This window comes from Tauraco erythrolophus, chromosome Z, assembly GCF_009769465.1.
Source record: "Tauraco erythrolophus isolate bTauEry1 chromosome Z, bTauEry1.pri, whole genome shotgun sequence".
In the NCBI taxonomy this organism is placed as follows: domain Eukaryota; kingdom Metazoa; phylum Chordata; class Aves; order Musophagiformes; family Musophagidae; genus Tauraco; species Tauraco erythrolophus.
The window spans coordinates 44,675,330-44,735,431 of NC_141496.1; the positions used below are offsets into that span (position 1 = coordinate 44,675,330).

General features: G+C 41.9%; 1 protein-coding gene across 1 annotated transcript; it reads right to left on the reverse strand.

Moving 5' to 3' along the window:
• Window positions 1-19,058: 19,058 nt before the first annotated feature.
• Window positions 19,059-46,743, reverse strand: UGCG (UDP-glucose ceramide glucosyltransferase). The gene is made up of 9 exons (XM_086629179.1): window positions 46,646-46,743; window positions 28,797-28,938; window positions 25,199-25,301; window positions 24,193-24,294; window positions 23,675-23,787; window positions 21,693-21,871; window positions 21,185-21,271; window positions 20,579-20,768; window positions 19,059-19,254 (listed from the first exon to the last, which is right to left on the reverse strand). The coding sequence occupies exons 1-9, from the start codon at window positions 46,741-46,743 to the stop codon at window positions 19,084-19,086; spliced, it is 1,185 nt and encodes a 394-aa protein (XP_086485305.1). The 3' UTR covers window positions 19,059-19,083.
• Window positions 46,744-60,102: the final 13,359 nt, after the last annotated feature.

Here is a 60,102-nt window from a genome sequence, read left to right on the forward strand (position 1 = left end):
GAGAAAGGAGCACCAGAAACAAGATGTGATGTACTGACCTGCAACCCCCATTCCCCACTCCCCTGCACCACTGGAGGTGGGAGTTACATTTGGTAATACATTTGTACATTTGTTACATGGCAGTCCTTTCGTTACATTTTCTCCTCTCCACTCCACTGGAGGGGGAGGGTGAGTGAGTGGCTCCATGGTGCTTAGCTGCCACCTGGGGCTGAACCACGACACCCATATGCTTCCTACTTTCATCCCTTGCACAAAGCTGTCATTTATGCTTCATCGCACTGTAAAACAGCAGGAGGATGAGGACGAGGAGTGTTTCAAGGCAAATGGCAGTCAAGGTATCAACATGCAGGCTGCTTCCTTTCTCAGGCAGACTATGTCGTTGCTTTTCTCTCTTTGCCTTTTCGTTTCCTTTCTCTTCTATTCAGCAAGGTGAAATCAATCAATCAATCAATCAATCAATCAATCAATCAGTGCTGCTAGAGAAACAGAAATCCAGCAGGCAACAGTGATGACCAGCCATGGACTCGCATCAGTCTACATCAGCCATGCTCACTGCTTAGAGCACCATTTTACTTTATACTGGAGCCTGAGATCCGAGCTCCCCTTCCTTTCTCAGGCTTTGCGATGGGGGGGATCTGAGTTTTGCCATTTTGCATTTCTGTGCTGCTAAAACAGGAGAGCAGCTCTGTGACAGTAAAAAGCCTATAGAAAGTTCCGATAGTTAGCAGATACTGGCTTGCTTGTCCTAGCTGACTGTCGCGAGGGTTGGAAAACTTACTACCTAGCCCTCTTTGCTAGTGTTCAGACGGTAACGTCAGTAATGGGCCATTTGCCCACAGACTGTGGGATGCTGCTCACTTACTGAGTTTCTTGGGCTTTAACTTTCTCCTGGTAATCAGCAGGTTCCTGGGATGTGAGGTATTGCCCCCCAAGTTCCAGCCCAATAGACATGCTGGGAAACCACACCTGGAAGACATTTGCTTCACACAGCTATACCTCATCTCCAAGCTGTGGTCAGATGCCATCTCTCTTAGTGCTGATAACACCCCATCTCCTCTGGCATTTGCAAACAGTTTTGGTGCTCCAAAATGCAAGTCTATAGTCTCCGAGAAAGGTTACAAGCTGATCAGCGGCTCTGGAGAGGTGTGAACCTTCTCTCAAGCCACAGGCATTAAAGGCCGTTGCCATTTCTCTGGAGAAACACAAACAGCTTTAGAGGAACTAGGCTCAAACAGAACAGCTGTGCTATCCAGCAGTGAGTTGGATGAACTCTGCTGAGCATTTTTATTTCCTATGCAGACGGCGAAGAGGAGGTGAGCACACAACAAAAGCAGCTGGGCAGAGGGTGTAGAATGTTGTTTGTGCGCTTCCCCTAAGCGGCACCACTGCCAAGTCGTCTATTATTGCCACAAACCTCACCTTCTTCAGTGTGCTTTGGAAAGCCCCGTTTTCTGGAAATGGCATCACTTTCTTCCGTTTTAAAAAAACAAGAAAATCAAAACAGACCTTTGTGATATTCAGCATGTGCCAACTGAATATCTAGCACTGCTGTGATTTCTCTGAAGTGAATCAGTTGTGGCAAAGGCTGTGCAACATCATGACGTCATTTACTGCAAGGAGAGTCTGTTTGTTTCCCCTGCCTGGCCTCACAGGAGAGACCTCCAAAAGCATGAAAAAGTATAGAGCACTTTGATGAAGGTGACTAACAAATGGACTTACTCCCCTTGCTAGGAAGTCACCGACTTGCTGAGACCCCTGGAGTTTTTGGGAGCATCCAGTACCATAAATGGGGCCCCAGGCAGTGCAGCACCGCTGGTGGCTATGAAGGCTGCAGACGTCCCTGTTTTATGTCTCCAGGCGACCAGAACTAGCAATAGGGTAGCTGTGGGTACAGAATAAGGATACAGGGGTACAGGTTGCTCCCAACATTTAGGCCCAGGATCCTGCCCCTTGCATAAGTACAAGGCTGCTGCCTCTGTCCACAGCCCAGATTTAGCAAAATTTTTAGGCAACAGGTCATCTCACAAGTGTTGCCCGCACCTCTCAAAGACTGCTCAATACCACTTGAAGGTGATGTCTGGCCCCAACAGGGACAAGTGTGACCCCCTAAGGCATCTCGAAGGTTCAGCGCTGCCCAGACTGTGGAGACCTGGTGCACTGACACCTCTTGTGTGGCAGAGACCCCCATGGCGGCAGCTTCTTGGAGAAATGGAAACCTGATTAAACAATCCTGCCCTGGGGGTCTCAAGGGCACAGGAGAGCTAGGAGTACCCCTTGCACAGACAGCACTAGTCGCACAGGGGAACTGTGCCAACCCTTCCCACTTGACCTTTGCCTCTTCACACTCGCTCCTGCAGTGTGAGAGACCAGCAGCAAATCCACACGACGGGACACAGCAGAGGCTCCACCTGTGCAGCACCATGAGGAAAAAATGGGCTATGCTGTTTACTTGCTTTCAGTTGCATCTCTGGAGTAGAGGGACAATGTGAGGAGCCACCCACCTCTGTTTCTCTGTGCAGTGATAACTCAGACAAGGTTGAGTAAGAACTCATCAGGATGTCCTTCCAAATTACTTCCTCCCAGCCTCAGGAAGGGCAAGAAGAGGCACACGTGCCTTTACGGGTGAGAAAATGACCCTCCTGGCTCCATCCACCCTCACTGACCTTCTCTGAATTTGCTGTCAAGCCTGTTCCCCCCAGCTTCTGCCTGCAGATGCTGCCTGGCTGTCACAGTAGGACATTTGTAGCTTACTGTGCGTATAATGTTGTGCCATCTGTCCTGACTTGCTCAGAATTGGGCCAAATAATTGCACCACCCCTAAGCAAAGGAGTTATTTCCCCAGCAGAGACTGTATCCCAGCACTCAGTCCAGTCTGTCCATTGGCAGACAGCAGTCTCCTTTGCTCCAAAATCAAGCAGGATGAATAACCTGAAAATGCAGAAGGTACCCTCAGACCTGCCCCTGGCTCAGTCTAACTGGCACTGCTGACAGGTTTGCACAAACTGTTCCCGTAATGTATCACTTTCCAGGTTACACAAGGCTTACATCATAGCTGAACGTTGAAGCGGCACACCTTGAGGAATGGCTGTTTGCCTTGGGCTGCTGAAGCCACATACCCTGCCACCCAGTTACCGGTGTCCACGTTCCCAACACTGTAGTGGCCATGGTATTGCATGTCCCACAGGCTCTGCTCCCCTGGGTCAGTTTTCACCCACCCAAACTTGGCTCTTAGCAAAACCCCAGACCCAACGATGGGGCTGTGCTCTTGGCTGAACGGGAAAAGGGCTGATAGTGAGAAGAGCAATGGTATGCAGTGTTACTAGAGTGGGCTTTTAGAAAACCTTCCCAGATTAAATACCTGGTTAGCTATCAAAGAAACAATGCAAGAAACAGGCAAGGGAACAGTGCTCTCTGCAAAGCTCATCAAAGTCCACAAGTCAGTTCAAAACCCTTTTATGAGGATTACCAGTAGATACCCAGAATAAAGATTATACTAAAGACAGCCTAGAAGAAAACCGACATGGTATGTGGCACTGGTTAAAAGCCCTCAGTTTCAATCTGCCTCTGCTCAGGTCATGGCTCTGAGGTTGTTAGGAGCAAGTTACACCACATTGGTCTCAATGATTCACAGTGGAGGCTCTGCATCTTGATGACATTTACATACGTGTCAATGAAGCCTGAAGGTCCTGTGCCTGGTCCCTGCTCTTGCATGATGCATTCACTTCTGTGGGTGCATAGCAAATACCACAGCACGGTTTTCTCACTGTCCCTTCTCCCAGGGATCAGTGCAGTGCTGCCGTAAGCATTCAAGCATTCGCCACTTGTGCTTCCAAGGAAAACAATGTTCATCTTCTCCTGTGGCAGTGTCCAAGGTCTTCGTCCAACTTCATCAGCTTATGGCACTATCTGTGCATTGTTTTGGTGGGAAGGCAGCCACAAAACTTTGTACTCCTTCCTGAGCAGGCAACAACGTGGCCTGAAAGAGCGAGTCGAAAGTACATGCACAATGACTGAAATCTGGAGGAGACATTCGCAAATACAGAGACTTGATAATTGCTGGTCTCAATAAAGACATTGGTTACAAAACAATCGCAGCTAAAAAATACTAATTCCAAATAACACTGCTGACAAATACCAGCATAAGCATTCAAAAGAGACACTGGGAGGACACATCCACTGCCTTATGCCTCATTATGTTACTCAAACCAGAATAAAGAGGATGGAAAATACTAGATTCCAAACTGGCAGCTTTTTATACTTTTCCCCCTTTCCTTCGCACTGTAACAAATAAAGATGGTGAGGAATCCAACCCTGCAGCTGCTAGATAAATAACAAAGCTTCTCAGGCTTTTGATGTACCACCTTGTGGAAAAATTTAAGGCTAAGATCTGAGTTTGATTTCATTTCTGTAGAATCTGGTACCCTGCTGAAAGAGTACTGTGTTTGAACAAAAGGTCTTTCTAGCAAGTAGGAATGCAAACACCTCCAGACAGCAGACAGGAAAGCGTGCAATTAAAATTTTTTTTCACTTACTGAAGATGAAATGTTATAGATTTAATAGAAAATAAAGGGGGGGAGGTTTATTAATAGCATATTTTCTTTTTTTTTTTCTATTTAAGTCCACCAATTTATGCAGAAACAAGCATGCCATATGTTTATTTAAGATTACATAAAATACATCCTGCTAAAGAAAACAAATTAGGAGTTAACATGAAAGTCAATATAGAATCATAGAGTGGTTAGGGTTGGAAGGGACCTCAAAGATCATCTAGTTCCAACCCCCCTGCCATGGGCAGGGAAACCCTCCACTACACCAGGTTGCCCAAACCCTCATCCAACCTGGCCTTGAACACTTCCAGGGATGGAGCATCTACAACTTCTCTGGGCAACCTGTTCCACTGCCTCACCACCCTCAGAGTGAAAAATTTCTTCCTTAGATCTAATCTAAATCTGCCCTCTTTCAGTTTAAAGCCATTGCCTCTTATTCTATCACTACACGCCCTTGTAAAAAGTCCCTCTCCAGCTTTCCTGTAGGCCGTCTTTAAGTACTGGAAGGCTGCTATAAGATCACCCTGGAGCGTTCTCTTATCCAGGCTGAACAGCCCCAACTCTCTCAGTCTGTCTTCATAGCAGAGGTGCTCCAGCCTTCAGATCATCTGCGTGGCCCTCCTCTGGACCCGCTCCAGCAGCTCCATGTCCTTCTTCTGTTGGGGACTCCAGAGCTGAATGCAGTATTCCAGGTGCGGTCTCGTGAGAGCAGAGTAGAGGCACAGAATCCCCTCCCTCGATCTGCTGGTCATGCTCTTTTTGATTCAGCCCAGGACATGGTTAGCTTTCTGGGCTGCCAGCACACATTGCCAGCTCACGTTGAGCTTCTCATCCACCAGCACTCCCAAGTCTTTTTTCTCAGGGCTGCTCTCAATTCGTTCTCCTCCCAGCCTGTACTTGTGCATGGGATTGCCCTGACCCATGTGCAGGATCTCACACTTAGCCTTGTTGAACTTCATGAGGTTCTCACAGGCCCACCTCTCAAGCCTGTCAAGGTCCCTCTGGATGGCATCCCTTCCCTCCAGCATGTCCACAACACCACACAACTTGGTGTCATCTGCAAACTTGCTGAGGGTGCACTCGATCCCACTGTCCGTGTCTCCAACAAAGATGTTAAATAGCACTGGTCCCAGTACTGACCCCTGAGGAACACCACTCGTCACAGGCCTCCACTTGGACATCGAACCGTTGACCACAACTCTTTGAGTGCGACCATCCAGCCAATTGGTTCATCCATCAAAACCATGTCTTTCCAGTTTAGAGACAAGGATGTCGTGTGGGACAGTATCAAATGCTTTGGATAAGTCCAGGTAGACGATGTCAGTTGCTCTTTCCTTATCCATCAATTCATAGATTCCTAGGTTGGAAAAGACCTTAGAGATCATCGAGTCCAACCATCACTAATCCCCATTAAACCATATCGCTAAGTAGATCATCCACCCTATTCTTAAACACATCCAGGGATGGGGACTCGACCACCTCCCTGGGCAGCCTATTCCAGTGGCTGACAACCCTTTCAGAGAAGAAATACTTCCTAACATCCAACCTGAATCTCCCCTGACTAAGCTTATACCCATTTCCTCTTGTTCTATCACCCATCACTAATGTAAAGAGCCCTTCCCCTACCTCCCCACCATCCTTTCTCAAGTATTTGTAGGCTGTAATCAGGTCTCCCCTCAGCCTCCTCTTCTCCAGGCTAAACAGCCCCAACTCCCTTAGCCGCTCCTCACAAGTTTTATTTTCCAGCCCCTTGACCAGTTTAGTCGCCCTTCTCTGGACTCACTCCAGGAGCTCAATATCTCTCTTAAAGCGAGGGGCCCAAAACTGGACACAATATTCCAGGTGCGGCCTCACCAGTGCCGAGTACAGGGGCAGGATCACTTCCCCTGTACTCAGATCAATCAGTTACAATGCTGTAACCTCATTAGTGAGGCCATGTTGGCTGTTGCCAATCACCCCCTTATTTTCCATGTGCCCTAGCATAGTAGCCAGGAGGATCTGCTCTATGATCTTACCAGGCACAGAGGTGAGACTGACTGGCCTGTAGTTCCCTGGGTCTTCTTTTTTTCCCTTTTTAAAGATGGGGACTTCACCAGACTGCCACGACTTCTGAAATATGATGGATAGTGGCTTAGCCACTTCATCTGCCAGTTCCCTCAGGACCCGCGGATGCACTTCATCAGGTCCTATGGACTTGTGCACCTTCAGGTTCTTCAGATGGTCTCGAACCTGATCTTCTCAGGTTCCTCATTGGTTCCTCTACCACTTGGAGAAGGAAGTTATCATCTATGCATTCCAGGAACCTCCTGGATTGCCTGTGCCCTGCTGTGTTGTCCTTTCAACAGATATCGGGGTGGATTATATTTAGTTTGAGAGTGAATATATAAATATAATATGTGCACGGTTAATTCTGCTTAGCTAGATTAAAGCTAAACCTAATCCAATATGCAACTCAAATTCCCACTGCTTAATACATTTTATGACTAAGCTGCGTGCTTTAATGGCCATTCATAAAACCTAAATCTCTTAGCCCAACGTCCAAAATCCAGCATGTGCATTGAAACCTGGGCTAAGCCATTAAAGACATCACTGTCTAGCAGTGTGAGCCCATTGCAGCTTGTATGGTTGTTGGTGCTGGCTGCTGCAGTTCCCCTCTTCCTGCCACCCACCAAACCCTTCACTGAGCCCTTCCAATCCTAAAGCAACAAGAAAACAAAAAATTCCCCCGCACTCCATTCCACCAAACCCAACCCTGACTACTTCCCTTACTTTCCGACTGGATTTAGTCTGCTGAAAGAGCTTTGCGAATGGTTTCGGTATCACTGCAGCCAGGGCAAACAAGGGGCATTCAGAAACAGTCCAACCTCCATGGCCTCTGCACAGCTGTGGCCATGCTTTGAAGCTGCCAAGTGCTCAAATTTCTGCTGCTAAGGGTCTGTTTCAAGGCATGCCTACAACTTGCCCAGTCTTGTCAAGCTCAGGAGTCTGTGTGCTGCACCTCAGCCCGCTAGAAGACCAGCAGGCACGTTTGTCTAAACCAAGAGAGCTGCTCTCCTCAAGGATACGCAGTAGGTGCCAGACACAAAGCAAGTCTTTGCACCAGCTTTCTGAATGCCAGGACAGCCAGACAAAAGCACGAGGCAGAAGACACCCAGACAGCTGCTGAACCCTCTGCTTTATTCCCCAACTTGCCTTCCTCACTGCTCCAAAGCATCTCCAGAGCATCCAGCACCCCATTCCAGCTGCCCCTGGCTCCACTTACCAGGTATCAGGCAGTGGGCTCTAGCATAGAGGCTGGGCATACCTTGAACCCAGCAGAAAGCCATGTTACATTCACCACACGTGCTGCCTGTTCCCACCACTCACCGTCCCACCAGTCATGGGAGCCGCAGGACTCGCTAGTGGTCAGCGTGATGGTGGCCCTAAAGTCTCCACAGCTGCCTCTGCATTTGTCCTGCAGTGAGCAGCAGGTGCTGCCCACATGCAAGTCCTCCAGGAGGATGCACACCAGTAGCACATGCATAGTTGCCTTCTGTGTGAACTGGAAAAGGAGAAGAGCAATGTTGGTCCCTGCACCAAGCACACAGAGGAGGACACGCAACTCATTCCCATAGATACGCTGTTGGGCAGGGAGCAGCAGCCTGCATCTGCACTTGGCTGGAAAAGCAGAAATGGGAAGCAAGAAAGGAGAGACCAAACCTAGAGGTAAGATGGTAGCACTGGGAAATTAGGCACGGTGAAGGGGGAAGCCAGGCAGAGAGATAGGGCACACCAGGGCAAAAAGGAATGCTTGATGTGAAGGACAGTTTTTTGACTCCCTCATCCAGAAAAGATGACTCTTATCCAAAATGCAATGAATGCCCTCGGAAACTGTGCCCAGATGCATACATCACGGATATACAAAACCCATTGATTCTCTTTTTTCACCCAGTTATTTCAGGAATGAGTGATGGAGCCCGCTGCCACAGCCAATGATTATAATCAGCAATCCATTTGTATTGTTTCCATTTCAGACTGAGAAGGAGATAATTTGCTTTTGATACACAGTAATAGAATGCTTTTTTTCCCTATTTATGCTGAAGTAAAATAATTTCAGATTCATAAGCTGAATGCTTACAGAGACTTGAATGATGCTCCCTGGCTGAATGCACCTATTGGTTCATTACCACATAATGCAGACGTGAACATCTGGCAGCCCTGGCTGCCTACGTCACACTGCTGAAATGAACATATTCTTTACTTGAAGAGTGAGTGTAGGTGGGAGAGCCTTATTAGGGCAGCCTAGTGATGCCTAGAGTACTTTCAGTTCCAGTTCTCACCAAGAGAAGTTGAAAGTCTTGAAAAGCCCAAGTCCAGTCAAAGCCTCAAACAGTACCCAGTACTGGTGCGAAAATGAGAGGTTACATAGTCATTGATTCCTGCTGGTAGGAAGTATCAGAAAACACTCAGCTTCTCCAGCAGCCAACTTTACCTACAGTTAGTTAATTAACATGGCAAAATCAAAAGCCCAAATATTCAGATGACTTAAATAGCTGCCTGAGATGGTTGCCAGTTAGGCAGACATAGGGCACAAAGGTTAAAGGAGTGCAACTGAGACCAGTTATGCACCTAGACTGTACAAAGAAAAATTGTGGAGACTTAAAAGCAGCCAATAAAATAACTTGACTTGTATGACTAAGGTTTTGTCATCAAGAGGACTCAAATGTACTTGCTACAAAGGGTTTTTAGGAGAGGTATGAAATACATGAGGTTATGCATTACTCTGGCATACACGGTCTCTTTTTACATGACAGCCAGGAGATCGTGCTGTCACCCAGAGGGACCTGGTCTGATCTGGCTGGAGAAATGGGCCAACAGGAACTTCAAGAGTCCTATAGGTGCTGAGGGCCAACTGGCTGGAAAGCAGCTTGGCAGAAAAGGATGTGGAGGTGCTGGCGGACACCAAGTTGAACATGAGCCAGCAGTGTATTCTTGCTGCAATGGCAGTTAACTGTTTCCTGGGCTGCACGGGGAGGAGTGATGCCAGCAGGTCGAGGAAGGTGATCCTTCCTGGCTGCTCAGCACTGGTGAGGCCACCCCTCCAGCAAGTCCATGGAAATGCCACAAGGATGATGAAGGAACCGGAGAATCTGACACATGAGGAGAAGCTGAGAGAGCTGGGACTGCTCCACCTGGAGAAGAGAAAGCTCCAAGGGATCCTATCCATGTGTATAAATACCTTATGAGGGTGAAGTAAAGGAGATAGAGCCAGACTTATCCCAGTGGTGCCCAGTGACACGACCAGAGGCAACGGGCAGAAACAAACACAGGAGGTCGCCTCTGAACATCAGGAAACACTTTTGCTATTAGAGTGGCCAAACAAGCTGCCCAGAGCATTTGTGGAGTCTTCATCCTTGGAGATGCTCAAAACCCAACTGGAGACAGTCCTGAGCAACCTGTGCTAGCTGACCCTGCTTTGAGCAGAATGGCTGGACTAGGTCTCCAGAGGTCCCTTCCAATCTAAGCTACTCTGCAAGTCCAAGATTCCTGCCTAATTTCTTTGTGGGGAGGACTGCTCTTTAGCTCCCTGACAGAAGCACATGCATCTACTCTTAGATGAACAAGGAAGCAAGAAGGTCCTGTGCTACAAGGATGCCCACAGTGAGCTATTTGGTGCTGTTCACAGTAGCGGTGATTATCTTCCACTGAAGAATCTAATTCTCAGTTTCATGGAGAAGATCCCTATGGCTCCACAGACCCTTTCTGGTGGGGAGTAGAAATTTCTTTGTCACAAAGAGTTTTCTTAAGAGTGGTGTCTTCTGATTCACTGCCTATGCACTTGTGGACATCAGTAGAGTACTTCTAAAAAACACACAGAAAGTAACTAAGTGAAGTGAGCCTGTCACAAAAAGCTTTCGACAGGCCATCCAGGAAAAAAAGTTTAAGGATCTACCAATTGGGTGGACAGGGGAAAAAGGATGGCTGTGATGTAGTCAATCTCATCAAACTCAAGTGGGTATTAATACACCTTTCTCCTGCCAAAACGAAAGGTTTCAGCTGAGTATGGAGACAAAAGGAGTAAAGACAGGAAAGAAGGGAAGGGTGGGGGGAAGGCGTTTCTAAGATTTTGTTTTATTGTCTCATTATCTTACTCTGATTTGATCAGTAACAAATTACACTGATTTTTTTACCCCAAGTCCAGTCTGTGTTGCCAATGGCCATCACTGGCAAGGGATTCCTTCTTGTCCCTGTCTCATCCCTTGAGCTTTTGTTTTATTTTCTCCTCTCCATCCCACTGCGGAGGTAGGAGCGAGTGAGCAGCCGCATGGTGATTAGCTGCCAGCTGGGCCTAAACCCCAACACGAGCAAAGGCTCACCTTTTTCTTTCTTTTCTATTGCCACCATGGCAGGAACCAGTTCACAGTGAGGGACTACCAAGCATCAGCTGTGTCAAACTTACCCCATCTGCACACTGTGGTATCTTCACCAACCAGGACTCGAGCATACCCTTTAGTGCCCTCTGATCTCCATCGATTGCTAACTGCAGGGAGTAGGTGGTCATTTTCTCTGCTTGGGTGAAACATTAACCCACCAACTGCAGTGTTGCAATGGGAGCAAATGGTTGTCACGGATGCAGCAAACATTGGAAGTGGCTGCAGTGCAGATCAGGTGTAGGCACATAGTGGAGAAGTTTTGGTGCAGAGCAATGAAACTATAGAGCTTCAGTCCCTTCACACACTTGCCACCTCTGACAACCAGAAAAGAGACATGAAAATGTGTCCAGCCTATTTATGATGACAACATCAACTTCCTGGGGAGCAAGAAGCTCAAAACAATTCACAGCCAAGAGGGGAGAAAAACAACGATGTGATGTTGAGAATAATAAATTGACCAGTTCCTCAATGTTTTTTTAGAGGGGAAAGCTACTGGGTTTTGGAGGTGGAGGAAAAGGGTTAGTAAAAAGGGCCTCCTTACTCTGCAAGATGCTTTCCTTTAGGACGCGATCTGTGTTTAGACTTAAAGCAACGTAGGAGATGCTGCTCACGCAGTGCGAAATGGCATCACTTTGCGGCCAGTAAACTGGACTCTGTGGTCCTGCAAAACAGCTATTGTCACTTGTGCCAGCCATTTGAAAGGCAATATCCCCTGGCATACCTGTAGCATTTTTTTTTTCCCAAACAGTTTTACAGGAACATGGCCGCTGGGCATAATTTAGCTGCTGGGCTTAGGCTGCTTCACTGAGACTGCAAAAGCCAGCCTTGAGACAGACCCTATGCATAAGTGCAGTCTTTCCTGCTTTATGGACTTGGTTTTATTGCTTCATATGTCAATAAAGAATGGGTCCACTGTTCAACAGCAACAGACTGCCTGGGGCAGAAATGCATGAGCTTCTCTGTTAACCTGTTAGAACAGAAGGCTGGAAATGCCAAATTTCACTTCTGGTGCTCATTTCAGCTACAGCTTTAAGCAAAATGAAATTGTTTCTTTAGCTATCACCTGCTACATACAGACGCAATCTGTTTGACAGGCAAAGCAGGAAAATATTATGCAGTTATATTCTGGCTGCACAAAGCCTGTCTTTATGGAAGTACCACTGGAAGTCAAACAGGACTGTTCGCTCGTAGCAGTTAGCATATTGCTGATGCATTACAATGAGGACATTGTTTGTCAGTCTGCATATTGACAAGATACACTTAATATTCACATGTAGTCATCATTGACCATGTGCTACACAACTTTGCTCAATTATCATTATCATTGCAGGAGGATGCCTGAAACACACCAATCTTTTAAGTCTGTGCTATTCTAGTATCTGAAGGTAAGAGGGTTCCTAGTCCATACCACCAGGGTTAGACAGGTTGTACTCACAGGACAGCGCTCCTTCTAATATGTGCCAGCATCTTTCTCCCTCCCTGACACACTGTCTGCTTTAGACAAATGGACTCCCTAGGTCCCGCAGCATCAGCAAGGAAATCCACCACCAGCAATTTCGAGAGTAAACGTCATCTTAAGTAAAGCCCGTGGCTGCAGACACTCCTAAACCTGGGGATAGTCCAGATCTGTTGGCTCCAGCTGTAGCTCCCTCCCTGCTCAGCCAACGGGCCAACAGTGATAAGCCATCCTTATCCTACAAGTCACCTGCAGGAATTTGCATGCAACTGAAGGCTCCAAGACATGGGGAACCAAAATGAGAAGGTCTCTGAGTGGTCTGTAACCAGGAGACAACAGCTGCAGTGCCTTACGTCTTCCTACTCCTCTGCAGACGGGCAGCAATCCCTGCTGGCTTGCTTTCCTCCTTCGCCAGCCACATGACATAACCCTAACACAGATCTTGCTGAAAGCCCCTTGTAATTCAAGGGAAACGGGCTTATTCTAGAGCACTAGCCTTGAGGAACACCTCAGAGGTCTCAACCTCTCTCTAAGCAAGAACCCTTAAAAATATTTCTAAGGTTTCACCTCTGTGTTGCTCTTCCTTATTAGCCAACATGTTGCAAAAGCACCCAGATTTGCCTGTACTCCCTCACTCTGGAGCATTAGTCACAGACAAATTTAACACTGCATTCACCACCGTTTTCTCCCTCTTTCTGTTCTTTTTTCTTCCCGCACATTTCTATCTGTGGGGAAAATTCCTTTTATAAAGACTTTCAAGGACAAGATAGTTGTCCCAAGAGGGAAGAGGAGAAGCCAGTGAAACTGAACAGAAAGGAGACAAGTGACAAAAGCATGTGCCTGGCCTTGCTCAGATTTTGGGGAGCTGCCAGCTAAGGAAGCAGAGTCTCTGAATTCTCCCTCAGTGGGGAGTTACTGAGAAGACCCAAAAGGCTAGATGAGTATAACATTGTACAAACTCGTAAGTAAAGAGTCCAGGAAAAAAACTCTTGACATTTTTTTGAGCCTTCCTCTGCTTACTAAGAAATGAAATGAAACTGGATACTAGCCCTGATGGCTCATGATTTAAACTCTGAGTTGCTAGCCTGTTATATTAGAAAAACATTATTTTACCTGTCTGATCCACCTACAGAAAAGAACAGGCTTGTCAAATTCAAGGCTTCTTGCAAGGTTTTATTTTGGTATTAGTAGCACGTATATAGAATGTTCATATATAAAAATGTATGCACATATAAACATATATATGATTGTATGTACGTGCAAGTAGAAAAATAAACTAAATTATACATACCGACAGAATCCTCCAAAGGCTTCATAGTTTTTCCATGTTTTGTCATTGCCATGGGGTTAGGGGGTCACTTGTGAATGTTGTACTGCATTTTACATGTGTACTGTATGGGTGTTCTGTTGTTTCGGCTTCTCCTCCGGTATTTTTGTGTCAGAGAAAGGAAGGAGCCATTGCCACCAAAGATAAATTACTGTTGAACATGTGAAAATACACTCTTCCAGGCAACAGCCACGCCTTAAGAGAGGCTACTCATCATAACAGCAAGGGTGGGGGGAAGACTGGCAGAGCTTTAGATTCATTTGAGCTCACTGCATCCCTGTGAGCAGACCTAAGTTTGACACAGGCGCAGAGGATGCAAAGCCCAAGTCGAGAACAATAACTCACTTCACGTCAAAGCCCAGTGAAGAGATTTCTTTTGACAGCTCCTGTTTCATGCTCCCAGTGAGCTTATTAACTTCCTGCACAGGCACACAAGCCTGACCTCTCCCATTCACCCACAAGTTGGCCGCATATAAAATAGCCATTAATTCCAGCTGGCACACGGGTTTGGCTGAGGCCCTTCCTTCCTGTCAGACACCAGGAAAGAGAGCTGAGAGGGGATGTGTGGAGGGATTGGACAGAAAAAAAAGCAGCAATCCACAAACTTCCATTGCAAGCTGTCTGGTTTGCACCTCTTAAATGATCATCTACGGTCACACCAAAATTTCGGCAAAAATACTTAGAGCGGAAGATCCCAAACAGGAGCATATTCTCCCCAGAAGTACAAACCACACAGTGGCAGCCCACTCTCAATCTGATGAGAATTTAAGGAATAAAGCATCCTAAGAGCTGTGTGGAGAGTTATTAGAAATACTGCTTTGGGGGGGTTGGGTGTTTGTTTTTTCAGTCTATTAGCTTACAAGAATAAGCTGATCAGTTATTTTTAACCCAAGCTAAGTGTAAAGACAAGCATCATAAACATCTTTCCCTGAAAAGACTAGTTTTTGACAGACTTATTTCCACATACAGACTGTGGGGCTTCAGCACAGTTAGAAGAACATTTACAAGACACTAAGCTAAAACTGCTTTTGAAAAGGAAACACACTGGATGTAACCTTGCAAGGTTATAGATGAACATTGATGAAACCTTACAACTTGCTTGGATTTGAACAAGATGGATTTGAAGGGAGAACTGGACACTGATCCGCATGTAGGACTTATAATTGAAAACAAAGCCAGCTGTCAGTAGAAACTGCTACAAAAGAAACAAACATTTCCAGCAAAGATTTGCTATATAGTCAACAGGAACTTTCTACATGAAACAGATAACCACAAACACACACGTGGCAGTGGCTAAACTGGCCTTAAGTGCTGCATTAAAGTCTTCTTCCTTACTGAAAGGTTCAAACTCTAAGGACAAGACAAATAAGCAGTGAAAGCAGAACATGGGGAATTTAAACATAAGAATTCTCACTTGCTCTCAGTTGTCTGACAGCTGGCAATGGAAATTTGTGCAATGCAAAAGAGGTAACAACCTTTAAAGCACTCAGGCTTCAGATGCTCAGGATACATAAGACACACAAAGCCAGTGGAGTTTGGTTCTGTGGGGTTTTTGAGATTGTGTACTGTTGTGGTTTGTTTTTTTGTTAAAAGCACATCCCAGATCACTCATTTGAATTGCGGTTCAATTCTGTAACATTAAGGTAGGAATCATACGTGCCTTCTCCAAAGCCAACATAAAGGTGAAGATGATTTTCCTGGAAGTAGTTCTCATTTGTCCAGGTATGCAGCACTTATTGTTGTGGGGAAGTTCTGTCATGGAATGTACTTTAATAGCTAAGAAAATACCTTCATTTAAATGTGTGCGTTCACTCTGAATATCCAAGACGTAGACCCGTCATCTGACAATTAGTTAGAGACTTCAGTTTAAGCACTCAGATGCACAAGATTAAGCTTGAAATTATTGCCATTCTATACACTGCCATCCTCTCTTCCAAGTTTTATTATTTAGACAAGCCTAGAGAGTATTTAAGCTGAAGCCACTTTGTATAATTCTAAAAAGTTTGTCTATTGCCATACGAATCTTTAGGCTTCCTTAGCCTCAATAGCCAGAATTAGCGTAATTGCTGTTGGGTGGCCAGTTCAACCCAAGAATAGCTGGAGTTCAAACCCACCTTAAAATTAGGTGATCAGAAATTAGGTGTGAGGACTAAAAGATGCCTTTAAAATTAATGAAACAGCTCTCAGAAGTGATTTATGAAAGCAAGTGGTTAGAAGGAGACAAACTTTTCCAGCTGACAAAACTGACTGAGAGGAAATGCAGGTAGTCAGCAGTCAGCATCAGGAGGCAGAAGAGTGCCAATGAAAGGAATTCAAGTGGGAAAGATTTCATTTGAAAGCACAGAATAGAAATCAAAACATTATTTACTAGTAGGCAGGAAAATAATAAAAGGGCTCAGGAAAAGGGATTTAGGGATTGTGCTCTGTGGCTGCAAATGCATCAAGCACAAAACACACTCAGGAACATTTAAGTTTCTCTAACTACTTTTCAAGTGATTCCAGTGGTGTTTGTTTCTGCCATGCTTTCCAGACGCCAAAAACTCTATCATACATGCAGTCTCTTAGTAGGTTACATATGAAAAATCTTAGTAAGTGTTAGGGAAGGGATAAGAAAGTGCCAAATCAGGTGACAGATCAAGCACAGAGTGCTTTCTTGGTAGAGCACCTCAAAGCAAAGCATCACTGCTAATCTTCAGTTTCAACATGTTTCATGGCAAAGATACCCATCTCTCAAATCTGCATCTAGGCCGAATAGTTACAACAGATAGGGAACTATCTGTTCAGTTGTGAGGTTTTTATACACTGAAGTTCTTCTAAAAAAACCTAAGGATAACTCAAAATCAAGTTAAGGCACATGCAAGTTGACTTTAGCAAAATATAAAATCCAAAACTGATGGCCCGGTGTAAAAAACTCAAAAGGCACATCCATTTATTGCTGTGAAGATTAATTAGAAATCAAATCTATGAAAACTGCCATAAGTACTTTAAGCTGTCATGTTACAGCATCACTGACCAAAGAGCAAAAAGAGTCCTGTATTCCAAACAGACTGTATTCAAAATTTATTTTTAAATAAAAGAAAAAACAAGACAATGATTTTAAATAAACATGGTATATTCTACACACCTGTAGATCAACACAACTTTACATTAGCCATTTTTAATTTTTAGAAGTTCTGTTGCAGCATCTTCTACATCTGACAGTGTTGGTTTCCATTTCATCATCAACCGAGCAATACCAAAATGAAACTATTTGCTTAAGTGAAGCTTTATGTTTTGTGACCAAAGATGGCTCTACTAATACAAAAGCACCTATTAAACAATTATCCCCACCTATTTTTTTTTTTAAATGAAGTCTGTTCAGCCTTTTTTTGGTTCTGTTTCATTGCCTGCATAGAAATCAGCACAAAGCTAAGTTGCAAGCTAAGCTTCACTTTAGCAGTACAATGAATGGCATCAAACTTCATGAAACAAACAAAGACACAAACATTGTCAGCAAAATTCAACTACGTAAAAAACAGTATCAAAACCAGAATGTTTGTGGGTCACAACTAGACTAGCTTTCGGTGCGCAACTTTCCTCAGGAAAAGTGCTTCTTCCTGATTCACATGAAAAGAATGAAGCATGCATCAAAAGCCTTTGTTCATACAGAAATGCCCATTAAGAGTTCCATGGTATCATAAGGCAAAAGAGCTATTAAGATGGATGAAGCATTTTGGCCCAGAGTATGTTCTACAACACATACACACACATTACAATTGTGTAGCATATGACAGGTAAGGGATTGGCTCAGTAAGGTAAAAATGTCCGTTTTTATAAATACATGTCATTATTGCTAATATGCTACACATTACCATCCAACTTTTAAAACCACTTTGTTGGCATTAGCCTTGTAATTAGCAGCTCTCATTCACGGTGACAATATGTTATTCCATCTGAAGTAAAGCAGCATAAATACAACTATGAAAACAAAAGCCTTATGCAACATCCCTTTCTAGCTTTGCTGTGTTTTTTAATTAAAAAGTGTTCAAAGAAAACAAGTCCAGTTCACCACAAATTAGGAAGTCTCACAATGAGGCTGGAAATCAAGCTACAGGGAGCAGAGAGGGGAAAAACACGGCATGCATTATAATCTAGTCCTTTTAGTCATACCACTGGAATACAAAGGTCCAATTTAAAGGCTAGACTAACAGTAGAAGGCAAAAAGCCAAGAGTAGACTTAGTTTGATATTTAAATTAAGATTCCAATTTTAATCAGTAACAGCAAACTCACCCAGTCCTTTAATATAGTCACAACATCTACTGCAGTTGAATACGTAATTATGACTAGTATAAGTATGTATGTTCACTTTAAAAAGATATTAAACACCTGCATCATGAAATTACATTCTTAAGACATTGTGTAAGAAAATAGCTCATGTGTGAAATGTTTCTGAAATGTATTTCTGCTCTGTTCTACTCCCTACTATGTCCTCCACACACGCACCCCCCCCACCCCCCGTCCCATCAAAGCATTCACTCACAGGGGAAAACAAACACCCCTTAAAAAAGGATGCAAATATGGAAGGGGACCAGCTTGGTTAGTTACAGCACAGTGCTTAGCAGGGTTCAAGACAGAACCAGATCAGAGTTGGCCAAACGATGCCCACAATACATGCCTGACTAGTACTTCCTTCCAACTCATTCTATCAAACTCAGTCCACTTTTGGTTCATTGCAATGACTAAAGTATTTCATATATACATATAAACACAGGAGTCCAGCTTTACTTTAGTTTGGTTTTGCAAAGCGTTTTGACTTTTCCATTCATGTTGTTCTGCAGCAACTACAAGAGGTAGGCATAAAGCATTTAAAAGCTTCTTTCCCAAGGTCCCATTACTAGCTGAATTTAGTGGGATAAAACAGAAATCAGCTGTACTTCTGTCATTTTACTAGGTACGGCCTTGTAAAATCCAGCTGAAAAATAGCTGTGTGAACCCTGGATTTACTAGGCTAGCACACCATGGAGTAAGAAGCTGTTCACATCCAGAAGGATATTGGTTTTTTTGTAGAGTTTACTGCAGAGCATTCTTAAAGAAAGTAATGTTAGGACCAATTCTCTCCAATTCTATTTGTACATAGGAGCAAGGTACCATTTGGCCAAGACTACAGATGTATCCTCACAGATGCAAGAGCCATGCAAAAATAAATTAAAGAACAGATACCAAAACATACAAGTAGTAATAAAACTACTGAAGGTAGATTTTCTTAAAGTATTTATATAAACAATTTATAATACTTTTCTTCCCCTCCCCCCCCCTCCTTCCCCCATTTCTTTTTGACATTCACAGTTACAAAGCTGTGGCTATACATCAAGAATTTCTTCTGCAGTGCCTCCACAACGTAATCTGTAGCGTCCTGTCCTCCAGCTAATAGTAGGGTCCCACAAAGCAGATAGAAAAATATAAATTGTCATGGATTCTCTGATGAACCAAGCTACTGCATAATCAAGTTTCGAAAAACACAGAGCACCACCCTAGGAATATAAAAAACAAGTATTTAAACATACTGAACATATTGATTATTCAAAAGGAATTTTAAAGTAATTTAAAACATTTGTTACGATACATCTATTCTAAAGCTTATTATACAAATCTACATATCAACAGTATATTTTTTTATAAGCCAAGAATGTTTTCTTGTTCAAGATATGATTACCCATATTAAACACGAGGAGCCTGGCAGAATAACCCAGAAGGTTTGAAAAGAGACTTGTACATAGAATAAAAGGCAAGGAAAAGTGTGACAATTTCACTTTTTTCTTTTACAGGTTTTGTAAAACTGTTCAGGTAGACACCGGCGTTTTGCCACAGACCCCGGAAGAACAGAATCTAGACAGAACACTCCTGCACATTCTCAGAGGAGTGAAATTCAAATAAGCAAGCCTTTGGCCTATTGCATAGGAAAAATGGGACTAAGAAAAAAGCTTATAGCCTCTCTATATTTTTTGCTCCTTTGAGAATTTCCAGTTACATGAAGAGCTGGAAACTGAAGAGGCTTCAGATGAGGAAGAGTGAGCACAAAGCCCTTTTACATGCTGTTCATGGTGAGAAGACTAATCAGAAACGTGACTGTTAAACCGACGTTCTGAGTTCTACAGAATCAACACAAGGTCTAACCTTTTTTTATGTCCAGTATTTGTTAAGACTACCAAAAGAATATTTTTCAGGGTGATGAGAACTATTTGATTAGTTTGAATACACAAGTAATTATGGATCAGATTTAGATGGAATATGGTCACAGCAGAAAGTAGTCTAAATAGCTCCTACAGCATCAGAAGAACAAATGTTTTTCTGATTTGTGACACCTTTCTATATTAAAAGTTTTTTTGAGGCTTCACTTCTAGTGATGGGAAGATTTTATTTTTAGAAGTAGGCTACAGCTGTCCTGTAAGTCCATTATTACCAAAATAAAGAAAAAGGTACTCAGTACATATGCACCTCAACAAAAACAAGACAGAGACAACTAAGATAAAAAAAACATAAAATCCCACAAAGCAGCTGTTCTTGTACTGTTAAAGCTTAAAAACTTCTGGATATGCCTAGGTAGAGCAGACTGGAAACATGAAGATTAGGAGACAGATACGCAAACTTTCAGAGCCCAGGCAGAGGGAGGTGCATATAGAACACAAAATTACAAACAAATATACTTACTCCTTTTCATGCTACTGTAATTGAAGCTGGAAAACTGAGAAGTAACAGGATTTGATCTGTTATTTCTTGATGTCAAGAAAGTTATTTTGTTGTTATAATAAGGCTTCACTTTTTGCTGAAGTAGATAAAAAAAACGAAGCCACGTACCTGAACACCTTTTAGTTGAATGTAGTCAAATATAAACCACGCCAAGCAGTGACACATGAAAAATACCATTATATCCCATCTAAACACATGATGAGCTGCCCATCCAATAACTAGACTGGCAACAAAGCACTCTGAGATTGGTTCACAAATTATTGTGGCAGGCAACATATTAATTCGCAGTTTGGCCCACCTAGAAAAGAAACAGATCAGTTCTGAGTATGCATTATTATTTACGTCCTCCTCCCCCACCTCATCCAATGAGGAGTCATCATGGTCTTTTCTGACAATGTTAGTTTAATCTTATTTAATCTACACCTCCAAATAAAATACTGCAAAAATTCTCCCTTTCAAAGATACTGCACATAGCGTTTAATAGTTACTAAGTTGGGGTTTTTTTTTAAGCTTTAAAAAATACTTCTATCAGTCACTACTTCTGTGGAAAGTCAGTGTCTCTCCCAACACTAACAAGAATCATGCATCAAGTTGTGCATTCTGGACATTAGATCGAATTAGCTTGGAAAATGTATTCCCTCTTATTATCAGGTTACCCACATCAGAAGCAGGTGACAGGTGTGAGTGAGAGACAAAGTAAATTTAATATTTTACCTGATCATTCTGGACTGAAACTGAGAAATGGAATATGAACCAGAGTTTTGCATTGCAACTTGTGTGGCCATTGCAAATTTCCAGCCCCTGAAAAGTAAATATATTGTTATAAAATACATGCAAATAAGAGATGCAAAAACCAATTACAGAACAAATACCCAAGAATTTTATTAGTCTTGAATAGTTTTTGGTCAATGCGCCATATTATTACAATGGGTGCAAGCAAAACTTAATGTATTTTATAAAGCCTCTTCATTGGAAAAGAGCAAATGCCACTTGAATAATAGTTAAACCAAGTTCTCCAACTTTTTTCCAAAAAGAATTGACAGTCACGGGGCTTAATTATTTCTAAAAGACTACATTGATAGGACAAAGCACACATAAGCATGTTTGCTGTATACATGCGAAGCTGGCCTGAACACTTATGCTTACAATATGTACCACGTGTTTAGAAAAAAAAGAGATTTAAATTGCACTTAAAGCTAGAAGTTTGCTTCAGTCATCTTACCGGTCAGCAATAGCTTTGGCCATAAAGTAATCTTCAGCAATATATTGTGCAAAGGCTATCAGTCCTCCAGCTTGGTCCAAGACATCCTTCCTCATCAAGCATGACATTCCTGTTACACACTTAAAGCCAGTTAAGTTGGCTGAAATATATGACCTTGGATGTGAAGTTCCAAAATAAACCTGCCAAAACAAAATAAGGCTTTTAAAACTCTATATGTATTAACGCAAGTACTACTCACTGACAACTTTTTCACCAATTATGATGGTATATTTGGAAAGATCTTTACCACCAATCTGAGAAATCTAGTAGTGATATTGGCTGTGTTTTTACAAATCCATGAGCAGGTTTTGAATTCACATACTAAACCACCATATTTCATTTGGTATTTAATTTCTAATTCATTGAGGTTACTTCAGGGAATATATATATTAAAATCCATTCAATAACTTACTGATCACAAGGATTAATACATTTTTTGTGATAAAAGAGACATGCTGACTCCTTCCTCTTGTAAAGATTAACTGCATTACTGCATGCATGTTCTTAGAAACTTACTACATTGTTGTACAGAAGCAGAGGAATTTTGTTTACTTAATGCACTTGCAAACAGAAATAGCAAACAAAAAACTCAGATTGTGCAAGAGTCTTTTTACAAGAGTCAATAACTTAAAGTTAGGAGTGTTCTATAAAGAGATGGTGAGAATGAGTGCTAGTGCCTCTCACTACTATTCTTCCTATGATGGGCTTCACACTGGTCTGACAAATACAGTAACTCATTCAAGAAAAGGCATGCTCTTCTTGCAGTATACCAATCTGGAACCAAAAAGCTCTTCCAGAATACAGAAGCAGGAACTGTAATTCTCACTACTTTAGCACGTAGCAGTACTAAGAGCTTTCCACTATAGCTCCTTGCTCTTCTCTTCTAAGAGGAAATTCAGACTGCGTCACCAAAACAAAAAAAAAAAAAAAAAAAAAAAATCACACGAGCTGCCCTCTCTCCATGCAATGCAGAAGTACTGAATTTCACTGCACTTTCATCTCTCACATTTCTGCCTTTGACACACATTAGTTAGCCTTGGGGCCAAAATGCCATATACATGCCAGCTTAGAATAAAAGATGGCTGACTAAATTACCTGTCTTGAGACACAAGGAACAAACAAGAGAACTCAATCTCTTCATTCTACAAAAGAGAACTTACTGAGAAAGAAGAGATGGGAGAATAGGACAGAATGAGCGATATGAAGATGGTGGATAGGAACCCACCAAATTCCAAAACAAGTATTAGGAGACATGAAATAGCACTAGTAGAGAACAAGGGTCAGAGCGAACAAGGTGGTTCCTGTAACACTAAATCCATGGAACCTGCTGGTAAAGACAGTTATGGATGTTCAAAAGTCTATACAGACTCAAAGAAAGAGTAGAAAAGTTCATGTCAGAAATCTGTTCTTACTAGTATATGGAGGATTAGTAACTATACAAGTTTACTTCCTGCTCAGGAAGTCTCTCAGCTGAAAATTGCAGAAAGTTGAGATGGTATTACAGGACAGCATGATACAAGCCTTGCTGCCATTCTACTCTTGTCCGAGGCTCTGCCTATTACCCCTGCTGGAAATAAGGCACTGTGCGAGCTGGACTTTGACTTGTCATGGCTGTTTCTGTGCTCCTTTTCAGACACCAAAATAGAATTAATGGCCTTTTCTGACTAAGCACTAGAAAGAGTTCTTCCATTTTAATAAGTTTTTTTTCAAAAAAGCTACAGTTTTCATTCTGTAATCTTTATTGCTTGCAATGTAAACTTAAATTATGAATCAACATTCAGAGCACCACAGTAGAAATTTGGAGCATTTAAGAGTTATCCTAGATAGTTTGAAGCGTGACTGCAGCTGAAAATAAACATTTCTTCACTCAAAAATTACAAGAGGCACTATACAACTTTTAATCAGCAAGGTCTTGCTAAAAAAACCCAAAACATTGCACTCACCTGTTCAAGGGTAGCAGCAAAACCCTGTCTGTCTGCAACATAGGGAAGCCCGTGGACTAAGCCTACTTTTTCAGTCATTTGATTGGCCATATCTGTCAGTGTGTCTGGCGTTACTAGGTGACAAATGAGAAAAAGACAGTTCACTGAGCAACTGCATCATTAGCAGGCTGCTGTATAAAGACACTAATTCTCACACTATTACCAATATCAAAAGCACAAACTTTGATGCGCAGTATTTTGGAGCAACACAGTTTCATAATAATAATAATAATAATAATAGTGATTAACATAATTATTATGATCAGCAACAAATACAATGGAAACAGTTTGAACAGTATTTTTTAAATGGGATTTTCGCCTTTAATTAGAGATTATACTTTTTACATCATGAAGATATTTTTTCAAGACTCCTAACTTTCATTTCTATTTGTATTCTCAGTCAAAATAATCTCCAACAACTGCTTGTTTACAGGAAGTAAGAGCAATACAACAGTCAGCACATTACAACACACCCCTACCTCTGATTCCACTATCACAAATCCATATGAGATCATATTTGGCAACTTCATAGCCAGGCATTAAGTTGTTAATCTTGGGGTTGATGCCAACCTTCTTGCCACCTAAAAAATACAGACATCATACACAAATAATGTAGAGGGTTTTTTAGAATTCAAACTCAATACCCAAAATACTTAGATAGTAAGTATTCTAATATTTAGAATAGTAAGTGTTTACTGATCAATTCTTAAAGTCCACTTTTATGAAAAGGATTTAAAAATTTAAGTATTCCTTCACTTCTGTATATCAGATCTTACTACAATTATGCAGAGAACTAAAAGGAAAAAATACTTAAAGGCTTCCTCGAAACAGCAGGGTTTGTGTAATTAAAAGGGCACTAGAACTACAAAGTTTATCACTGCCTTCTGTAAGTATGCTCTCTCTCTTAATTCTTAAGATTACTGATCATGATTGTTATACTCTACAGTAATTCTAGCAGAAAAATGAAAAAGGAGCTGAACAAAGCGAGACACACTTCGCTCCTAACTGACAAAAATGGTTGTTTGTTTAGTGTCAGAGAAAAAAGCTACATTCTACTACCTAGTTCTAATATTCTTACATCCTACTACCTAGTTCTAATATTCCTTCTCTCCTCTTATTCAAATGTAAAGTGAAGAAAGAGCCCTAAAGTTTAAGCTGATGAAAAAGGATTGTTACAGGACCTCAAGCTCAAATGCAGACACAACTCCTTCACATTTAGTTCAGTGCAAAGACAGAATTTAAATTGCTGTTTCAGATTTAGAAAGAAAAAGTAGCAGAGGTTGCATAAATCATTCTTCCTATAGTTTTTTTGGACTGATATCTCAGATTGTGACTACAAACTTACTTCTTTAACCCAAACAGATGATTAAGCTACAGAACCAGCATGGGCTGAACAAGATGACTATTTTAGAATACTGTATATGGAGTTGAAGACTTAAAAACATTTCACAAGTAAGAGTCTCACCTTTGAGTTGCACTGCTTACCTATGAACAGTCTAGCATCAACATTCGGGTATTTGCCAAGGAGCTTCTTGCACACATCGACAGCTGGATCATCATGATCTTGTACACAGAGTAGTACTTCATACTAGTAGAAACAAAAATGTAAACGTACACACATATATTTAAACACAATATCAGTGTGGTCTAAGGAATAAAGCTTAAGAGTGTACCAAACTGAAAAAAACAAATCAAGATCACTGTTACAGAATTAAAAATAAAACCAAGGAGGTTGTCTTACAGCTAAATAAGACTATTTTTTAGTGCACAACCAAGTACTTGTGAAAAAAGAATCAAGTCTGTAACCTAATAAACTCTTGTATTAAAGAACACCAATTTTTCTGTTATCAGAGGGTTTTTATTAGGTATGAAGCAAGACATCCTGGTACAGAAGGTAAATCCAAAAATAGAAGTAGAAATAAAAATTTTAAGATTCATATGTGAACAATCTTATATTCAATGAAATTACAGCACAAAAAATCTTAGAGGAATGATGTTACAATACACTTGACTGCATACCTCTGAACTACACCTTCCTCTCCTTTACTTTGTAGATGCATATGCAGAACAGAGTTGGAAGAACCCACAGAGACCAGTATATGTACACTCAATGGTATAATAAAGCTAAGCTCAGGAACATGTACATGCGCTTTCCTCGTTAATAGAACAACAGTTAAAAAATATCAAAAAGAAGCAAAGGAAAACTTGCTGTTTCAGCAATCAAGGTACATGCTCGTTACACATAAGCTACAGAGAGTGGGTGAGGAAACAGCATTAAGAATCAGTCAACACTGAGACAGCTTTGCAAGCTTTGATGGAGGCATTTCAGTTTCTGCATTATCACTAAATTCCTTGAGCACTCCTTACCTGATACAGCCTTCCTCTCTCCCTATTAAAATTACTGAACTATTACAACAAGATATTAGAGCTCTAATCCAAAGAATAAAATTCAGAAAATGCAAATTTCTGATCAAGACACCTAGAAGCCATTTTTACAGTAGAAGATTTAAAAATTCAATCTCACTAAAATAATTTTCTTGGACCTCATTTGATCTAGCAGTTGTAAATGACAGTCCCAAGAAGTGATCAAAATAGTTCTTATTCTCCCTTAGTATTATTCTATCATACCACTGAATATTTACTTTCAGAAAACTACTTAAGCAAAAACTAATCCGAACTTCAAAAGCTGCCTGTGCGCTCAATGATGACAATCTCTGATGTTCTTGTTCAGTAAGAAGTATTTTATACTATAGAAGATATTAAGTTAAAAAAGTACATTCTTTCAAGAAAAAAATGATGTTGTTAAACACAAAAGAGTCCAATGACTAACTGCATCCAGAATATCATGGAAACTTAAAATCATTAACCACTAAACGGGAGTTGGTAAGACTTGGTTTAGCACTACAAACTATCAGACAAACACATCTCTACCTCTCAGAAGGCAAATTCAAAGCCAGTTTGCCTAAAGAGTGAGCAGTATTTGATTCCTATCATTTTACCAGCATGGAAAATGGGATTTTAAAGGGTAAAAGACCTGCCCCATTAAGCAGACAGGTCCTTCCACCACAACAGAACAATCCTGATAGCATGAACACCATAGAAATCACCGAGAAACGCAGTTTCTTATCGCTCACCCAATTAAATATGTAAAAAGACAACTATTTTTGCCAGTAATTAAATAAGTAATCTTCAGTCCACAGTTGCAATGACACTTCTAAATACATATTCTCCAAGAAATTCAACTGGAAATACCAATAACTGACATTGCAATATTTGAAAACAGAAAAACGCACAGTATGCAGTAACCTTTGTATGCAGTAACAAAGAACTATAAAATGTACGAATAAAGCAGAAGAAATTCAAAGATGATTATAAGCATTACAGTCAGGTTCATTTGGACATAACGTGAATATAAAGATTTCCGTCAAAATTACAATATGCACAGTAGGTAAGAACTGTTCACTGATAACAATTACATGTAGTAAGTCCTGCAGTTTCTAAGCTGCATAACTGGCTTCTATGCAAGATAAGATTATTTCACACATGAGGTATCACAGAAGAATATCAGAGAATCAGTATCACTGCAGGTTGAACTCAGCTTCTCTGGAAAAAGTTTAAGATAGTTCTTTCCTAATAATTTTTCCCTGGACAGCAGAATTTTGACTACCAGGCAACACTGTTGTTCTTTGGTAATTATTGTACAGCAGTGTTTTCAAACAGTTTTGGGATCTTGCTTGTAGTGTATAATCTGTGCCCCAGTAAATTGAAACATTCATATCTGTTTTCACCGTCCCTGGGTAAAACATGATTGTCATTACTGTTATCTGAAATTCAGATTTGTGGAGTAGCGATATTTTAAGATTTCCACCCATACGTATAAGTTATAGTAAGTGTCAAGACTATCTTTCATAAAGCAAGATCCAGCAGAATTGTTTTTCTAAATTCTCAGACAAATCCTATTTTAGTCAAATTTTTCAGCCACGTTTTGATGCTCAGAATAGTCATAAAATAGCTTAAGATATAGTTGCAGCTTCTTTGCATTGTTTGCAATATTGGCACACACAGCATGCCTCAAGTATACTTCAAACTTATCTTGGCCACACAATCTTCATTGTGCTTTTGTTGAGTCAAAAGAGATTCAAATGTTCACGCCTGAAGCTTTTCAAAAGGCCCCAAGCTTCATTACAGAAAAACTATCCAACTTCTAATAAGTTCCAAATGGTGAGGGGTTTTTTTTGTTTTACCCTGCCTACTTAAGAGTAAGTTTAAAGCTCTCAGTCAGAAAGGAAACTCACTCTACAGCTTATCTGTACCTTTGACCTTTTACAACTGAAGCAGCAGTGTCAGAAGCAGTTTTGAGAAGAAATGAGAAAGACTTTTTCATAAAAAGTAAATTACAAGGAAAACGTAGTCCTTTTGCCACCCATAGAAGCATACACCAAATCGTGAACAGTGTAGCAAGCATTTGCAGATTCCTCCTTTAAGTTGTAAGCTCCTTAGAGCAAGGACAGAATTATCACTTACATTACAAAGTCAAACAGAGCTCAACAGCACAGGTAAGCTTTTATTAGTTACTTGTTTCACAACACTGATAAGCAGCTTGGAGACTACTCTACCTACCAACAACCGGTGAGGTACACCACCTCATCACCAAGCAATTCTTTGTTAGATGAGCCGTCAGTGAGAACCACCAGCAAGTTGCAGGCTATGAGTTAAGTGTTCTCTTTCAGAGGATCTGTTGCAGAGAAGTAGTTAACTGGGGAGAGTGTCTGGCCTCTCAAACAATCTTTTATAGATTAAAGAGTTTCATACTGCTATACACACCACAATATAGGAATAACGATTAAACAAATCTTAGTGAAGTGTAGAGTATGTTTCATCCCTAAGCCTCGGTCATGTTCCTTTACAGACTGATTTTTAAAAAAGAGTAAGTTTTGTTTGTAACATGTAAAACATGTAATTATTCATTTGCTGTGGAAGGAAGGACAATCCAAGACATAATCAAGCTGCACAGTTCTAGCCCAAGCTCCTGATATGACTTTTGGAGGCATGGGAAGAAAAAACACACTAAATGTATACATACTTTTGGATAATCCAGTTCAAAGAAGGTTTCTAAGTTGTTGATCAGGTTAGGATCCACACCTTTCAACGGCTTTAGAAGTGAAACACCAGGAAGTTTGCTATATGGCTGTTTTTCTGTGGCTTTCTTATTGAGGTGGAGGCGTCTGTAAAGAGAAACAACATATACCATCACAAAGAAAATATGCTAGAGAATTCCATTCCAAATACAGTCAGAACTGAGAAAGCCTGGGCGTTAAAATTGCTGCAAATTATTAGTTTTGGTTGTAGAAACAACAGCTCTTTTTATATCTGACAGTTGATGTGTCAGAGACAATGCCTAAAAAAATCTTAGCATTGTTTGTAGGTTAAATTCAACCTTATTCAGCTTATTACACATTTCAGACTAATGCATTTTGCACTATGCATTTTGAACGAGTATCACTTTTTTCAAGTTGCACAGGACAAGATCCTTCTGCCTTCCTCCATAGCACTAAAACTAGTAGTATTGAACAGGATAATCACAAAAAAATTTACTGTAAACAGAGCAAAAAAGAAAAGGGTCAGGGGCTTTTTCCTACATTAAGTTATGCAAAACTTAGAGCAAGCTGAAAGCACAGGGAAAACAGTTGATCCTACTGATCAATTTGTTAACAAACATCTTGAAGAAATGGATAAGGTTTAATCAACTGTAATATAAAAATCCTAGAAACTGGAGATCAGGCTGAATCAGCAGCACAGATAAACTGAGAACACGATTCCAAACAGTCACTAGTATTTCAGCAATGACTATACAAGGGAAATTGACGATCATGTCACAACTCACTGACATGAATGTTTACTCTTACAGCCCTGTGTGAATGAACACAAAATCAAATTCTGAAAGATTCACAGGTCAGTGTACAATCAAATTTGCATCATGTAAATATATATATAACTTAAATAACTAGAGAAAAAGTTATTTGCTGAAACTTAAAATTCGGAAATTAGTGTATATACTGCATGCTGTAGTTCTCTAACATGCGTAGTAACCAGACTGAAAGTGTTTTATTGCAGCATGTACCTAACAGCATGGATTCTTGATTTAAACTGTCATGCTTTAAAATGTAGAAGATGCTGCCTCAAAAAACAACAAACCAAAAAAGGGAATAAGGTTGCTTTATGAAGTGCTTCATCCTGATTAAATGGTAAAAAGAAAGTCAAGCTCCTAGCAAGCATGCTCCTGAAGACTGTGTCTGACACAGTGAAATTACTGAACTATGAAGGAGCTCCACTAAGAGGAGATTCTAGTAGTTCTCTAGAATTATTTTTTCCTGAAATGGTACAGTGACATCACATTTTTTACCTCATCAGCCCCCCGCTCCCCAGCATGCTCTTTTAAGGCAGGTTTGCAGCTGGACACCAGTGGCATAATGCTGTTACTGTGAATAAACAATGGGCTCAATAAAAAGACAGAAGGACAAAGCAGATCATGTCCTTGTACTGTTACTGAGTCCAAGTCTGGGCACTGCAGAGGACAACTGAAATACTCTTGCTGAACAATTAAGAGCCAAAGGACAGTTAGATCAAAGTAAGAAAAGTGATAGTTACCACAAACAGAGAAACATTTCCTTACCAATTTTCACAAACTTAACAGCAAACAAGGGCTTTAGTGCCAATAAGAAGGGAGAGTCTCAAGAACGCAACTTGGAACAGGAGAAACAAAAGGTAGATAATGCAAGGAGAAAAAAGTACTCCATTTAAATCAGAAGATAGCAACGCACATAGCTTTGTACAGAGGCAAAAGTCTTGATGAACAGGAAATGAGAAGGAAGTGGCAGAGTAAATGGAAAAAGGTAAGGAGACAAAGGGTAAAAACAGACTTGAGGCAGGACTGTGATAAAGAATAACCACCAAATGATAAAACTGCAGAATCTTGCAAGGCATCATATTACAAACCATGCTAATGCACAGGATTATGCAGGTGATCGAATTACATAAAGAAAAGCCTACACATAGTGCAAAAGAGGGAAACCTTGGAAAACATGCAAATGAGGCATGCAGCATTATCAGGATCTATTCAGTTATGAAACATCATACACAGACTTTTGGCAGTAAGAGAGACTTTAGACAGTAAGTCTGTCTCTGACGTGCTATCTCAACAATAAGATTCCAATCCATGTTCTCGTCATTGGGCTGCACAAAAGCAGCAGCCTGCCTTCCTGAAAGCACTGTGTTATTGTGACACTAGGGTAAACCAATTTCCACACCAGTAATTGCAATGCTCTGTTACACTCCATGGAGCAAGAGCAAATTAACAGTAAACCAGATCATTTTAGACTGAGAAGGGCTATTTGCGAAGTGGCATGTTCTGGAGAAGAATTAAAATGTTACAACTAAAAACCGACCATCACCAGAGAAACAGATCAAGCATTATAAAAACAAGTTACAATATTCAAGTTAAAGCTAATATTTAACACGGAAGTCAAAATAGACTAAATTTAAACAACACTGACATTGTTGATGCAGGTTTGTTCTAAATGAAGTTGTGTGTTACAGAACATGCACTAAAGTCTCCAAAGCAGAGGTAAGATGAAACAGTAAGTTTCTGGTTTTGAGCACTAACGTGTGCTTACAGCTGTTCAGTTCTGAGAGGTGTCGTGATCAGTGGCCTTCATTGCCATGGAGCAGGTATGACATGTAAAATTCAGAACGATAAAGGAAAGCAATCCTTTAACAAAGTTTCTATGAGGTACAGAATATTATATATTATTTTGCATTGAAATTAGCCCAAAGCAGTCAAAACCACTAACTATACAGGTGTACTTGCTTAATACATTTTTTTTCTACCTCTGTGTAACGCTGTAAGTAGCAGAAAAAAAAACTACACCAAGGAATGTGTAACAACTTTGAGCTCTGAAACAGATGCTGGCAGAGCACTATTTAAAGGCATTTTCAGATCCTGTGTGTGAAAGACCAGTAACCAGGTTAACTATAAGCACTTTTGCACCTACATATATTGAATGGGTCAGCCTGCAATCCCTAGGTAATGAAACAAATTCCTTCTAAGCAGTCAGGTGCTGGTATACATAGGTGGGTGAAGTTCACCTAATAGTTCAACTATCCTATATCACGTAGGAGGCATCTGCAAAATTTTCTCAACCTTAGTTTCTTAACATGATAATAACTAACTTACAGAAACAACTGTAACCTAGATTTCTTCTCTCAGCCAAGGAAAAAAGTATTCCTAAAGACAAAATCCAAGCTATTGAGTTATCACTGCCTAGTATACTACGTGATAAATTCTTGCTAACCTGTATCAAATTAAGAGGCCTACTACACTCTTACTCCTTTTTAGGGACCTCCTAGACTTCAGATAGATTCGAAAACTGCAAAACAGATCAAACAAAAGCCAACATCACCTGTGGCCACAGGACAGACTTATTCTTGAAGCAAGTGCTAAACACCTTAGTCTTGTTTCCAACATTCCACCCTACCCCAGTGAAGCTGAACCAGTTTAACCACAGACTACTGCTCAGAGGCACTCTCTTTCCTCCTCTCCCCTCTCTTTCTGGGCTGTGCTGTGCTTCTGAGTGGTGCTGACACTCATCTGATCCCACAGTGACCTAGCTGAAATACTTAAACCACCACATAACTATTACCCCACTTGTAATGTTAGCATTATGTCAGTTTAACTCAGCAAGTACACTGTTTGAAAGGATGTGGCAAGACAGTCATGCAGCTTCGCTAGCAGCAAAGAGCCCCCAGTGTTCCTTCTCCTCTGTGTTGCCATCAACACCAGCCAAACAAGCCATCATGCCAGTACTGAAGCCCATACAATCCTGCTTCAACTCTCTCAAGATAAAATTCAGTCTGGGTTTTTCCCTCCCACTTCAGGTTGTCTTCTGCCAAATTAGAGTTAGGGCACCTTAGGGAAGGCTGCAAGAAGCTTCAGAGCACGTTCAACGAGGCGACTGTGAACATGCTGTCAAGATCATTGAAGAGGAGGAATAGAATCTCCTTCCTCCTCAGGCTTCAGTGGGCTTCCACAAGAGCTGAGGTGCCCACGGTTGAGCTGCATATGTCCACTCACCATGGAGTCAGACAAGGACCACCGTGAGCACAAAGTAAACAGCAGGGGCACAACACACTACTCTAGAAACAAGAATTAGAGTCAGTCCCCTGAAAACTCTTCCACAACCTACTCTGCATCACAGTTTTCGTTTACAGCATTCACTCCCTTACAGTTTGCTCCCTGCCCTTATTTGCCTAATGTCACTTTTAGTATGACAGCAATTGTAATTAAAAACAATTAACATGTCCCTTGGCCTTGATAAAATGTTCAGAGATAGAGAGGAGCAGACAAGTCTGAAAAGGAAATGGTGGATAAGATTCAAGTGCCCATTTTGTAGTACAAACTTCTTGCGGCTGTCTGCCAGCAGAGAAACAGCCATAGGTTTGTGCATGCCTGCAAAATACCACAAAACCAAAAAATGTAATCCTACTGTTTGCATACTATAAGTTTATGTTGAAAAGCGTGCTGCAATTGGTTAGTGCTTCATCACCTGCCAGCCAAGGGCAGAAGGCAGATCAAATGTTTCACTCACTTTCAGTGTGTATTTTCTCCTGCACTACACACATCCCACACACAAAAAAAAAAAACCAAAAGGACCTTAGAACATAATGCACTGAAATCACAATGGGTAGCAGAGAGTAAGGGGAATGATTTTTAAAAAAAACCTTAAAACAAGATCCAAAATAGCAACAGTCAAAGCTTTTCCAACAAAAAAAAAAGTGAAATTAAGGGTCTTGAGTCTGAACTGAGTGAGAAAACCTAGATTACAATCATTGCAATTTTTCAGAAGGTAAACGTTCTCAAAAACCAAACATCAATTTGCTCTTCCAGTTTTGGGAAGTAGTAGTTTGATCAGTGGCGAGTAAAGAAGACAAAATCATACAATGTAGAACAGTGGAAATCCTATTTAATGCTATTTGACACTTGGAATTTGAAATCTTCACACACAGCTGAAATGCTTTAAGAAGCATCTTCCAAATGTTATCACAAAAATCATGTTCAGTAGATGCAATCCATAACTTGATACAGCCTTTTATTAAAAGTGAGAGGAGAGGAGGAAGTTTAAACTTTTCAAACATGTTTTGGAATTTTAAGTAGGGAAAAAACCTTATCTTTCCGGAAGAAGAAAGAGCAAACACTTTAGACCTCAACTAACAACCAGCAAACACTCCCTTTTTTAATCTAGAAATTCCTCTCCTACTCCCCCTCCCCACCCCCACACCTGCATAACAGAAGAGAAACAAACAAGCTCCCATACAACAGACTGTACTTCAACCTGAAGTAATGAGAACCCTTCTACTGTCCGAATCCTAGATAGTTTACAATTCAGCAAGCTGAAATGAAATATTCTTAAAAACACAGCAAGCTGCTGGCAGCGCAGCTTTTACTGGATCATAGTAAGCATTAAAACGAATACATGTTTTTTCCTTGTAGCCTATCTGCAGGCTGCCATCAAAATAGCAATTCATTCCCTGTTTCTACTTTCCCACACCCTCAGCCTACTGGTGGCTATAAAGTAGTCAGCGCCACAAGGTAAATTGGATCAGCCTGCTGATCAAACAGAGGACTATCCCACAGAAAAAGCTAGCTTGCTGATCTGAGTCACCATGTACCCACATGCCCACTAAAGGCAGATTAGAATGGCAGAAACGTTTAGAAAGGTGCAGGAGTAGGAGGGGATTTGGATCATCCCTTTGACCGTCAAATCAAGAGCCACTGAGGCATAGAAAATAGAAACACTTTTTGATACAGACTCCTTGCAACAAACGTCACGCAACTTCAGAGAACTGCATGCAGCATGATTTGTGTTTTATTTATTTATGAAAGCATCTCGAGTGGACAGCAGTAACTTTGGGCCAAATAAACCAACCACAGAGTGCTCTTTATACAGGATCAACCCCTCAATGTTAAGTATGGGATCTTTGAAAACACAAAGCTTCAGAACATTCGTGCTGTGAGATTATTCAATTTGTTTTTCTGACTTTTATTTTGCAAATCTGTATGATTAAAATAGCTCAGCCCTATTAACTTAATAAGCTACAATCTTAAATGACCACAGCATTTGCTAAACATTAGATAAAGTGCTTCCTACAGACCCCAGGTTGCTTCTTACTGCTTCCTTTGTGTCAAAGATTCCTGCCACCCATCAACCTTTTCCAGTCTCTTCACCCTAAAAGCTTCCAGAACAGTTAGCCACCAGTAACAGAATTGCGTTAATGACTAAACAGAAACTACATTAACAAATCATAAAGCGGACACCATGGCAATATTTTTTTTTCTTAATTTTCAGTGGATGACAGGCCATTTTTATTTAACTCAGCTGCAAGTGCTTCCAGAATACAAAACATGTTTTTGCTTCAAAATTGATGTTTGAGTATGCTTACTCAAACATCAATTCACACAATTTTTAACATGCAGTCCCACGCCCTGTTACCCCTGGTTGAGACAAGAAAATGCTGTAAAGCTTAGCTGGACTACACAATTGTCAGCAAGACAGTGTCACTGCCCTCATGCTGCAAATGACTTGGAGAACTTGAATAAGTCTCCTAAAAGGAACATCAGAAACTGAAGAAAGCAATTACAAAAGTCCTTCAAAAGAAAATATTAAAGTAACGCTTCTACACTCAACACCATATTTGATGGCATTTCAGAAGAGAAATTTATTTATTACATTTACAAAAGATACAAAGGAGAAAAACTAACTTGGTAGATTTCACCCGTCTTCTGTCTAAAAAAAACTAACCACAATCACACAACACTTGTTCATATACCCTAAAAAAACACATTTACCTCCCTCACCACTACACAAAACAACCTGCTTGGAAATGTTGTTATGAAACATATATATATCTCAGAAATGCTTAAGAGGAAGTGTGGAGTATCTTAATTTTTAAACACCACATTAATATTTCAAAAGGTTAGCAGGTACAACCCTTGACACTGTATTTCAATCACCCACTGTACCACCTCATGCTGTACAGCAGGTAGGGGAAAAAAGCAGCAAAAAAACCCAGACTCCAGCAGCCTGAAAATCCTGTCTACTCCTACCACTACCCATCCTAGAGATCTGTGAGGATGAAGGCAGGAAGAATTTATCACTTTCCAGTTGCTACTCTTACTATCAACATTCAACAGTTCAAAACATATGTTCTTAAGAAGGAGATGAGTCTGAAAGTTTTCTACCTCTTTTAACCCAGAATCTTACTTCAGCAAGGCTTGCAAGAAAAATATTTGTTGCTTTAAGCTAAAAAAGTATTTCAGAAGAAAGTGCTTAGGGTAACTCCTCAATAAAGTTCAGTACATTGACCGAAATCTGATTTTCAGCAGCTTGACTATTCTATGACTATCAAGGTGTGCATATAGCACACTATTCATTATCCAACCAAAGCAACAGTCCCCTGGGAAGTCATTACTATACAGGCACACTGAATCAAGACCTCAGGAGAAGCATCTAATACAAACATGACACTCACAAACAACGTAAAAATGAATGTTTGGCTTCATTTACAGATTCTTCCTCATGGACTGTGCTGCTGACAAAGCTGAGATTAGCACTACCAAGGGGGGAAAACCAAAACACAGTCTTTGGTTTACAAAGAGGTGTTTCTGAAGAGGGAGGACAATAATTCAAGTGGTCTAAAACAGACCAAACCAACTATTAGCACAAATTGGCACAGAGAGATTAATAGTCATCCCACTGTTTTAATTTCCATTAAAAAGGGAAATTGGTCCACTAGAAGTCACTAGAAGATTGGACTAGAAGTCCACTAGAAGAGTGGTCCACTAGAAGCACCTATCAACTGTCACCTGTTCAAAAATTGCTTTAAGAAATACAACACTTCCAAAGCAAAAAGTTACAAGTAGCACTGCCAAGACAGTCCTAATCTTCCATTTAGTACAATGCTTCACTTTGGCTTTCTATCTTTGTCTACACTTGTAAGCATATTTTTACTTTACTTGTCCAAAGGACAGAAGCATAAAGGAAGTCTTCTGCTATTAAAATAAATATAGATTTATATTTAAATAAATAAATTTTTAAAATAATTTTTAAAAAGAAATTTTATTTATATGTATTCATAGAGCCCTGCTCTCTGATGTTGTAAATACACTAATAATGAGGCTCAGTACTATTGTAGCCTGCTCAGCTGATCTTCAGTAAGGGAACAATGCCTAGAGAAAAAGCATAGACCTACGAAAGCACAGGCTTAGGGGAAAAGGATAGGTGTCTAGGAAAGAGTGAGACCTAGAGAAAGAGAATAGGTCCCTACAAGAGAGTTAAGTCCCTAGAAAAGCATGTAGATCTAGGACAGACCTTGGCAGGACCCAAAGCTACTATCTCCACATCCTTCCCCTAGCCAAAGACTCTTCCAAAAAATGAAAAGGCTCTGTGGGGAGGAATACATTGACTAAGCCCCACCTATCTGCTATAAATTAAATACATTTATTTATATTTTTATGGATTTTTAAAAATTTAAATAAAAAGGCATAAATAATATGCCTTTATTCCTATTGCATGCTACAACTTCAATAATTTGAATTAAGGTATGAATTCATCCAGGCCAATTATGAGAAGGTATATTGTAGCCTAGGTCTTCAACTATTATCAAAAGCAACATATTTAAGAAAATGCAAAACTATTCACCTTGCAAGTAGCAAAATTAAAAGCTTTTTTCATCTACAGCGGAACACTTATCACAACAAAGTAATTCATCATTTCTTCTAAACCATAGTCTCAGTAAAACACAAAACCAATATTAAGTGTCAAAACCACAGAACTTCATTTCAGTTCAGATAAAATGTAAAAATCCCAGTGAACTTGGTCACCACTACTTGGCATTATGCAATTCCCTAGGATTGATGGACTCAAATACTGAAGTGTGCTCTAGTAAACCAGTAAAACTAGTTACGTATTTAGCATGCCACTGAGCAGTGCTGACAAATTTCACAAATTAATTTTTAAAGTCACTTATTAGCATCTACCACTCTATTCACCCACTTTAATCAAAAGCTATGCCCGTATGGAAATATGGCTCATGTAAAGCCTCAGCTTCTTTAAACTTCTTTGAAATCTTCATGTCCTGACAAAAGCTGACAAAAATATTGTATTCTTCCTCATCCCACTGTTCACTTTCTTCCACTCCAGCTGACATACAAGGCGGGATGCTTCTTTGCCCTTCAAGAGCTCCACGTGCCCCAGTAACCCAACCCATTTCATTTCTGTCTTACATATTCTAAACCTTAGAGTCTTCTGTCTTCTCCTTCCACAGAAACCACTCAAACAGATGTGACAAGTGGGCTTTAAAAACAAATCACAGCTATTGCACCATCTTCCCTCCTCTCAACATCAGCATACCATCCACTCCGACACAATCCCTCTCCTTTAAATCTACCCTAGGTAGCCTTTAATGTAGGCTTTGGTTCCTTGCATTCTGTTAAATCATTCAAGTCACCCCAAAGTTTATAGTCTGTATCTTATCCTCCTGACATGCCATTAAAAAACTGGCCTTCCCTAACTGCTTCCAACATTATGGGTTTTCTCCCACATTGCTACCATTCTTAGATTTCCGTTCTGCACTGTTTTGCTCTCCCTAATTATTACTCTTGTAATACAGAAACTCATTCAACCACAATCTTAGTATAAATAACTCAAATTAATTCCTGCCTTCTCAAGATCTATCTTTCCCTAAGGATTACCTAAATTTAAGTCTTGTGACTACACAAGTGTGAGGTAAATTTCAACTTGTTTAAAATAAGCAACATACACAATTTACATCCTACAGACTACCCCTTTCTCAGCCTGTCACTCTGTAATAGTCCAGGCAGCAGCCTGGGTGCCATCTTTCACAACCACAGAACAACAGAGGTTGGAAGGCACCTCTGGAGATCAGCTACTGGAACCCTCTGGCTCAAAGGGGGGTTAACTAGAGTAGATTGCTCACAGGGATCCAGTCAGCCTTTCCCATCTCCAAGGATGGAGGCTCCACAATCTCTCCAGAAAGCCTGTTCCTGTGTTCAATCATGACAGTCTTGTTTAAAATAAGAGTCTTTCATTTGAATTTGTGTTTGTGGCTCCTCATCCTATCACTGGGCACCACTGAGAAGAGTCTTTCTCCATCTTCCACACACCCCTCCACCCCTCAAAAGATAAGGTATGCTGATAGGACATCCCCGTACCCCAAGCCTTCTCCGGTCTGAACAGTCCCAGCTCTCAGCCCCTCCTTGTACATCAGATGCTGCAGTCCCACCACCATCTCTGTAGCCCTAAGCCAGACTTGCTCCAGTATATCCACATCTCTCATACTGACGAGCTCAAAACTGTGCACTGCACTCCAGACACAGCCTTACTGGTGCTGTGTAGAGGAGAAGGATCACCTCCCTCAACCTGCCAGCAATGCAGCCCAGGATGCTGTTGGCTTTCTTTGCTGTCACAGGCACATTGCAGTTCATAGTCAAATTGGCATCCCCTAGCACTCCCAGGTCCTTATCTGCCAAGCTGCTTCCTAGCCAGTCAGTCCCCAGCCTGTGCTGATGCATGGAGTTGTTCCTGCCAGGTGCAGGACTTGGTACTTTCCTTGGCTGAGCTTCATAAGTTCCTGTCAGACCATTTCTTCAGCCTGTCTGGGTCCCTCTGAATGGCAGCACACCTGCCTGGTCTATCAGCCACTCCTCCCAGTTCTGTATTGCCAGCAAAATCGCTGATAGGTCTCATCCTCCAGGTCATTAATGAAAATGTCAAAACCTACTGGCCCCAGCATTGACCCTTGATGATTCTGTACATCTCAAACTTAGCAACCCTGCAGTAGCTTCCATCTTCTACCATAAGCTATCATTATCCTATCTATGCACTGTGCGTAGAGCAAACTGCTGAAGTTTGGTCCACCTTTGAGCAGGAGGTTCAAACTTAACCTTCAGACATCTCCAGTCTGAAGCACTCCGATTTTCTTTACGATGCTGAAAAACTCTCATCTCTATCTCTAAGTTGTTAAAGTCTCAGTCACTTGCGTGTTCCCATAGCCTGTCATTTTACTGTGTTCCTCCCCAGTAACTCTGCCTGACTTCATATCCTTGCATTGCTGTCCTTTAGATTGCCTCTGCTACAATGCTGTCATTCACTGCTGAGTAAAAACAACCCCTCAAGATGTATGGATGTAACACTCACAGCAAGTACCTTAAGGTTTCTACACAAAGTACGGTCTATCAATGCACAGATTACTGGAGACAGGGTTACTGAGAGAGAGAGTAGGGTGATGAAAACGGTAACCGAGATCAAACAGAAGCCTCAGATAACTTTCCAATTTTCCGTGCTCCTCCAGTGTCCCAGATTGAGGTCAAACATCCAAGTCTTTTTTTGCTTGCTTTTAATCCTCTAAGAACTTTTGCAGAAAGACATTGCTAATACAGATCATGAGCTTGCTCCATTCCCTGTTCCACATATACAAGATCACGATCTGTTAAAGTTACTAACATTTTACATCAGGCTTGTCATCAGCTACGTAGGTAGACAGCCTGCATGGAAAATTTCAGCATAAGTGGTTCAAGTTCAATAAACATTCAACTAAGGAACGAAGACAAACCTAAGAACAGACATGGCATTCTGTGTGGGCTAGACGTCTTCCAGCCACTTCCTGAAGAAGCTCCAGTACAATCACACTTTGCAGTTTCCTGTTTGAGTTTGATTATGAACAAGAGGGAAGGGTACCTCTAATCTCAGAAACAAGCATTTGCATCATCTCCATCAAAACATTAGTTCAGTTATGCCTGGTAACACTTGATAGCAACAGCTGAGTTCTCTAAAGATCGCCTTTTAAATCAGATCTACACCAGATCCTCTCCTGGCTCTTATCTGTGACAAGGCTGCCCCTGAAGCACTTCCACAAACCAAAGAAAATGCAACCCTACGATAGCAAACTGAGTAACTACTACTGCTCTTAACAGCTACTTTAAGCCAATCTACTGTCAGACACTGACAATGGAAAATATAAGACAACCCAAAGGAAGAGATAGCCCCACCAACATGCAAAAACATCAAAAGGAGATGACAGAAGACAAGCGGAGAGGTCAGAGAGCGCAGCAGGGTAAGGCTGGACACAAATCACGGACTGAGCAGCAAGGGAGGGACAAAGAGAAAAACAAGGCGATATGACAATCAAATAAGGCCAAGAGAAACAGAACTGTTATTTTCTTAAGAATGAAAGGTCACAACTACTATACAATAATAGATTATTAACCAAAAGATGAAAATGACTTTACACAGCTAAAAACCAGAAGTCAAACATCAGCTATGTAGGGTTTTTTTGTTTAGGCTTGGAAGCCATGTTTAGAAAGTTCTTCAACACTGCAGATGTACTTCAGGAAACCTGAGTTTTATGCATCTGTGCAAAGTGAATTTCCTCCTTGCGTGCATATGCATTACACTAAGGCTATTAATTACTTTTAGTTACATTCAGATGTTTTATTACACTTATGTGTTTCTGAAAGTCTTGGGTTTCACACAGCAGACAAGGCACAATGGGCCCAATTACATCTAAATGCCACAGGAATGCAGAACTCATTATTTCTTCGTTGATTCCTATATCTTATAGGCTATTCAGCTATTTTAATAAAAAGCTAAAACCAGCAACATGTTTATGAATTAAATGCCATGGACTACCCTTACTACTTACACCTGGGAACCACGACAATGAACAACCTCAGTATCAACTGACTGTGGATGCCTTCAAGAAAGTGATTTACATTAAATGCTATAATTAGAATTGCCACTGACAACTGTAACAAGAACAATGGAGACTCAAAACCAGAACATGACTCTGTAAGTCCAGTTTTGTGGACCAGGCAAACGAAGCAGCAGGATACAAACAGCTTAAGGGATTTACTGAACATTTCCTAGGAACACTGTGGCAGGGGCAATGGTGAGTGCAAGTCACCAAAGACTGAATTTGACTTCCTTCACTTAAAAGCCAATTCTATTGCCTCTCCTCAGTCCCTGAATAACTTCGCAATACATACCTTTACTTAATTTTTAGACTAAAGACCAAAGACACAGTAAGGAAATCAAGATCAGATTGATTATGCTTAAGTGAGGCATTATCTTCAAGCTCTGCTATTTTAGAAAGAGGCACACCACATTCAGAAAGCTCCTATCATTATTAAACTAGAACTACCTATTCTGAAACAGAGATAAAACGGCAAATCCACTACCACAGATCTCGCTAGCCAGTGATTCAGAATTATAAGATGTGTTAGAGTGCCATAAACCCCAAGAAAACAGCTTTAGTTATGTGGTGTTTTTTGGTTTTCTTTGTTGAGGCTTTTTTTTTTTAAACATTTCCCCCAATTTCGTAAGACTTCTGTTCTGCTCTTTGCACGTCCTTAGAATGGAAGTTAGTAAGAATCATTAAATAACTATTTTAATAGACTGCTAAAATACCAAAATCTACCCCTCAGTTTCCTGAGCAACACTTTAGCCAAGACTATAAATATTTTTTTCCTTATTAGCACATCATACCCACCGTCCTCCATTTCAGATACAGCCATACATTTGGGTTTAGTTCTTAAAGTTTATTTTAATTGCCCATAAAATTACATAACTTCAAATGGCCTCAGAGTCAGTATATCAGATAGTCTCCAATACTGAACTCTTCCTACTGGATAAGTTGGTGGCTCAACTCCAATTGAAGTGCCTATATGCAGGCAAGGAAGGGTCTTATTCAAGGTCCCAAGTAGAGTATAAAGGACAGCAACTCAAACAGGTCACATATCACAGCCTTACTATACAGAGCAACACATGCTAACTATACTTTATCTAATTACTCGCTATAAAAACCTGCAATTTGGTCCACGTTTATTGCATTTACTTCACTGACTCAGTATTACTAAGAGCACGCCCAATCAAGACCCATTTCATAATCACATACATTAGACAATTTATGATGATTGGCCTCTTGGCTTAACATTATGGGTATTTGCACTTCATTGCTTCAGCCCACCTGTTTATTTTAAAGGAGTATGAAATTAACCCATCCTACTATACTTATTTAAACATCTAAACCACTCAAAGCAGGGAAGGGCAGTAGGGGAAAGAGGTGGCAAGAACTAGATTTTGCAAATGCAATATGGAAGAACAGACGTTTTTCCTCAAATGAAATCTTGTCCTGTATCTTAGATATCCAAAACCTACACCTTTTAAAGCAATTACAGCACAAATCAACACAGATAAAATGCTTTCATGACTTTAACCTAGACAAGTGCTGACAGCACTTCCAGACAGAAAAAGCTTGTTTTCTTGAATAATCCATTTATCTACTTAATTCACATACGTTCTAAGTATTTTGCTAAATCAAACACCTAAAATACCAACGGGGAACTACAGGAGGAAGACTGCCTAGGCCACAACAGCTTTGCTACATATTTCAACATTATCTTAGTACTCCAATGGCACAGATCAGCCCTTCCAGCTCACCAGTTCAGCATCGCTAGACAATGCAGACCAAGAACAAACAACCCCTACTCCGATGAGTTTAAAAAATATTAAACCAACAATACTGACCATAAAAAAGAAAACAGGAAGACTAAATAGTTTCATCTTTCTTCTTCACTTGCTGTAATAGGTACAGTGAGAGTAGTGTTCAGCATATGACAAGTATCACAGATTTCTACTCTAACACTACATTCTCCCACTGGCACAAAAAGGAGTTTCCATCTAAGTGAAGACCTCTTCATACCTCAGCAGTCTAGGAAAGGGTGCAGTGTTCTGTGCCCGCTGTCCAGGACAGAACAGTCTCTATGAGATGAGAGGTACTAGTAACAGCATCCAGCCACCAAAGTTTTCAGGCCATGGCATTAACAATTACCATCCATCTGGGGTCTCTTCCCCACAAACGTGCTCCAGCAGTTGAAGCAAACACAGCCGAACACTTCCTTCTGCTAATTCCCTTCACATGGGTTTCTAACTTGCAGGACCAGGCCATTCCATCACACACCATTCCAGACAACCCCACATCACTCCTCCCTTGCACAGGCAGTGCTTACAAGTAGCACAGGCTCCAAACTTACCGAAGCAGTGCTTTTTCCAGCCATCAGCTATATCCTACCAGCTCCAGTTTCCCAGCACCACCACAGCCACTGCAAGGACATCTCCCTAGGATGGTTTCTGTAGGGTTCAGCATTTCTTTACTTTCACTACAAGCAAAGGGCAGCTGCATGGTCACACTATGGGGAGCAGCAGTCCTATTTCCACAGATCACTAACAGGGGCAGCTCCTCCACAACAGCTTGCCAACCCAGCATGGCTTGCTATTCAGTGCTAACAGCTGCCCACCTCCAATCAAGCGGCACCTTTTCATACTGAACACTAAATACTCCCATTACCACCAGCCCACTACTCTGACAAAGACAGTCAGCTCCTGGCTCTGGACCTGCTGAGATGGTACCTTGAGAGCCCTACTGAAAGCACACTTTTCTCCAGGGTTCTCACAGGTTGGGACAAGACCACCCCTTACCCATCCCCTTTGCAACTGGCAAGCTTTTCACCTGCTAACACATTGTTTGCATTAACTCCCCATACATAATACCTACACTTGCAATACAAATTCCTAATAACAAAAACCACAACTCTTTCAAGTTTCACACCACCGCAAATACTCCAGCCCCAGGCCACACCAGGTCCAGCTGCTACCTGCATTCCCCACCAGCTATTGTCACAGGCAAAACAGTCTCAACTCAGGGAATTCTACTTACTTTAAGTTATTGCCAATTAACAGACAATTAATTACTGATTTGGGTATTGAGAAAAAAAAAGACAAACTTTCAAGGAAGCATCTTTTGTCTTCCTTCCCCAGGCTCAGCTTCAGTCAGAGACCTTTCCTCCTTACCTTTGTATCTGAACTGCTCATTTCCACTGCTCCTTACATGCAGGCCCTCCCAAGCCTTTCAGCAAGGCAAGGCAGGAGGTGAGGGTCAGTGCATAATGGTTTTTCTGCCACACCTTGGTTCTTACTCATTTTCCCCCACCACTGGTTGCTTCTTAACTGTCACTCTGCTCCAGCAGGTGTACCTGCTCTGGAACAACTTACATTCAGGTTGCAATCCCTTCAGCAGAGCCTCTACTCAAGTATTGGTCTGCCACAGGCTGCAGTCTCCCCAGGGTTGGGCTGCTCACAGGGTGCAGTCCTTCAGAGTGTCCTCACCCCAGTACGGGTTGCCCACAGGTCACAGTCCTTTCAGATGTACGTATACTCACGCTGGCATGGCTTACCTGCAGCCCACAGTCCACACAAGACTGTCTCTGCTCCACTGTGTAGCCTTTGAGGGTGCAGCTTCTGTGGCATGGACTGCCCAACAATGTCCCCTTCCTCTGGTTCTCCTCTGTTCTCTCCTCTTATGTCTTTTAGTGTATCTCATCCTTTTTCTCCTGTTTATCTTCTCATGTCTTCCCCCATGTCTCCATTTGTGTCTCCTGCCCCTCACAGCTGCCGCTCTTTGTTAAAAGATTTATAAGCAGCAGCACCACACAGGCTCATCTGATACACAGATGTTTTTAGTATGTGACGGGCTGTTTTCATCAGCTTCAAAGCTGTCTAGAACCATCTATGCCCACAGTAGTCCATGGTCTCTTCCCCCACCAGGCACCCTTGCAGCTCCCCAGTACTGAAATCCTGTCATTTGTGCCCATGACAACCCATACAGCTAGTTTTCAAGAAAGAGGGTGATTATCCAAGTAAATATAAGATCTAAAGACATCCAAACTACAGTACAGAAAAATTATTAGAGCTTATAAGTGATTTCACAGAAAAAAAAAAAAAAAGAGAGAGCAAGGCAACCATGAACAAGGGCAGCAGAAGCAAATCTCAACAAGGGCTGGGGTTTATCACAGATACCTATCAGATGCATGTGAAACAAGAAGAACTGAGCAGAGATAAGCACAAGTAAAGCAAACAGAAATCCAGATATTTTCTAATCCCTGTAGTGATGCAACAGTGGCTTTCTATTTAAGAGAGTAAAAACATGGTCTTCTCCTGAAAGAGGTGCGCGTTCTTAATCCTTTCCCCACATATACACAGACAATTCCTCGGCTAGGTTCAAGGAATCTTCTTTGTTTGTCAGCCACCAAAACGCAAATACTCCTCACAAACTCTTAAAGCATTTTCCCTTGGAGTTATCCAAGAAGGCCTGGACACACTATACACACTTCTTTTTACGAGTACTACCAAGATTTCTCAAAAAAATAAGTGTAGGCACAGCTGAGATTGTGCCCGGTCAGCACAGGGTACCGTGCCAGTGTGGCTGTTGTGCTGTACACTCGCTGCACAGTCAAAAAGCACATTTTATAGCTGCTGTGCGCATTGGTCTCCCACCCCATCCGTGGAAAATCCTCCCTTTACAGGTGCACCAGCACACAACAGACCCCGGCCTTCCCTTTTGCAGTGGTGAAGGCAAAGGAGCAAAGATCGCGGTGCAAAAGAGGGAGGCAGAAGCCTACAGGGAAGGGTTTTTTCCCCAGTGACCGACAGCAGGGTACTGGCTGCGCCCTCACGACCGACCCGACCCCCGGGATGCGCGCCGGGCCTCACGGCGGACGCGGGCGCTCCCAACACGGCGGCCCGCCGGTGCGCCCCTGCGGCCGGGAAAGGGAGGAGGAAGCTCTCCATGCCGGACACACCGAGGGGAGAAAGGGGGACGCGGCGCGCTGGCGGCGGACGAGGCCCCTGCCCCGCTCCTCAGCGGCGGGGCCGCTCTCGGCGCGATGGCGGGTGGGTGGGGGGAGGGAGGGAACAACGCCGGCGCCTTCCCCACCCCTCACCCCCAGCCGCGGCCCGCGCTTACGTGTAGATGATGGACATGAAGTGCATGAGCCAGAGCACGACGAAGAGGATGAGCCCGAAGATGGCGAGTCCCTCCAGGGCCAGGGCCAGCACCGCCATCCCCGGGGCGCGGCAGCCCGAGCGGGAGCCGGTGGCGGAGCAGGAACGAAGGGAGGGTCACTCGGCGGCCTGCCGGCCTGCCGTCGGGCTCTCGAGGTGCCGCGAGGTGCCGCCTGCTGCCGCTGCCGCCGCCGCTTCTCCTCCTCCGCCCGGCGGCCTCCGCGCCGCCCGCCGCTCGCGCACTAAGGCACCGCCGGCCCGACTGCTGCCTGCCGCCGCCCGCCCCTGCCTATTCTGTCAGGCGCAGGCCCCGCCCGGCCCCGTTCCCGGCTGGCCCCGGAGAGGCGAGCAGGCAGTCACGGGGCTGGCAGTAGAAGGGGCGGTGACTCCGCTACCCCGCCTCCCCTGCCCCGGGCGCAGGGCCGTGTCCGGCGTCTTCGCCCGCTGCCGGCTGCGTGGCCTCGTGGGCGTTCCCCGTGGGCTGCGCCGGTAGCGCCGGGCGGGCGGGCGGGCGGGCCGGCGCGGCGGCGGCCGGGCGAGGGGCGGCGCGGGTGCGGCCCGGCGGCCGCCCAGGAGCGGTGCCGGAGCGGCGGAGGCGGTCCCTCCGTGTCCTCAGACTTTGCTCGTGGCTTTTCCAAAACGCTCCCTGCCCCGCGCAGGCCTCGGCGCCGCAGCCGAGAAGACACGGCTCGTTATCGACAGACAGACGCAGGGCTCGGGAGAGCCGGTTGTTGCCGAGCCGGTCTGGCACAGATGGGCTGGTAGGGCTGCGTAGCCTTTATTATTTTTTATTTGTCGCTTCTGAGTCTGAAAGCTGTCTCGGTGACCTTGAATGCGGCAGGATGGGATCGCGATTTCCAGAATAGGTGTGCACCTGGAAGTCACCGACGGTGCTGGTCATCCGAGTCAGACCAGCCACCCAGAGCACGGGGGTGATGCCAGCGGCCTCGCTGCAGCTGCCGTCAGCCAGGCCCGTGCAGTAGTAGAGCAGTCCGGTGACTACCAGCCTGGGCGAGCTTTGGGTTAGTGCCCACTTAACGAAAGAGTCTGTTGCTTGTTACTAATCATCTAAGCCCTCTAGTCTTGCCTTGATGTTATTGCAATATTTATAGCAATTTCTGTTGCTGTGATGTTTCCCCGCTTTTTGATAGGATTCGTATGAAGAAACTTCCCAGCAGTTCTGTTCAGCTTTTGCAGTAGCATTTTGGATCTGCGGTCAGAAACGACAATTTATCTCTTCTGCTCATTGTGTAATAGGCAAACATGCATTGCATTAGCAGTTTAAACTCCATTAGTCTGGGATATGCTGAGGAAAGATAAAATCACTTGAGTGCCTGGGCCTGCGTACTGACCTTGCCAGATACAGGTTAGTTCTACTCTGGAAGAAGCATAGCCGTACATACAAGATTATGGTTGCCTGCACATAAGAAGGTACACTTTCTTCCTCAGAACTCGTGACCAGTAGCATAAGCTGGACGTTGCAGTGTTTGCCCACTCTAATTGATTTCTCTTCTATAGGTCTCAGTGCAGACAAAGGAGTGTTCATAAATTCTGCTTAAGAACTCAGTCATGTTTTTTTAAAACATTCTAGTTACCATAATGCTATAAATATAATGTACATAACTGTGTATAATATAAATAACTGTGGAAGAATTAAGTTTCAAGGTAGCTCTAGTGTTCAAGAAGTTAGGATGTAGAAATCTAAAGGCAACTTAACTGTTGGAAAAGCTAGGATCTCAAATGATGTGGTGGGAAACTGAGTAAGTTAAAAGCACGATTTTAAATTGAAAGCGAAAAGCTACTGGTAACTCTGGTAAGAATAGGTGAAGTATTAGTCCATCCTAAAGCCTACACAGCCTGTATAGTTTGTTAGTTCCTGCCTAATGTTAGTTCCCACATAAATCATGGTGGCCAGCAAAACACCTTTACACTGGCTTTAGTGTTTTCTTAGTAAAACTTCCTTAAAATTAAATTTTCAGGCAAAACAAATGACCTCAATTTTCATATTCCCCTATCACAGATTGTGTTGATATCTCATTTGTAACTGAAAGTAGCAGTTTTTCATTTTTCTATTTGTTCTGCAATAGTCTAACAATCACATTTATGTTGGCTTAAGATCACCTCAATGAGCTTTATATACATTTTTTAGCCATGATTCAAGTTGTCATGCTCAATTTTCGCCCTGTCACAAGACTAGTCTAGCCAGACCATTGTGAGCTGATATTACAAATTGTTAGAATGTAGCTGATATAACCCATATCTGGTGGGATTGCATCTCTTCCAAGGCAGAAACAGCCTATGCAAAACAGTTTGTTGTATTAAAATATGACAGTACAGTGAATTTAGGAAGATTGAGAGCCTGTCTTCAATAGACAGTTGAGCAAATAATCACAGTTTATTAAACTTCTTCGGGTTTTGAAGAAGTATTGAGCTGAAGCAGTAAAGCTTATTTTTTGTCCTGGAAGGTGTTTGCCTGGGAGGTTATGTTAGCAGGCTGCTTATTTTGTAATAGCTAGGGTTAGTGTCTCCATGCAAACAAACTGTGCTGAGGCTTCTTCATGAATTAAGTGAATAAAGGTTATTTAACTGGCTATTGACTCCTGTACTTCAGCAAACTATACCAATGAATGAGCAGTCCTCAAACAATATTAGGCAGGAAAATGCCAAACTGGCGTAAATAACTTTGGTTTAGCAAAGACTCATCTTTCTGACGTCCTTTCTGGGGCAGCATTCTGTCTTCCTGGCATTGTTGTATGGGGGGGGAAGAACTTCTCTCTCATGAGGGGTTTAAGATAAAAAGCAGCAGCAACCGACAGTCAAGTTGATATCTGCTTTAAAATAGGATACACTTCTAGGAGATTCTTTGGGAACATGGTGGAGGAAAGTTAGGTAGGGTAAGGCCTTCAACCTGAGTAACTTCTCTAATCAAACCCTGCCACGTGGATTCTTTAAGCAGGTCTGTTAAGCTTAGTGGGGAGCAAAGAAGACAGTAAAGGTTCCGTGGAACAGGGGCCATCTGGAGCTGTGACAGTTCAGTGGTACAGGACGTGCTCCTGATTTCCCCTCTGTTAGTGTGGAGCGCAACAATTTCACTGAGAGCAGTGTTCTTCAGATAATGCAAATCTGCTTCCTCCTCAAAGATGCCTCATCATGCCTCCTCAGAGGCATGATACACCCTGGTGTTTTAATCAAATGCTTTGGACTTACACTAACGTGTACTGTGGTTAAATTAAAAACAAACCAATAAACAAAGCAACAACCGCCCCATCTGCTATAGACCTACTGTTCTTGGTTCATTCATCATTTTGCCAAAATACTGATGAATTTAGTTAACAGGGTTTGAGTGTAGCTTTGTTGCAGACTGAAAAAGATTAATTTAATATAAATCTCCTTCCTAAGGGTCCTAAATGGCCTAGATATGAGACTTGGTGTTACAACAGCAAAAATGATGCAATATAAACACTCTTTTTTAATTTTGAACTGCTAAAAAGGGATATGTATAGTTAGATCATTAGCAAAAGAACATTAGTGTGTTAACTTGTAGTGATACTGGTCTTATTTCTGAGAAGACTGTGGAAAACAAAACCACAAAAGTTTCTCTTACTTATATATCCGTAGAAGCATTTAACCCCTACAGAGACTTTTTCGTTTCCTCCTAAACCATCAGAGTTTCTGTTTACTTAAGCTTTGAAGAGAGAAAATTGTGATTAAGTTCTCCATCTTCAGATGTGAAAACAGTTTGTCACCTGAATTCCAGCTAAAAATGTATTTGAAATCCTCTGAAATGCTATTTCACAGCTTGTGTGTGCCTTTGTTAGCATTTCCAACTATATACTCATCAGGTCACTGTACTATTATTGTTTCTGTTCAGAATGATACCACTGAGGCTCAGGGCAAATACAAGGCAAGAACAAATTAGCTTTTTCTTGCTTATGTTCATTTTTCTTTACAAAAACATGGAAATAAGGGGACAGACAGTGTAAATTTTTCCTTTGCATAATGATTAGATGCATTCATGCATCTGCACTCTATAACAGCTTTGTAAAATACCTTATTGTAAAGGAAATATGCATTGGTGGGAATTGTGTACCTTGAAAGAAAATTTTAAGTTTAATTTTAATTTAAACTCTATAAAACCTGCCTTCAAGGCTAAGCAGGATGTTGGATATGTATAAGTAACCTTTTATTAAAATACCTCTTTTGTTCCTTTTCTTTGAATAAAAGAAAAGAAATCTGTATATTACTGCTCAGCGTGCTTGTTATTATACGAATGTTCTATCTTGATACTTCCTCTTGTTTAAATCTCCTTTGTTTAAATTATGAAAAGAAGTATGCAGTCATTAGTTGGATTTGATATGGAAATGTATGCAGTTCCTCTCTGCCTGTTAGTCTGCCTGCCTAAGAGAATTCAGAATTTTATTCGAGTCTTACAACACTTGTAAATATTGAGGAAAAGTCTGCCTAGTAGTGGGGGAGAGAGACCCAACTTAGTGGACAATTCTGCCAGTATGCTCTTTATTTGGCAGTAACAAGCTATCTAATTAGCACTTGTAAAGTGGCCCGGGACGTTTAACAAATGCGTTTCTAGGCTAGCCGTAGCGCAGTCTGTCTCTTGTCTGATAGAGTGTCTCAACAAATCAAACACCAGAAAAATTAGACACCAGAGCTCTTACACATGCCCAAGAAGGGAAAAAGTTAAACCTATGGGTTGCAGTGAAACCTCGAAGTACAAATCTTTGAGGGATGAGGCTTCACTACTTTGGATCTTCAGAAATCTTTTTGTAAGAGAATGTGAAAGCACTTTTAAAAAAACAATTTCTCCAACAATACTGTATGATCCATGCAAATGTTTTAGTTGCGTGGTGTTTTTCTTGAGAAACTGATCCAGGTCTACACTAAACTATAAACCTTCTCCCAGGTATTGCTGCTGAAAACAGTTATGCTTATGCAGTCAGCATTAAACTGTGGAATATTTGGAGAAGAATTATATTTAGAAAACCAAAGTAAATAATTTCACAGAGTCACAGAATAATTGAGTTTGGAAGAGACCTTTGGAGATCAGCCATTCCAACTTGCTGCTCCCACAGCATCAACTGGAGCAGTTTGCCCAGTTTGGAGTCTGTCTCTGTCTTCGTTACTCCACCCCCCCAAGTATTTCTGCATATTGGTGACATTCCCCTGAGCCTTCTGTTCTCCAGGCTGAACAATTCCAGCTCCCTCAGCCTCTCCTCATATGTCAGATGCTCCAGTCCCTCTGTCATCTTTGTGCCCCTAAGCTGGACTCATTCCACTAAGTCCTTGCCTCTCCTGTAGTGGCAACGCACATACTAATGCAACAGGACGCTGCTGGCCTTCTTTGTCGTAAGGGCACATTGCTGCTTATAGTCAACTTTGTGTCCACCAGCATCCTTGGGTCCTTATCTGCAAAGCTGCCTTCCAGACAGTTGTCCCTCACTGTGTTCTTGTGCCTGGGATTGTTCATCCTCAGATGCTGGACTTGGCATTTCCCTTTCTTGAACTTCATGCAGTTGCTGTCAGCCCATTTCTCCAGCCTGACAAAGTCCCTCTGAATGGCAGTCCACACATGCTACCATGTGTGGTATCAGCCACTGCTCTCAGTTTTGTAACATCTGCTAACTTTGTGACAGTGCACCCTGTCATTAATGAAGAAGTCAAACAGCATTGGCCTCAGTATTGACCCCTGATGCACTCCAACAGTGACTGGCCTTCAGCTGTTTCTTTACTACTGATCACAAAGTGTGGAACCTGGCTGTTTAGCCAACTTTCTATCTACTACACCATACCCTTATCTAGTTCATTCCTTGTCAGTTTGCCTGTGAGAATATTATGGGAGACAGTGTTGAAAGCCTTGCTAAAGTTCAGATTCACAATACACAGTTATCACTGCTTGTTCACCAAACCAGTCATCTGGTCATAGAAGGCTATCAGGTTGGTTGAGCATGGTCCCCCCTGCACGAATTCATGCTGACTACTCCCAATCACCTTTTTGTTGTTTATATGTTTAGAAATGTTTTCCAGGATTGATTGATCCATCACCTTCCAGGAGGTTGAGGTGAGGCTAGTCAGCCTGTAGTTCCCTGGCTCTAACTACTTGCTCTTTGGGAAAACTGGAGGGACATTTGCTTTCTCCTTGTCATCGGGAACCTTGCCTGTTCTGTCTAACCTTTCAAAGACAATCAGAAGTGGCCTCATGATGATGTCACCCAGCTCCATTAGCACTTGTGTGCATCCCATCAGATCCAGTGGTCTCAATGTGTGTCCAGTTCAGTTCAATGTTCCCTAACCTGATCCACCTCCACTGAAGGTAGGCACTGTAGGCACCTTCTTTCATCTACTCCATGTCCTTTGTCACCAGGTACCCTCCCCACTGCAGCCGTGATCATACATTTTCTATGGTCTTTCTTTTGCTACAGGTTACTTCTAGAAGCTTTCGCAGTGTCCTTCACATTCCTCATCAGATTCAACTCCAGATGGACTAAGGCTTTCCCTACATGCTCAGAGAGTGTGTCTGTATTCCTGCTGGGTTGCCTGTCCTGCTCCCACCTCTTGTAAGATTCCTTTTTATGTTTTATTTTGGTCAGGAGTCCTTGCTTATCCATGCAGGCCTTTTCAGCCTTTTTCCTTCGTATGCTCTGAATATCTACTCTTTTCTTACTGCTTTTCCCTGACTCTCCTTTGAAGTTCTTACTCTTCACTCTGGAGGCACAGTAGAGCTCAATCTTCCTTGCATTTTAATGGCTCTTTCTCCCTCCTTGCCCAGTCTTCTTGTCCTCTTGTTTTCTGAATCTCTTTTTGTTCAAACTTACTCCATCAGTGCTTGCTCCCTAGACTATGTTCTGCCACATTTCACGGGGGTTTGTACTCCAAGACCCACCCTCAAATGCGTTTTCCCTATCCTGTCTTCTGTTGTGTACTTCAGAGCTTCTCCTTTTAATTTCCAATTATCAATGAGCAAGAACAATGTGCATTTGTTATAAGGAAGTGTTAATAGCTCCTTTTTTCCATTTTCATCTGCCCTTTTTTATTCCTTTACCTTCCTTTGTCTCCATTCATTTTTATTGTGAGATTTTCAGGACAAGGATAATCTTGCTAAGGAGAAAAGACATTATTTTCTAATATACACACTGCAAGAAAATTGGTGTATCTACACACCAGTGTTTTCTCTTTCCTTTTAAAACATGTAATGTCCTATAAGGAAATTGCATGCTCGTTCTGGAGAATATCATGCTATCCTCACCTCCTGGAAAACAAAACCATCTGGCCACAGTATTTCAATTATTGCTGAGCCACAGGCTAAGGACAATGGCCAAAATTCTCCCTATGTGGTGATCCAGGGTGAGAGCATCTGGTTGAAAGAGCTTAATATCTGTGATATTTTTTTCACACCTGAAGTCTTTCCCATGGAATTTATGTGAATCCTTCATGAACAATGGTATCTGGGGTACAAAAAGAAACAGTATTTATATATTTATAGACTCAGAGGGTTTTTTTTAAAGCTCTAAATCCTCTCACTTTTCGGGGCTAGATTTGTTTCAAAATTAATCTCTGCGTACCAGAGTTTAAAAAGTCATCCTGCTAAGGAATGTTAAGCGAACAGCTTCCGTTTAAGAGCTAAATCTGTTTGCAGGTATGTTCATGGAATTTTACATGCTGAACAGAATACATGTCAAAATATAATTGGCGTTTTATGACAAAAAAAAAAAAACGAGAGAAATACTGAGTATGAATATAAAGGAGGAAAGATAAGGTCATCAAGTCTCACAACATTTTACTCTGTTTAGATAAAGTTTTAAATTTATGTTTGACAGTTCTGAAAATAAACTTTGATTTTTTTCACAAGTTATCTTAAAAAAAAATTAAATTGTTCATTGTTCAGTCATAGAATCATAGACTGGTTTGGATTGGGATGGACCTCAAAGATCATCTAGTTCCAACCCCCCTGCCATGGGCAGGGACACCTTCCACTAGATCAGGTTGCTCAAAGCTCCATCCAACCTGGCCTTGAACACTTCCAGGGATGGGGCATCCACAGCCTCTCTGGGCAACCTGTTCCAGTGCCTCACCACCCTCAGAGGGAAGAATTTCTTCTTAGATCCAATCTAGATCTACCCTCTTTCAGTTTGAATCTGTTACCCCTCATCCTGTCACTACACTCACTGATCAAGACTCCCTCTCCAGCTTTGCTGTAGGCCCCCTTTAAGTACTGGAAGGCTGCTAGAAGGTCTCCCCAGAGCCTTCTCTTCTCCAGGCTGAACAACCTCAAGCCTCTCAGCCTGTCTTCATAGGAGAGGTGCTCCAGCCATCGGATCATTTTCGTGGCCCTGCTCTGGACCCGCTCCAGCAGCTCCATGTACTTCTTCTGTTGGAGACCCCAGAGCTGAATGCAGTATTCCAGGAGCAGAGTAGAGGCGCAGAATCACCTCCCTCAACCTGCTGGCCACGCTTCTCTGGATGCAGCCCAGGATATGGTTGGCTTTCTGGGCTGCAAGTGCACATTGCTGGGTCCTGTTGAGCTTTTCCTCAACCAACACCCACAAGTCCTTCTTCTCAGGGCTGCTCTCAATCCATTCTCCGCCCAGCCTGTACTTGTACTTCGGATTGCCCTGACCCACGTGCAGGACCTTGCACTTGGCCTTGTTGAACTTCATGAGGTTCTCACAGGCCCACCTCTCAAGCCTGTCAAGGTCCCTCTGGATGGCATCCCTTCCCTCCAGTGTGTCCACAATACCACACAGCTTGGTGTCATCAGCAAACTTGCTGAGGGTGCACTCGATCCCACTGTCCATGTTGCTGACAAAGATGTTAAACAGCACCAGTCCCGATACTAACTCCTGAGGAACACCACTTGTCACTGGTCTCCACTTGGACATCAAGCTGTCGATGAGTCAGATACACACTACACATGGACTTTTCACTCTGACTATAATTTATTTTTTTATTCAAATAAAAATGCTCAATTGACCATTGGCATCACCTCATAATGGTTAATCTCCTGTATGGACAATTCAGTTTTATAAAGATAATGAGAAGAATCAAAGAAAATTGCAAATTGATTAGTTAGGTAAATCTTACATGACTTTTAGAAGAGCAAGCATTCATTCAGTGAGAGTGTTTCTGAGAGTTTCCATCAATACAAACATTCTTGCAAATAAAAATTTCCCATAAATAAGTGCTGAGTGCAAGTTAAAAAGGATGCTACCAATAGAAATAAAAGTTTCTTTTTTCAAACGTTGGACCCAAGCAGACACTCTTAGCACCTAGTAATCCATTTTGCTGTGAAACTTGCATTCTTGTTAATACAGGCAAGGACAGTCAAGAGCCCTATTTCAATTTCTTAGCGGATTCAATAAAGATAAAGTTTTTCAGGAAGTTAGGAACCGAAGACATCCAGCAAGGGCTAGAACGGGGAGAAAGAGTTTTATCTGGGAACAGCAGAACAGAAATTGGGGTCAGAGGGCCTCCTTGGGCTAGAGGACCAAAAATATTAATGTTTTTTTGAGCTGAGAGCAAAAGCCAAACAGGGTGAAATCAAGGGCAAACATGATAGGGTTTGATAGAGTCCATCCACAGAAGAGGTGAGCTAAGCAGTGATGTTTCATGACTGAATGTGACACTAGATTTAAAAATAATGTTCGGTGCTTCCATCGACAACTGTTTGATGCTCCAAGAATATGAATTGACGTATATATAGATACCGATGCAGAAATTAGTCCTTTAGAAAGCAACTGATGCACTCCTAAATCCCAACGCTGAACACCTATGGTACAAAAATGGTGGCTAGGGTGGGAGGTGGTTCCTGAGTTCAGCAGAAACAGATCCAGCAGCAGCTGGAAAACCCTCAGTCCTTTCTGACTACTACAGCCATGAGAGCCTGGAAGCAAAACTACCTTGGCCAGGTAGGTGAGCAAAATCATAAAGATGTTTTGGTCCTTACTTATCAAAGCACTCCAGTATTAGGGGAGTGGAGGAAATATATGCTTTAGAAAGATATCCGGCTTAGAAATCAGGTTCAGCCCTGCCTCAAAGCAGAGTGTCTGGCAATTTCTGAAGTCTACAATTAACACATTGATTACAAGATATCTCCTGTGATTCAGTATAGACATCAAGACATCTCATGGGGTTGCTTACTCATGTCTCAAGGGGTAGGATTACAGCATGCTCCACTGGCTTTGTCAGAGGCATCCCTAAGGAATGTGTCTTTCCCAAGTGCCTGAGAAGATATGAGCTGTATTTGCATCTCCTCCAACCACTGCACAGTTGCCAAGCATTCAGGAATCACTCTGCACTCCTGTATGGAGTGCTGAGATCTCCATTCTAATTTCTGTGAGTATTTGCACGCCATCTTCTAGAATTTGAATGGAGATGCAGACTGAAGGTGGAAAGAAAGGTGACGTACAAGTAGCCAGAACTTCCTGAGACACCCATTCTATCCGTATGCTTGGTCCTTGTTGCAGAGAGTCGCAGATTGATAGCAGTGATTGAAAGAGACAGCTTGACTTGTCCAGTCTCTACCTAGATGCTGCTGAAAGAAGCTCAGGACAGTGTAGCCTGACGATAAGAATACACTGCTAAAATTTTTGGAGGAAAACTCATCTGGCATTTTCAGACTGCTTTTAAAAAACTGTTTTAGTGGCTATTACTTAAGTGTTTTACAAACAGTTGTTTCTACATAGTTGTTAACACAATATTTCAGTCAATTAAAAATGAATGATTCCAGAGTTGTTCACTTAGCTTTTGCTGCTGCTTCCCCATCTTACCACTTTGCTGTCTGACATCCCAGTTTCCTTATTTTGTGAAATCAAGCTCAAAAATAGAGCTCTATTCACAGGAACATGATAAAAACTGCTGTGCAAACACTGTTTCACTACAACCCTGAGGAAATTTTCCCGACTGTTTCTCAGGAGCACCTCTTATTAACCATGGCAAATACAGGTACACATCCTGCAAAAGCAGTACCTGCATTTTTATGCCTGCTGTTTAAAGGAGTTGCAAGTAACAGGCCCCTGTACCCAAGAAGCTCCACTGTCCCAGAATGAGTTTATAGCATAGTCCAGACCTGCTGTTTCAACCAGAGAAATGTTTTCTCCAGAAGGATGCAACCATTCTTTTGTTGTGGGCTTGCAGTTGCGCAGCCATTTTTCACAATTACCTGCTGAACCACGCAACAGGAATAGGTCGTTCTGACCCCAGTAGCCACTCCTGCGCAGCTGGGAGGTGCATGGGGTGTGATCGACCGAGAGAGGAGCTGGAACAGCAGGGAGTCCTTCATGCAGAGAGTTTCAGATTGGCGCCTCAGATGAGCTCACCATGCTCACCCAGATCAGAGGGATCGTCTGTGCCCATTTTCCACAATGGTTACAGGCTCTGGCGTTGCACAGGGTCGAACATCCAGGGAGAAGCAATGACAATGGCTAACTAACACGGTGACCTGGCATGTCTGAGCTGCCAAGTTTCCTGTGATGTCTTTGTGGTCCTTTGTGTTTCTGCTGTGGTTATTTAATTACTGCTCTCACAGAGAAGCAGATGTTAAGTGGCTCAGAAGACTAATATACATTGAGTCTAGACAGGCATAGTTTGAAACTGGAGTTTTCAGTTTCTCTGTGGACAACCGATGCTATCAGAGTTTTTGTTTCTAAAAATACTCAATATTTCCATAGCGTTTGTAGATTCTTTGCAAATGAAAGATCATCCTTAGTTGTGTTGTTACATCCTGCTTGACGTGAGTTACTCTTTAAGATAGAGGGGAAAGCTGATGGGGAAATTGACAAGTTTCAGTTACCATTTAAGCCCATTACAAAACCCCCACCGTTTAATGCTCTTCTGAATTTCTTTGCGATGGAATATTCTTATAATTACACACATAGCAGGTAAGAGAGAAGGCTGAGCTTTGATGCATTACAAAGGAGGCAGCTCTTAAAAAAGTCTGAGAACTCCTACTCTTTAAATAGTGATTTTATAGAATTCTATGTACGTTTTCCTTTCCCTAAGCAGAACAAATTTTTGTTTCTTTATTGTGAGTATTAAGTTCTTAGGTGTTATGTGAACTGAGTGCATACCAGGAACTTCTAGTTAGAAGAGATGTGAGATTACTAGAGCTGTTAGCATCATGGTCTTTTCTGGTAGTGACTTCTGCTTTTACTTAGGACCTGATTTTTCCCAGTTCAGTTCTTGACATTGACCCAGAGAGTGACTGTTACATAAAGATGTACAGACATGAATTAATTTAATTTGGTATGGATGAATAGCAGAATGATGTCCAAAATTATGCCCCTGAAGTGGCATATATACTCACCTGCTTCTGGAATCAACTCCCCTTGGCAGCCATCAGTGTCTGTCATCAGGCATGTTTACATTTTTAAGAGCAGAGTCTTGCCAGGAACAGAAGCAGAAGCAGCTAGTTGCTGTTCTGTCAACGCTGGTGATATCAGCCTGGACACAAAGATGAAATAGTGGGAACAACTGCAGGATGCATCAAAATTTTGCCTTGTTCAGGAACGTGATCTGTTTCATATATTGAAGAAAGTGAACAAACAGATGACTGAGCAATTCATTTTTTAAGTTTGAGATCTCAGTCCAGAGCGTGAAAGCCACAGAGCTAGCACTTGATTTTGTTCTTCTGTTCATCTGCCTGTGCCAAAAAGCCCTGTGGTACACAAAACTGCTCTTGAATGGGTCTTCCCTTGAGTGGGCTTGGAAAGGTGGAAGCATTGGCACCGTGTATGGAAGGCACAGCTGCTGTGCCCTTTGCCTAAGGATAAAAAGTTCAGTCCTTCACCAGTAAATCATAACTGGGTGGATTACCTATAATAGAGGGGACAGTTTCATTCCGCATACTCATCATCGTGAGTCATTGTTGCATTGCGTCACGTATTCCAACCCCATAGTGTTAATTTAAGGTTAATTTTGATAAGTAAGAAGCAATTGTCTACAAATTACTGCATCATTCGAAAGGGGCTATTACAAGATGTATCTTCTCATCCATTTCTTAGTGACTTGCTCTGGTTTTTATTACAGTTAAAAGTTCTTTACAGGCATGTAATTGTGGTAAGTTTGGATATGGAAATACTGTATTCTCTTTCTGTGTATCACACCCTTAAGGATCTAGGCATCTGTAGAAACCAGTACATATTTTGTCTTCAGCTGATTCCATCACAGTTGAATCAAAAATATTTTATGTACCCCCTCCTGCAAACCTTGCCTTTGCCCTTTCTTTCTTTTTTCCTCTCAAGCAAAAAGAAATATTACTCAGGCGACAACTATTTTTTGTGTGTGTGTTTGTGAGTGCAAACATTAGATATGCCTAAATGCACAGTGTTGCTTGGCAGTCTAAAGACATTTGTTTTCTTGCATGTGTGTGTGTGTGCGCTCAATACAGCCCTACCTTGCTTTTCATTGGGG

What these genes read in the sequence shown, in the direction of transcription:
- UGCG (XM_086629179.1), bottom strand. Translation starts at nt 46,743, where the DNA reads ATGGCGGTGCTGGCCCTGGCCCTGGAGGGACTCGCCATCTTCGGGCTC. An exon ending in TTGAACTGGATTATCCAAAA is followed by an intron (nt 25,302 to 28,796) that starts GTATGTATACAT and finishes TGTTTCTACTAG; the next exon opens with TATGAAGTACTACTCTGTGT. An exon ending in TGATGCTAGACTGTTCATAG is followed by an intron (nt 24,295 to 25,198) that starts GTAAGCAGTGCA and finishes TGTATTTTTTAG; the next exon opens with GTGGCAAGAAGGTTGGCATC.